Raw genomic sequence first — 69562 nt, forward strand, 5'->3', positions numbered from 1 at the left:
GGAGAGACAATCTGAACCGTCCAGAGTTTGGGTTTCTAACGTCCTACATGTGCCTTTGACAACCCAAACCCCTCTTCTCCCGCTCTGGAGTGCCGGTCACCCCTCGCCCCTTCCCACTGCCTGGGAATGGGAGCAGCTCGGGTGCGTTCCAGGCAGGAAGGAAAGCCTGGAGCTGTTTAAAACTCGCAATCTTCAGGGAATTTCAATGGCGTCCAAGCCCGTTCCCAACCAACTGAATAACGGTGCAGGGTTTGAATGCTGGCCCGCCTCCGCCGCCGCCGGCCGCTCCTCCCTCGGCGCCGCCCGCACCGGGCTCTGCCGGCTCCGCCGCCGCCGCGCTGCCATGGGGGTGCCGCGGGGGGCTCTCCCCGCGCTCTAGGGGGGGTCTGCCGGGCCCCCCGGCACATCATGCCATTGCTGGACTTCTTCTGGGCTTGCTTCAAAAGAGCCAAGGTAGGGGAGCGCTCTGTCCGTCGCTGACACGCTCCGCTTTGCGAAGCCTCGGCAAGGGGCGCTGGGGACGCTCCCCGGCGGTGTCGGCGTCTGCTCCGGGGGTGTCGTGCCCGCGAGAGGGTTTAATTTTGGCTGGGCCGTGTGTAGGTGCGCTGGTCCCTGTGCCCTGAGCTCTCCCGCTGCCCTTTCCTGGGTCACCGTGTCCCGGCAGCGACAGCCCTGGGCGGGCAGGGGGCTGTGCCCGGCGAGCTGGGCTCTCACTGTGTCTGTCTGTCTGTCTGTCTGTGTTTTTGTGTGCGTGTGCCCACCCTCAGCCCCCCGAGGTGGTCAGCCCATGCCAGGAGGGTCCTGCCATGCCTGCCTGTATGGTGTGGCCGGGCTGGGACATCCTTCCCAGCCCAGAGGCTCAGGTCACCCGTGCCGTGGCTGTGGGACCGTGGCCAACCTGGAGGATCAGGGCAGCTCTGAGCAGGATGACAAAGGAGCAACAAGGCCAAGGGCTCCCAGCTTTTCATTTCCTGCAGCAGCAGTTCTCATGGGGTGACATCTGAGATTTTTCTTTAGCGTTTAATTCATCTGTCACCTTAATAACAAACAACTCTCCCTGCCTCTTCCTGATCACTGTTGGTTTATTGTGTCCCAGCCTATGCAGTGTGGTGGGAGGTGAGCTGGAGAGATTGTGGAGTTATATTTAGTGTGAATTTCAGGAGCTTCAGAATTGGGAAAAGTGTTAAAATCCCTTTTCAGACAGTGCTGTAACACCGGGCTGTGCTGGGTGAGTGGATCTGCTGTGGTGAAATGAATGTGGAATGCATGCTGTCCCCCCGGGCTTTCAGTGTGCAATGCTTAAAATAGTTGAGTCTAAAAATGACATTTGTGAAATTCATTGGTAATATTAGTGGCTGTCTTGTCCCTGCTGTCTCATCCCCGCTGTCTCTAGAGAGCTTAGCTGTCCTCATTAACCCTGTTTGTCCCTGTGTGCTGCCTGTTGGCATTGCCATCCTACTGGTGGTGGCAGGGACAGTGACACTGGGTCCTGCATGGCCACTGGCACAGCTGCAGCTTGGGATGGCTCCAGCCTGGCCTGCACAGATTCTAGTGCCCATGGGTTTCAGTCCCAAGCACCCAGCAGTCCCCTGCCTTCAGCCCGTGTCTTTGGCCCAGCGTGGGGTCTGGTGGCCCAGCTGGCCAGGGCACCACCCTCCTGGTTGCCTTCAGTGGCCTTCTGTAGGGCTGAGCCTTCTGCTTCAGCCTGGACCCGCTCTCCTCCCCATGCCAGCGCTGCTCAGCTGCTCACCACCAACAGGCGAGGAATTCTCACCTTCCTTGCTGAGGAATTTCTTAAACAGAAAGAAACGTGCTGGGCTCTGTCTGTGGGATTAAAGTTTTCCAGGCTAAATTAGGTGGATCTGTGGCTGGTGGAAGATTTCATGGGAAAAGGAAGGTGTGGGAACAGATTGGGCAATGCCAAAGGATCCAGAGGAGCTGGGTGACCCCCGCTGTGGACAGGGGCATGCTGTGAGATCCAGCGATGACTCCAGATCTGGTGATGGCACCCCTCGGGCAGGCAGGGCTGGGGAAGCACAGCAGCAGGGACGTGGTTAAGCCTGGCTTTCCTGGGCCAGCTCAGCCCTGCTGCCCCGGCAGGAAGAGGGGTCCTGGGGTCCGTGGGAAAGCCGGGCTCGTCCCTTGGCGCATTCCTGCGGTGATCCCGCGGGGCAGCAGCACTGGAGGGGCTCAGTCTGCACCCAAACAGGGACTGGGGGCCCTCCCGGACTCTGGGCTCACCTTGGGACCGGGAATGGGGACCTTCTGCTGCTCCTCCACTCTGCAAAGTGCTGCTGTGTCCCAAGTGCTGCCCTGCTGCTCTGAATCCTGTTTCTTGTGGCTTCCCTCGGGAGCCGGGCTGGTGGGTGCCAGCTGGGCACTCCATCTTTCCCTGGTGCTCAGGGCCCTTGGGAGTGCCAGTGGTGTTTTACAACCAGTGGGGTGATGCCCTTGGGAGAAGCCTTTGCCAGGGCCCCAAGCATCATTGCTTGTTCCAGCTCTGGGCCAGCACTGCTGGTCTCAGGTCACTTCTGGGCACAGGGAGGCTGGAGCAGGGAGCAGGGACGAAGCCCAGATATGAGGGGCAGCATTCCACAAATGTGAGAATTAAAATGATTTAAAAAATTATTTTTGGTTTTTTTTCTTTCTTTCTTTTCACAGAAATTCACGTTGTTAGAAGATAAAAAAGATGCAGGTAAGCTGCAGCAATAATCTTTGGGGCAGGAGTGCCCTTGCTGTTAAACAAGGGCAGGTGAGCAGGGATCATGGGAAGAACAATGTCCACTTGCTGGGTTCTTCTGCCAGCAGTGTGATTTCTCCCCAAAACTGTTATTTTCAAGAGAATATATTTGCAAAGAGACCTTGGTTACTTTTCAGGTCCTCTTGTCTTTGTGGTGAGCAGCTTTGTGCTCAGCAGATAATGCCATGGGGAGCTCCAGAGCCTTGGCACTGCAGTGCCATGGGCAGGAAGGGCACCCCTGGCTCGGACACCCCAGCTTTGTGTGCCTGGGTGTCTCAGCCATGACTGTGGGGCAGGAGGGACTGGCAGTGCAGCTGCAGGCTGATCCTGGGGGTTGTGCACGGCTGCTGCTGCCCTGATCAGACCTCTGCCAAGGTGGGGGCACAGGCTGAGGATGGGGCTGCCCTGCCATGAGGGGTTTGTGGGGGCTGGAGAGGCTGGTGGGGGTCTCTGGGAGCAAGAGGAGGAGGAGGAGGAGGAGGAGGAGGATGTGTGTGCCAGCAGGACGAGGAAGCAGGGACGGGGATGGGGCTGTGGCAGGGGGGCAGAAGAGCCTTTCCTCATCCCACTGTTGGTGCCTTGGGGGTCTTTGTGCAGTGACACCCCCAGAGTCAAACCTGTCCCATCCTATACAGGGTGTCCCATGGCTCTGGTGGCCCTGGAAGTGGAGGTACCTGGAGCTGGGGTGGCTCTGCTGCTTTGGGCACAGGGCTCAGGACATGCCCTGTGGATGGTGGCTCTGGTGTTGGAGGTGGGTGCAGTGGGGCTGCCCACACTGCTGGCTGGAGCCCTGGCACCATGGAAAGGGAACCCACCATGCAGGGAGCCCATGGGATGTGCCTGGGGATCTCCAGGCTGTTCCCTGCCCGAAGGGTGGTGCACTGAGGGCCTCTTGTTTTCATGCACATAGGGGTGAAGTGAGCTCTGAGTCTGGCTGGTGAGAGCCCAGAGCACAGGAGAGCTCTGGGTAACAAAAGGTGCTTTGTGAGAGAGCCCCAGAGGTATCTTGGGTGGTCTCTGGCCCTTGCACGGGAGAGATTAAGAACATAAAAGTCAAGAGTTAAAGAGCCCTGTGGAAGGGAAGGGGCAGGGAAGGCTCCTATGGATCACACTGTGACTGGGATTTTGGGGCAAAAAATGTTTTTAGGGTTTTTTTCCCCTTGGTTAAGAGTGCCTGTAGAATCCAGGTCTCTCCTGATGAAGGCTCAGTGACACTCACATGACCCCAGCTGACACCTGCCTGTCACATGTCCCTGTCCCAGCTCTGGCTGCTGGAGGGATGCTGGGTGGCCATGGGCTCTGGGGGCAGGAGGAGCGGGAGCCTCATGTCCTGAGCAGGAGCCTCGTGTCCTGAGCAGCTGCAGAGTTTCTCACTGTGGGATTTGTCACCTGTGACTTGATGTGATGATGGAGCCATAGCAGCTCCTGGTGTCACTGTGACCTGCAGCAGCACAATGCCTGGGGCAGGCTGGGGTTCTCCCTTTCCCATGGATTACACTGGACCAGCCTGCAGGGGGGTTGTGCCCCTCCACTGGGAAGGGGCCAGGACAGATCCTTCTGTCCTCTTCACTCATTGTCCCCAGAAGATGCTCAAACAAAGGGGTCATTCAGGCTGTGGGCTTGGGGACACCATTCCCTTCCCTTATGATGATTTTCAGTCACTTTGGATGGGTGACACGAGGACTCCCAACACAGTAGCATGAGGCAGGGTGGAGATGGTTCTGCTTTATCCCAGCAGCTCTTGGTGAAATGTCTCTTCCATCAATTCCCAGAGCTTGCCTCTAACTTTCCCCCTGCAGCACTGCTGCTCTCCCAGCACACCTGGCTGACTCCCTGGGCTGTTTTCCAGGCATGGACAGACCCACTCCCAGCCCCCTCTTTGAAGCTGTGGTTGTGCTGCCACAGCCCCTTCCCTGAACATTGGCTGGATGAGGTCATTAGAACACCTGGGTATGCCATGGCAGCTCCTACAGTGATGGTGGAAAACAACTTGGATTTCATCTGCCTTCTTGGAGGTGATGTTTCAGCCGTGGAGCACGTGGGGACTCCTGTGTCCCTGCTCTCCCTCCTGCTGCCCTGCTTTGCATCAAAGCCCTCCCTGGCCCACCCTGCTGTCCCCTCGGATGCATGGGACTCAGAGCTCCTGCACAGCCCCAGACCAAACCACTGGAACAATCCCAGCTGGGTCAGGTTTCCATGGATTTCCTAACCCTCTGTTTCCTCTCCAGCATTCACTTCCCATGTATTGTTCTGGACTGAGCAGAAAGGAAAAGCTTGAAGAAAGGAAAGGCTCACAGCCTGGCCATGCACCTGAAAACTGCATCCTCAGAATAAATTCCTACCAACAGCAGGAGGGAGGGATTGGGAGGTGCTCTGCCCATGTCACAGAGCAGTGGCTCCTCTTGCTGCTCAAGGACAGGGACAGAGCTGGTGGCTCCTGCCAGCACAGCCAGACAGTGGTGTCACAGTGGTGACATTGCAGCATTTCAGGGTGGGCTCCTGTGGCTGGATGTGGTGAACTAATAGGGAAAAGCAGCGCAAGGGACTCGGCTGAACTTTTGCCCCTGCATGAAATAATAAGGTTGTATTTACTCAGCATCTGGATCACCGAAAATAACCTGCTAAATTTAGCTGTTGTTGATGTGTTGTCACAGCTGAGCTGTTCTTCTCTCCTTGCACAAAAATCTCCTGCACTGGCTTGGTGGGTTTGTGGCTGAGCACAAGGCCCCGTCCCTCACCTGACCTGAGCCCATGACTGTGGTTCCCTGGGTTTGGGGACAGAGGCAGAGACTGGGATCTGATTTTGTCATTGTCTGAACGTGTTGGAAGGGAGAGGGGCTGGGGCTGGCAGGCCCTGGGGTCTGTGGGTGTGCAGGGGCTGCTGCTCTTGGCACTGGGGCCATGCTCTGGCTGTGGCATCAGAGGGGACCCATGGAGTGAGTGGGATGCTGGATGGGGCAGCAGGGACCCATTCTGGGCACTTCTGGGACTCTTTGAGAAACTGCTGCTCTTACATGGTGGAAAAGGCAGTCATGGGGCTGGGTGTGGGTCAGAGCTCTGGGAAGTAGAAAAGCTGAACCGAATGTGATTATTTGTGGTTTTGGTGGGACATGTGATGAGGGGATTCTGTGCTGCTCCTTCCTCTTCCTCTTCCCTGCCCTCCTGGGTTCAGGCTTGGCTGGTGAATCACCAGTTCTCATTCTTGTGTCCCTCTGCCTATAAAATTTGTGTAGCTCTGACCCCCTGATGACTGCTGCAGTGACAGAGACCCCTCCCCCAGCTCAGCTCCTTCCTTCTGGGCTTTAATTCCAGGGCTGGAAGTTTTCCCATTTCCTGTAGCTAACAAAATACAGATTCCCCCCTCTGGACAGCAGGATCCGCTCACAGGTTGGGGGATTTTCTTTGAAGGCCAGAAAGGAAGAGCCTGGGTTAGAGAGGACGTTTTTCTGTGTTGGTGAGCTTCAGAGCACGTGGGAAGTGCAGGGAATGAGCTGGGAAAAGGCTCCTTTAGCCACCTCATGCCCGGAGTGTCGCCAAGTTTTTCCCATGGCAGCAAGGAGTGACTGAGACTGACTGGAAAGTAACTGCAGGCAGGAAAGTACATTTCTATCTGCATCCTCGGGTGGTTTGCATGAGACTGAAAGGAGCGAGAGGGAAGTTCTGAGTGTGGTCATTTCCCTGAAATTACCATGAGAAAATACACTGAAAACTGGTGGAAAGGTTTGGCTGGGCAATGGTTTTTCTTTGGTCAGAACTTGGACATGCAAACTGCCTTAACATGCACAGGAAGGTAATCCTTGTGCCTAAAGTAGCCCCTCAGTCCTTCTGGGGAAAGCTGGTGCAAAGGGGGCAGGCATGGGGCTGGGGGAGCCTCCTGGGGCTGTGTGATGCTCACGGGAGTTTGTTTTCAAAGCCCGAGAGGTCAGATGGGGAAAAAGCAGTGTGAGGTGTTGGCAGGCCAGTCTGATCACGTTAATTCCTTCCATTCTTAATGAAGAACCCCTGAGCCCTGCCCGGCGCGTCCGCAGGGCTTTGAAACATCCGCCCGCCCCCGGGAGCGGAGGCGGCAGCGGAGCGGGGGTGACTCAGTTTTGGGGGGGTGCAGGTGGAACACGTGGCTCAGCATCAGCTTCACCTCGGCCCCTGGTGATGCCCGAGCCTGGGGGACGGGGCTGAGCGGAATCCCAGGTCCCGGGGATGCTGCGGGACCAACCGGGGCGAGCTCTTTCCTCGGCCGGAGGCGCGGCCGGGGGGGCTCCGCCGGGGCTGCGGGGAACGGGCGGAAGGGGAGCGGGCGTTCCCCGGGAGCGGCCCTGGTGCCGTGCCCGCATCCCTGCGGGTGAGGAGCCGCAGCTCGCCCGTCCCGCCGGAGCAGCGATGGGTCGCCGGGACGGGGCTGGGGTCGCGGCTCCGCGCCGGGGCTCCGGGCGTTCCCTGGGGCTGCGGCTCCGCCGCGCTGCGGCCGCGGCTCCGTGCGGGGGGAGACGGCGCGGGCGGGCAGGTGAGTGCGGGGCCGGGGCTGCGGGGCCGAGACTGGGGCTGCAGGGGCTGCAGGGGCCAGCCCGGTGCGGGGCTGCGATCAGCCCGGGGCTGCGGGGCCAGCCCGGTGCGGGGCTGCGATCATCCCGGGGCTGCGGGGGCCAGCCCGGTCCGGGGGCTGCGATCAGCCCGGGGCTGCAGGGGCCAGCCCGGTGCGGGGCTGCGATCAGCCCGGGGCTGCAGGGGCCAGCCCGGTGCGGGGCAGCGGCGGCAGCGGGGCCGGCCCGTTCGCTGCGCGGCGGGCGAGGGACGGGGCTGGCGCAGGGTGGGCTCCGTGCGGGTCAGTGCGGTGGGCGCAAAGGGCAGATCACAGACAGGGGATGCAGCTCACTGAGGGGCGCGGGCTCTGCTTTCCGTCCAAACCCGAGCGGTTTTGGAGGTGTTCTGGGCTCTGCCCGACTGTCTGTCCTGTCTGAGTGATGCCGGTCACAAAGCCGAGGCGGGGACTGTTCTGAGCCGACTGGTAAAGCAAATGATCCTCTCGAGGGTCGGTCAGGTGAAAAGAACTTCCACTTTTCATCAAAGAAAGAGCATTATTTTGTATTTGATAACGTTTTAATGATGCTTGTATCAGTCATTTTGTCGAGGCTGTGAAAATGCTTAAGGAGTTCTTGTTCATTTGGAACTCGGGTGCTAAAACTGGTTTGATGTGGCTTGTAAAGATGCCTGTGATAACAGGGTGTGGGTAATGATCTTGAAAGCCATTTATTTTGGGTTCTGTGAAGGAGGAACTGCTGCTGCCTGGTTTCTCCATCGGCTGTGATGCTTAGTGAACAATTCCACCTCACACCTGGAGACTCATTCTTTCTGCTGATAAATGATCCCTTCAGGAATGGCCCAAATCGCGCTGGGTGGACAGGGGCTATTCCTCAGGGATGAGAAGATAAGCCTAATTTGTTGTAGGCGAGGGGGAAGTGGAGTTCTCTAAAGATCTCCCACTTCCAGACCCCGTGCCAGTGACATTGCCTGGCTCAGAGCTGGCACTTGTGGCAAGTTGTAGCCAGGGGCTGTTTGCCCCATGGATCAGGGGGGACAGGATCTCCTGTAGGGGACAGGAGATCATTTTGGGATCATCCACATCAGAGCAGGGAGCACAGATCCTCTCTGGGGTCTCCTGGAGGGTCTGTGGTTGCTCCCAGGAGCCAGCCCTGCCAGGAAGATTTTCACAAGATTGCTTGGCATCCTGTCTCTTTCCACACATGCTGGTAACCCCGTGCATACTTCCAAAGATGGACCAGAATGGAAAACCACATTCTTTGACTTGCAAAGCACTACCTTTATCTTTGGGACCACAGCCCACTTGCCTTGCCGTGTGTCCCCCTGCAGCCCCTTGTGCCCCTTGGTGGGCCTGTCTGGAGGCAGGAGCAGCAGCAGTAATCCCCCCACCCCTGCTGTGATGAGAGGAAGCTCTGACTCGGGTGGGTGAGGCAGGAACAGTTGGATAATGGAGCTGGTTGCTCATCACTTGCCAGCATTTTGCCTTCCAGGAGCTGGGGGCTTTCTGCTCTGCTCCAGCAGTGGCCACATAATCCAGATTCCTCGGATAAATTCCTGCTGTTTCTCCCAGATCTGTGGCTGCTGTTTTAATTGCCTGGAGCTCCAAGGCAGACACAGGACCCTTGTTGCACAAACCCAGCTCCATGAATGATGCTGTTGTGTGTGTCTCTGAGCTTCTCTTTTCCTCCCTCTCGCCCTCCTCCTTTGGAAGCCGGGGAATTCAGCACTGCTGAGATCCTGCCTGCTGTGTTCATGCAGCTGGCAGCACAGCTCCAGCTGCCATTTCGGGTGTGCCAGTCGACCTCTTTCCCCTGATTTCCCTCTCATGAAGGACATTGAAGCCATCTTCCTCTTGGCTGGAGCTAGTTTGCTCCCTTCCTGCTGGTGTAAGGCCAGCACTGGAACATCCCTGTGGTCCTGGAAGCTCCAGGTGGATGGGCAAAGGTGGTTTCTGGGCTCTCTGTGCTGCAGATTCATTGTTTTCAGAGGTGTTAGGGATGCCCTGTGGGCCTGGGGCTCCCTGTGGGATTTGCTGGGTACCCTGTGGTTGGAAGGGCTGAAGTGGCAGGACCTGGGTGATGCTTTTAGGGCTGGGGATTGGGAAAAGCCAAAAGATGTTCTGCACTAGGGTGGCTGGACAGAGATAAATGGGGCATCCGAAGGTGGGCAGGGATGCCAGTACAGGCTGGGCCCGTTCTGCCAGGGGGTGGCACCCTTCATGAGAAAATAACACGAGTTTCTCCCGTTCTCCGTCTACAGCAGTGGAAAAACAGGAGCCATGGATAATGCATTAGCAGGGCAGGAGTCCCCTGGCAGCTGGGTGTGACACACATGGCCCAGACCCCATCGCCTATGGGTGCCTTTTGGGGCTCTGTTTGTATTTATATGCCTGAAAGAAAACTGTAAGCTTTTTTCCCCCCCAGTTTATTTGAGTTGTTGGAAAGAGCAGCAGTGAAAAGGCCGTGATGTGCTGGAGCAGGCTGTGTCCGGGGGGTGCCTGCGTTCCCCTTCTGCAGGGGGTTCCCAGCTGGAGCAAATGTGCTCTTCCCGTGGATTCTGAGTAGTTTTTTGTCCCTTTCCGCCGTTTCCTTGCTGTGACTCTTCCGGGGCTTTCATGAACCGGGGGCAGCAGAGGGATCCGTGTCCCTCAGGGTGTGAGGGGGTCGCGCTTTGGCACCCCCGGGCCCCGCCTGGCAGCGGCCGCTCCCGCTGCCCCCGCCGCCGCTTTCCAGCTCAGCGTCTCCGCGAGATTTCCTGCTCTTGCCTCCACACCCTCCCTTGTTCCTGCTTCATGCAAGGAACGAGGGGAAAAATGCCTGAAACCTCCGAGCCCGGCGCTTTTCCAGCGGCCGTCACCGTGTGGGGACCACCCGGGTGAAACAACCATCCCGGCTGTGCCGGGGTGCTGGCTTTGGGGGTCAGCCAGCACTCCAAGGCTCTGTGTTTCCAGAACCTCTGCTCGCCCTCTGTCCCTTTTTGTCCCCTCCCCATGAGCCAAGGAGCCGGACTGTGGTGAGGCTGGGACTTGCGGGGGGTCAAGGCTCGCCTGGGTCCTGACACCCGGATCCCCCTGACCCCTCCTCTGCCCGGGGTGCTCACAGCCTAAATGACCTCCCAGCGATCCCCCCCGATCAAGAGCTTGTCCCTGCGCTGGGGCTGACCCCGGGGGGCACCGGCTGCCTGCTGTCACCCCCTGCCACCCCCTGGCTGCCCCTCGGGTCCAGCTGGCGAGGGGCTCTCACGCACAAAGCTGCGGGAGGAGTTTGCAGCCAACAAGGGGCGCATTGAGCAGCCTGTGCTGAGTCCCTTTCCTCCGCGGGGAGAGCAAGGGCAGGGGGGGGCTGTGGAGGGACAGAGGTTGGTGGGAGGAGAGTCAGGAGCTTGGGAAGGAAGGAAGGAGATGTGCCTCTCAGACTGAAAACAATGGGGAAAAATCCTGTTTTTTAACTTGATTCTCCCGTGTTGGGAGCTTGGGCATCCCTCCAAGCAGTGATTTCCAGAGGAAAGGTGGTTTCTGGCATCCTTGCAATGTACCTGGTCTCCTGCTTTTCTGGTCATCCAACCCCAGATCACTGCCTGTCTGCATCTCACCCTTTGCCTCCTCTGCCTCTCCCTCCATGCTTGGGCTGGTGCTTCCTGGCCCCCAGCCCTTTCACCTCTCATTACTCACAAAAAATTTCATCCTTCAAGTCCATTTTAAGCACTGTTTTCCCCTCTTGCAAATCACCTGTGGCTGTGCCCCTGTGGTGTGACAGGAGTGTGTGGTCCAGAGCCAGGTTGTGAGGGGTGTGTGCCATGAAGAAGGTCCTCCTCACTCTGTGCTGTTGGAATAGTAACTACAGAGCAGTGCAAGGGGTTTTTTGGGGACAGTAATAACTACAGAGCAGTGCAAGGGGATTTTTGGGGACATGAGTCCCTGCGAGCAGCCCCACTGCTCCTCTCAATGCCTCCCTGTGGCTTCCACTCCAGCTGTTCCATCTGCTGGCTCTGACCACAGGGAGAGCTGGGGACAGCCAGGTGTGTCCAGAAATTGTCCTGGGTCTCCTGTTTGTGGGGGGAACAGCCTCAGGGATCCCTGTGTGTGCTCAGCCCTGCGGGGAGGTGGCAGCTGTTGGTGTCCCCATCCTGCAGCCCTACGGGCCAGGCCAGGCCCTGCAGTTGCTGCTGCCAGTCTGGGAGTGGAGGGGGAGGGATGGATGAGCTGGGGGGACACAGGGGCCTGGGGCACTGCGGGACATGGACAGGGCTTGGGGTTCCACTGGGTTCCACGTGTGGCACAGAATCACAGAATGGTTTGGGTGGGAAGGGACCTTAAAGTTTATCTCATTCCCTCTGCCATGGGCAGGGACACCTTCCATTATCCCATTGCTCCAAGTCCCATCCAACCTGGCCTTGGACACTTCCAGGGATGGAGCAGCCACAGCTTCTCTGGGCAACCTGTGCCAGGGCCTCCTCGCCCTCACAGGGAAGAATTTCACCCCAACTAACCCTTCTCTTTTTCAGTGAGAAGCCATTCCCCCTTGTTCTGTCCCTCTATCCCTTGTCCCAAGCTCTCCTGGAGCCCCTTTAGGCACTGGAAGGGTCTCTGAGGTCTCCCTGCCTGGCTCCATGGCAGAGGGGTCCCAGGAGGTTCCAGGTTCCATCTCCACGTCCCCCTTCTCCGGCAGCGGCCGATGAGGCACCGGGGAGCCCCCGCCGCTCCGGCCCGGGGCCGGGGCCGAGGCCGCGGGCGCGGGGCGGTCCCGGGGGCGGCGGGCGGATCCCGGGGCGGGCGGTGCAGGGCATGGGGAGGCGGATCCCAGGGATGGGGGCCGGATCCCGGGGATGGGGAGGCGGATCCCGGGCGGTCCCGCCGCACAGCCCCGCACCTGCCGCTCACACCGACAACAGCCGGAGCGCCGGCTGGCACTGCCGGGCCCGGCCACCGGGCCCCCCCTGCGCCCCCCATCTCCTCCAGAGCCCTCTGTCCTCCCCATCCCTCGACAGGTCCCCCGAGAGCGCGGCCAGACGGGGCACAGCCACAAGGTAAATGGGGAATCTGGGGATGGGTGCGGGGGGTCAGTGCAGAGGAGGAGGAGGAGGAGGTGGGTTTTGGGGGAAAGCACCCAGCAATCTGCTGTCTTTGGCTGGGCTGTGCTCCGATTGTTGCACAAGCATGGCAGAATCCTTTCCTGAAATCACTTCCAGCTCTGTGTGTAGTGGAGTGAGTCGACAGAGAGTGACGGAGAGATACAGTGGCCTCAAGTTGTGCCGGGGAGGTTTAGTTGGCTATTAGGGACAATTTTTTTCTCTGAAAGGACTGTCCAGCCGTGACACAGGCTGCCCGAGGCAGTGGTGGTGTCACTGTCCCTGGAGGGGTTTAACAGCTGTGTAGCTGTGGCACTTGAGGATGTGGATTAGTGGTGGCCTTGGCAGTGCTGGGCTCGGTGGTCACAGTGGGTTTTCTAACCCGAATGAGATTCTGTGATTCACCTGTGGCTCCAGCAGCACCGGGATGCCCCAGGTGGGATGGGCGCGCTCTGGCACCGGTGTCCCTGTCTGGACGGACTCGGTGCCTGCAGGAGGTGGCTGTGCTGCAGGCAGGGAGGATGAGGGGTTTGGAGCTGGTGTGCAGCTCCTGACAGCCTCGTGCAGTAACTGGATCCCCCTCTGTCCTCCCGGGCTGAGTCACGGCCGTGTGTGGGGCGAGAATCCGCGGCTGCCTCTGGATCAGCCGGTTTGGGTTCGTTCGGCACGTTCGGCTCCGGCTCAGCAATGCTGACCCACACACGGCTGGCAGGGCTCAGGAGGGATGGGGGTTTGGGCCACCCGCCTTTCCCCAGGGCTCCTCCTCACCTCCTCTGCCTGGGATAAGTGCAGGTAGCCTGGTGGCTGGGAAGGCATGGATTTGCCATCTGTCAGGGGACTCCAGATGAGGCCCTCTCACTGCAGCGGGGGAGGCTGGGCTCTGAGTCCTGGTTTTCAGTGCCATGGGCACGTTTGCAGCAGGTTGGTTCCTTTGGAGGCTGGGCTCTGAGTCCTGGTTTTCAGTGCCATGGGCACGTTTGCAGCAGGTTGGTTCCTTTGGAGGCTGGGCTCTGAGTCCTGGCTTTCAGTGCCCTGGGCACGTTTGTGGCAGGTTGGCTCCTTTGGAGCCCTTTGTTGTTGTAGGGAGGGGTGGGTTTGCTGTGCCTGTGTCATTTGTCACACTGTGACCCAGCAGTGCTCTGGGGAAGCGTGCTGCCAAGGTGAGAGGCTGCTTCCTCAGGGGCTCTTTGATGTGCCGAGCTCAAACACCAGCTCTTTGTGTGTTTGGATTTGTGGTTTGTGTTCTGAAATGCTCTGTGTGCCGAGGGCAGCAGAGCCTCTTCTACTTAAAGACCTTTGTACAGTCCCTGGATGTTGGAGTGCATATCGTGAATTTTTGGCAGAAATCCACACTCTTTTCCTCTTGCATACGTGAACTGTTATCAATGGCTGTGCCTTTTTCTGTTTGCACTCTCACCAAAGCCCAGCTGAGGAGGTGGCTGTGCAGCCACCCCTTGCTGCTCTTGGCATGTGTGTCTCCCTCTATTCTTGCAGGGGGAAAAAATCAGCTCCCACCCTTATCCTGACAGCATTTTCTGTGTGTGGCAAAACACAAAGTTCCAGCACGGAGCAGGTATCAAAGCTCCTTCTGAGGAGCAGCTCACGTTCCTGCCATGTGCTCGCACTTCCTCCAAGAAACCTTTTTCTGATAAAAGACTGAGTGCATAAATCCAGCCGTGCTTCTGTTGAGAATTCCTTGTCTGCATCGCCTCCAGTGCCCAAACCCCAGTGTGTGTTCACAGGACAGGCTGCCAGTGCTTCAGTTTCGTAAGAGAACAAAATGTGGTTGTGCCCAAGGGCACGTCAGTACTTCCCTTACTAATTTCAAAAAGATTTGAAGGTTCTCAAAGTCAATTGAAGTGAGTGGGAGAACGAAAGGTCACCCTTTCCCCGAGGGCATGCTGAGGCTGCTGCATGACTTTGGGCAGAAGGACCAAGCCTGGAAGTTGGCTGGCACTGAAGGGTGCAGGCAGTGCTGAGAGTAAATCACTGCCAGTAGAGAGAAGAATGAAATCTCCTTCCTTTAAGTGATCACCCCGTGTAAAGCCTGAGACAGTTTGCCTGTTGCAGGGGTTTGGGATTTGCCTTTGCCCTCAGTGTGGCTTTGGAAAGGCTTTTGCATTTGGTGTCTGTGGGATTTTAATCCCCAAATTCAGGCAGGGTCTGCAGGGAACGGAATGCGTCTGGAGTAGTTGCTGTGGCCTTGATGCATGGGGAGCTGGGGGGTCCTGTGGTGTGGTGGGACCAGGGGTCAGAGCATTCCCTAACACGGGGATCTCCTTTCCTCCCCCCAGCCCCATAGCAGAGATGTTGCTCCATCCCTTCTGCCCGCTGGATTTGGTGACAAGGATTACCAGAGCCCAGGGATGAAAGCTGAGCTAGTTCTGTGCATGTAAAAAGCTTTAGAAGTGGCATGGGGGCTGTAAAAGCTGAGATGCTGCTGCTCTGCCAGTCTTCCCATCCCACAGCGTGTCCATGCTGGTCCTGCTGCAGCAGCAATGGTACTCCAAGGCAAGAGGAGCCACGGGGAGTTACAGCTCCCCAAACCATGTCACACGTTTGCTGAGCATGGGAATGTCTCCCTGGAACTTGGGGTTTCTTATTTCTCAACTTCCCTTTTTGCACGTGGTGTTCCACCCCTGCAGGGACGTGTGACAGAGGTGTCTGGGGGGGTTTAGCCCTGGAGGAAAGCTGTGCTGGAAAGTGGCTGGAGCCTCCAGGGGCTGGTGGCCAGGGCAGAGGAGCTGCTGTGAACCTTGGAGCAGAGCTCTGGAGGGGACTGGCACATTCCAGCGAGGCCGGGGGTCTCGGCGGGTTAATGATTGAGCTGCTCTGGCCCTTTGGCTCCTGCCATTTGCAGAGGCACCTCGGCAACATGGGAACCTTTCCAGGCTGCTGGGGATTTAAAGAGACAGGGTCTGTCCCTACATTTCCAGTAAGAGGATGCTTTTTTTGTGCTCTTCTGCTGATGGCCTCTGGATTTTTGTTACCTATTTGCCTTGTGATTCACTGCGTGTGTTACCTGCATGTCCTGCAGGAGGAGCATTGTTGGTGTGGAGCTGTGCTGGCCTCACTCTGCCCATTCCAGGCTCATCACCCTCTCCCTGATAATGCAGGTGTGACCCTGATCCCACAGGATGTGGCTTTTCGTGGGTCCCCGTGTGTCCCCTACCTCTGGGTGCTGTGACACCCATGGGTGGCCGTGCCCCCAGCCTGCTGCTGTCCCCTGCAGCTGCTGGGTTAATCATTGACAGGTCCCCGTGCCACGTGGGCACTGGCCTGGCTGTTTGCAGAACCCTTATCAGCACAGGGCACTTGTCACCCGTGCCGGGCAGAGCAAACGTTAACGGCAGGGCTGGGAACAGCTTCAGCAGCTCAGGGACCTTCCCCAGGGCTCAGCCACTTCCTATCCCACGGCATATGGAATCCCAGCAGGGCTGCAGTGTCCAAGCCTGGGGGTCTACAGGGGAGATAGGCTGGTGGGGTGGTCAGGATGAGCCCTGGAACATTTGGCTTCTGGTGTGGTCCTGGGATGAACATCTGGATTTCTATGGGTGCTGCAGCCAAGGCTTGGTCCCGTTGCTTAAGTGACAGCAGGAGCTGGTGGCTTCTCCCAGGGTGTCCTGGTGCTGAACCTGAGGGGTCCTGTGTGCCCCAGCCTGGGAGAGCTGGGGGATCTCCTGCCCTGCAGGTGCAGGGGGAAAGGACAAGAAAGCTGGCATTTAAAAGGAAAAGGAAGAAAAACGGAAAAGGAGTGAAGAGGACGAGGCTCTGCTGGCAGTGCTGAAGGCTGGGCTGGAGCAGGGGTGGTTCTGAGGTTGCAGGTGGGGTTTGCTCTGTGGGGTTTCAGAGGGCTGGCTGCTGGCCTCTGCTGCTCCTGCTGAAACTGGAACTGACCCTGGGCAGGAGTGTCACAAGGCTGCACGACAGTGCCCACAGCGGTGACGCACAGGGCACCTGACCTCGTGTCATCAGTGTCATTGGGCAAGAGCAGGATGTCTGGGCAGCCAGGGCTGGTGTTCCAGCTCTGTTTTTCCAGGCAGAGGGTTGCCCCACGGCCTCCAGACACCTTCCTGAGCAAATCCCAGGATGGCTGTTGCATGGAGAGAGCCACTGGCATGAGCCTTCTGGGGACAGACACACTGGGGGCACACATGGTTTGTGGCTGTGTGAATTCTCCTGGTATGAAGTCCTGGGAGCTGTGGTGCTGCTTTCTTGGGAGCAGCAAGGATGTAGGATGCAGTGGTTCTCTCCCATCTAAAGATAATGGACATACACAAAGCGCAAAATCAGGGAGAAGGCAGAGATTGCCTCTCTTCTCCAGGCAGGTGATCTCTCTGCTGCTGAACCCCGAGCCCTGGCTGCTCTCTGGACAGACATTTGCTTCCCAGCCAAGTGGCAGCTGACCCTATGCTTCCCCTTCCCTTTCCCACGCCTGGCCTCACACCTCCACAGCTTTTCCAGCTCTGCTGAGAAATTCCCAACCCCAGCAGGCATGGAGGCGTTCTGCAGCAGCAGCTGAGCTGGATCAAACCACTCTGGGGCTGAGAGCACCAAGTGCCTGCTTATTAAGGGACGTTCAGGGGGCTGGTGACACAGGGAGAGCTTTGGCTGTGCCCTTGGCCTTGCTTTGGTGTCCTCTGCTGTACAGAGGGAATGGAATCACCCTCTCTGTGGCTGTGACCTGTGAGTACACGGGAACACTGCCAGATCCTGGCACTGAGCTTATTTATTGTTTTATTTATTGTGCTGTCCCGTGCTGGAGGGCCCAGGAGAGCGAGCTCTCTGCTCTCCACTCGGGGCTGTTGGCTTTGCTCTGTCCTTGACTGACTGCTGGAGGCAGCTGCTTCTCCACCTCCTGGATTTCCTGTATTTCTTCTCTTTTTGCTTTCTTGTGCCTTGTGTCAGGAGGTTGGTGTGAAGGCAGCGTTTGTGCTTCCTAAGCCTCCACGTGCGTCCCTGCTGGGCTGGAGCAGCTGCAGTGCAGGGCTGGGGGGGCTGCAGGGGCCCGGGTGCCCCATCCCTGCCCTCCACAGCAGGCTCAGGAGCCACATTTCCATCTGCTGGAGATCCCAGCACAGCCCCTCAGGGACCCTCGGAGGGGAGTGACTGACACAGCCCACTCAGGGCCCTTGTGGAAAGGGTCTGGCTGGGGAGGGGGGCACAGGTGCAGCCCCCTGGTGCAGTGCAGGACCTCCAGCAATGCCAACAGCTGGGCAAGTTCTGCCCAGTGCCTCTGGGAATGGAGCCAGAGCTTTTGTGAAGTCAAGAGTGGGTCCCCAGCTATGAGCCCCTTTCGGGAATCCCGTGCTTTCCTTGCCAGGCAGAGTTTGTGTTTGGATTCTGGGTTTTGTGGCATTTTTTCCAGGATCTGGCGGTGCCACAGATAGGCTCTTCTCACATCACCAATGCAGACTCCAGACACCTTGAGATTCCCTGAGGCACATAGGGAACATTTGCAGCAGGGACTGAAGGGGTTAAAGCTGCTTTGCAATGTGATTTAAAAAAAAAAAAAAAAGCCATTTCCTTCTTGTCCAGAGACAGTTTATTTTCTGGGCATTCTTCGGGACGCAGGGAGGTGCCTTTTCTTTAAGGCATTTCCTGTAAGCAAATTTATATTTGGCCTGGGGAGGGTGGGGAGAGGAGGTGGGTGCTGGGGAGGGTCTGCAGCCGAGCCGGGTGACCTCAGCTTTGGCTCCTTGTCCCCAATTGTGGAGGTGGCAGCTGCGGGAGGCGCTGGCTGTCACAGCAGGGTGAGGAGCAGGGTCCTGTGGGGTCCCTCCTGTCACAGCAGGGTCCTGTGGGATTTCTCCTGTCACAGCAGGGTGAGAGCAGGGTCCTGCAGGGTCCCCTGTGCCCCAGCAGTGCTGCTGTGTGCCACTGTGCTGAGGCTGAGCTGGCACCCACGAGGCTGCTTTCAGGCCATCCCTTCCATGATCTTTAAGATGATGAAGATAAGAGCTGCTGAATCCCTGTTATCCTGTGCTTGGTGTGGCTGTCTTCCCTCCCCCAGGATGGTTTTGATTGCCACTGAAAAAGTCCAAGAAGCCAAGGTGGAAATGCAGCAGATCATCAGCATTCACTGTGCCCCTGGGGTGGGTAGTGCAGATTTAACTCTTTCCCCGAGGATATTTGATCAGATCCTGGGCCAGGGGCTGCAGCCAGACCCTGATGCCCCAGGCTGGGCTCCCCCAGGCTCCAGCTGCCCCCCGATGTTCCCCGTGCCAATTTTCTTCTCCCCCATTTTGTTTTCTTTTTATTACCGTGATTTCCTAACATCGGAAGAGGCGAGTTATGAAACTGGAGTTATCCAAACACGTCTTGTTTGAAGATAGCGTTTCATGCAGCAGATGCAGCTTCCTGCCCTGTAAATGGCTCCCATTGTTTTGCCTTGGCTCCTGGCCCCGCAGCGCTGGGGTGTCGCTCTGCTCCAGCAGCCACAGGAGTGGTGGTCCCAGGGCTGGACTGGGAGCACTGGTGCTCTGTAGGCAACCTCTGAAAGCACCTGGGGCTGCCCCAGGTTAAGGGCAGGAGCTGGCAGAGTGCTGGTTTGGTTGGCTGCAAACATCACCTGCAAACTGGGGTTGTTGTGTGCTGGGCCAGGCACAGAGGTGGCACTGATGGATGGTGTGTGCATGGCAGGAGGCAGGGAAGAGGGGGTAAACAAAAGAGGTGGTGCTGGTTGGTGTGGTGAGGACACTTCACAGCACAAAAGAAGCAGCACACATTTTTAATTTAATTTTTTTTTTTTTTTTTTTAGTGTTTAAATGCAAAGAGAGGGTTCAGAGGTGACCCTCAGGTGCTGCTGAGGCACTGGGAAGAAATTCTTTCCTGTGAGGGTGCGGAGGCCCTGGCACAGGTTGCCCAGAGAAGCTGTGGCTGCCCCAACCATGGAAGTGTCCAAGGCCAGGTTGGATGAGGTTTGGAGTAACCTGGTCTGGTGGAAGGTGTCCCTGCCTATGGCAGGGGTTGGAACTGGATGAGCTGAAAACTCCCTTCCAAACTAAACCATCCTTTAGTCAATGATTCTGTGATCCCTGTGGTTCTCTGTGATTGAAGCATGGTAACAGTCAGATTTGCTGGTGAGCTGCAGTTTTGTGCCCCGTGTTCCCCCTGGGCACTGCCAGCCAGTCCTTGGGTGAGTGTCCTGCAGCTCCAGCCAGCTCTGGCCACTGCAGGATCCCAGGCACAGGGAGGTGCAGCAGGAGCAGGCTGGGACCTGGTGAGTTTTGGGTGGATGTCCTTCCCCACCGGCAGAGCCGCTTTGAGAGGAGCTGGGTGTGCCCAAAGCTCTTCCTCTGACTGAGGAAGCCTGGTGGGGATCACGCTGTCCCCAGAGCTCAGGCACGGCTGCTGTGCTGCAGCCACACTGTGAGGGTGCCTCTCTTCTCCTGCTCTCCACAGCCTTCCCACCTGCTCGAGCAGCAGGGATTGTTTTTGAATTATTTTTTTGTTTCTGTGAACACTGTTAGGGGCTGGGGAACTGCAGCTGTTGGCTCATTAATGAGGTTCTCTGCAGAACCGTGGCAGGAAGCAGTGCTGGACCCTTGGCTGAGCTCGTAGGTTGACGCTTTTCCTTCCTGCCCTTCTCAGCAAAGCAAAGTCACTTTGTGGCCGCCCCCACCTCAGCCCCTGCTCCCTCCCTGCTTTGGGTGTCAGTTTTTGCTTTGAGGGTTGGGCTGGGGTCCCCCAGGCAGGGTTCTGAATCTTGTGTCTCTGTTTCTTTGGCCACAGCAGTTGGACAAGACAGAGATAGCAAGGTCAGGAGTCTTAATGATTGGTGTTTGATAAGGTTCACTGATATTTTATCAGTGGTCTCTGAGGACAGAAGGAAACTGTGAGTTAAGAACATATGTCTTGGCAGGGCCACATCCCCCTGAGTGCTCAGTGCTGGCTGGGAATGGAACTGAAATCCTCAGAGATCCCATTCTCTCCTTGCTGCCAGCACCCACAGAGATCTTGGCTGTTCCTGGGCTGTTCTCTGGCTGTTCTGGCAGAGCCACTCACCTGCCCAGCTGCTTCACCTGGGATTTACCTGCTCTCATGCTGCTCCTTGAGCAGGGACTGAGCCGTGAAGGGCTCCTGGCAGCATGGAGGATGTTTGTGTAAGACTGGGTTCCATGGATTATTGAGCATTTGTGTTTCTTAGCCAGGCTCCTCAGCCCATCGTGGCACAGAGTGATGCAGTGGTGGCTTTGTCAGTGCTTCCCTGTTTTTCCAGCACTGCCCCCCTTCAGCTCATCTCCAGCTCTGCCGAGCTCCTGGGTGGGGATGGGCACAGGGTGTTCTGCTGTGGAAGGGGGAGGAGATGCCACATCCCACCTCTCTCTCTGGGAATGCTCTGGAGACTGAGGAGAGCAAAGACAGCTCCTACAGCCCTGCTGGTGCTCTCGGGCTGCAGGGGCCTTGTGCCACCCCACAGTGCTGTGGGCAGGTGGGGATGAAGCACTGGGTGAGCAGCCGGCGGGAAGAGCAGCGTGTCCTTGCGAGCGGCGGTCACGGCTCAGTGTCACCTGTCACATGCCAGGCAGGGCACTGGAGCGTGGCTGGCCTTGTGTGCATGGCTGTGGCTCAGTCAGGCAGTGCTGGGTGAGCAGCCACACATCCAGGCACTGGGATTTTGCACAAATCAAGGCACCAGCTGTCTTGGATGGGGCTGGGGGCAGGTGCTGCTCGACCCCAAAGATGCTCAGATGTGCTGGGGCTTTGGGTCCTTTCTGAAAACTCGCAATTGTGTCAAAAATTAGTCAGAAAATTAGATGGATAAAGGTCTAGAAGGGTTTTGAGCTGATTGATTGACCACAAACATGTCAGCCAGCAGCACTGGGGGAGAGCTTTGCTCAGCTAAAGGCTTCCTCAGAAACACCAGTGGGGCAACTGCTGCACACTGCTGGGACTGGAAAGGAACATTTGCTTGGGGAAAGACAAGCATTTTAGAGTGTTGCTCTGAAAGACACAGCCCTGACTGCTGGGGATGGCTCCCCTGCCATGCACAGCTGCTGTGGTGGGGGTTTGGCTGGGGAGGCTTCTCCCTGTGTGAAAGCACTGGCTATTCCAGAATGACTGTCTTGAGACCAAAGTGTTCTTAATATCACCCCTGGGAAGCTCTGAACAGGCTGGAGCATTTGCCAGCCCTGGCGTCAGCCCACCATCAGGAGGGGACCTGTCACCCACGAGCAGCCCCATCCTCACCACGCCCAGCTGTGAGCACCAGCGAGGCCGTTGTGCAGTCAGGCCCAGACAAAAAACCCCAAGTGGGCCTTGCTGTGACAAATCTTTTCCTTACAGAGGGGCTTTCACATGGAGGGGAAGCTGGAACAAACATGCCCGTTCCTGCCAAAGGCGCTGCTCTGCCAGTAACTCGCCTCTGCTTCCTACTGCAAGTGGTTGATGTGTGGAATTGGGGCTTCCTGCTGCCTGTTGACCCCTGGGCTTCTCCTTCTCCTGACCCCAGGAGCTGTTCCTCTGCTCCTGACCCTGCTGTTGGCAGCCACCGCTCCGGCTCCGGTGTGCTCGGCGTCATAACTTCCCGTGAGCCGGAATGGCTGTGCCAGGGTGTGAGCTCCTGTGCCTGGAAATCCCTCAGAAGGCTGGGAAGTGCTTGGTTAATTAACCAAATGGAAGAAGAGTTGTTTGAACCATGTCTGGGAAGTGTTCCTCCTGACTTACAGCAAAGATCTTGGATTTGGGATTGTCTTTTAGCCACGGAGCAGCCCAGATCCCTTTGTGCATCCTGGGATCCTTCCCGATCCATGGCTCTCCTCTGTGTCCCACAAGGCTTTGTTTGCCTTGGCTCCTCAGAAATGCTGTTTTTTACATAGAGGGCCCTGTTTTAGTCTATGCCTGGGTGCAGGGTGGGCTTGGCTGTGGGAAGGGACACAGGCAGACCTGTGCTGGATTCTCTGGTGGGAGGCAGATGGATGGGGCCATGTAAGCTGACTCTGCCATTCCCATGATTGGTCTTCCATTGGGATTCAGCATCTTGCCTGTCAGACCAGCGTAAGAGTCTCTAATATTGCTTGAGGCCAGGTTTTTCATCCTGTTTTATAATATTCCCTGACATTCCCCACATTCCTGGCAAGGAGACTTCTGTATTTTTTTGAAATGTTCCTTCGTCTCTTTGGAAAACTGTGACATCCTTTAAGACTTCAAAATGCCATTGTCCTGCTGTCCTGGCACCTCCTGCTAGCACCATAAAGAATGGGCAGCCTTGAGTTTCAACTCCAGCCCCAACATCATCTCCTTCCAGAAAGGGGAACAAAGAAGGAGGTGTAGACCATGTGCTCCTGTTTGATTGAGGGGCCTCCCTAAACCTGATGTCACCGCTGTGTTTCCACCCCTGTCTGCAGGTTTCACTGTCCCCCATGTTTTTGGGATGATATTGGGCCTGTCACCTGAGTTTCCATCGTTGTCACAGCCTGTCAGGACAGCAAGGTCTGGGTCTGCAGGTCTGACCTGCCAGGTGTGAGCTGAGGGTGGGTGGGATGTTTCCCAGTGCTGTATTCCTGGATAGGGATGAGAGACCTGTGGTGTTTCTCACTGGGAATCAGAAGTGGAGATGATGTTTAGCTCATTCTGGAATGATTTGTGCCAAAGCTCTGGTTTGGGAAGTGCAGGCACAGGGAACGTTGTTTGCATTGCAGAGACTAATCCTGTGTCAGCCACAGCTTGGTGTTTGGACTGTGCTGACCCCTCTGCTTTGGGCTGAGAGGTGAGCAGACTCCTGCTGCATGGAGAAGAAACATTCCCAGGGCAGATGGAGCATACTGGGCTCAGAACAAACTGGAATTTTGTAGGGAATTGGGTGATTTAGTCTGGATATCTCACGTTGCAAAGAACTCAAGAACTGCTGTTCTTGTCCCTGAACCATCTTTTTGAGCTTTTCCCCCCTCTTTAATATCTTGAGGTACTGGGAAATTTATGATGATGAAATTTATGGTGATCCAGCTTTGGCTGTCACTTTTCCCATCCCTGGCACACAGAACCTGCTGGCAGCTCCTGCTGTCCTGCTCCGAGAGGAGCCCCCGCTGCGGCTCACAGCCTGCGCTTTGGTGATGATGAGAGTGGTCAGTGTGATCACGACGGGGGCTTTTGGGGTGTCCATCCCTCTCCTCCATCCCGGTGTCCTGCCAGACAGGACAGACTCCCCACCGGCCCCTCTCCCAGCGCCTGCAGCCGGCACCATGCGGGACGCTTCGCCCTTAACCCTTTATTTCTCGGGTTGCCACGGGAAGCTGCGGCTCACCTGGCGGCCCCGGGGTGCCGAGCTGGGCAGGCCGGGTCCGTGCTGGGCTGGGCAGGGCGGCGGGGCTGGGAGCGGTACCGGATGAAGCCCTCCCGGCGCTCCCACCCCCGCCGTGGCGCTCAGCCCTGCGGGGCCGGGATGTCCTGTTCGCCGGGGACGCTCGGCTCGGCTCGGCGCGGCTCGGCACAGCCCTGCAGCCCTGCCATGGAAGGTCTCTTGCCGCCGCTGGACGGTGCTGGGTGGCCGAGGAGGGCGTGAAGGAGGCTGGGGGGTCATGCTGATATTTTTTTCTGCGTTTAATCCACGGGTTCCAATGAACAAAGCCGGGATTAACAGCTCCTGCCATGGTGAGTCTGCTCGTGTCCCGGCTCTGTGTTTGGATTCGGAGGCTCCAGCCAGCAAACGCTCTCGGGGGAGGTGGGAAAGGCTCTAAAATGACCTTTTTTTCTTGTTAGAGATTTCTTGGAAGCAGCGTTTCCTGTGCAGCAGGGCGCTTTGCTCCGGCTTTCACACAGCGGGGGCGAGCGCAGGGTTCAGAGGTGACGCTTGTGTTGTTGTTAAAATTGTTGGGGAGGGTTTTGGGTTTTTTTTTAATCTTTTCTCGAAAACCAGAATTTCCTTCACCTTTTTTGCCGTGCCCGGAGCGGGGATGTGCAGGAGCCCTGTGCCCTGCTGGGACCGGGGATGAGCGGGGCGGTGGCGGTGACAGAGCATGGGCTGGCCCCAGTCACACCACCAGAGCTTCTGCTTCCCTGCTCTGCTCCCCACTGGAGCTGCAGCCCCGGCAATATTTGGGTTTATTTCTGCCAGAGCCAGCCAAGCCGGTGTGATTGCTGCGGGCCAGCTCCTCCTGATCGCCAGTTGTTTCCTGAGCCAAAATCTTTTCTGTGAGCCCAAACCCCCCTGGCCCTGGCAGGCATGGCCAGGGGTGCGATGGTGCTGGTGCCAGCCATGCTCTGGGATGTGGCATCACCTGCTGACACCAATTCACTGATTTAAAAGCACTTTCCAGAAGAAGGAATGAGGAAAGAGCGGAGTTTGGAGCTGTGGGGTGGAGGTGGAAATACCCCAAGTGCTGCCCATGGGGGTGGGGTGCAGCAGAAGGGGCTCCTGATGGGAGAGACCTGTGAGCTGGTGGCAGTCCTTCCCCTGGGCACACAGACCTGTGAGCTGGTGGCACTCCTTCCCCTGGGCACACAGACCTGTGAGCTGGTGGCAGTCCTTCCCCTGGGCACACAGACCTGTGAGCTGGTGGTAGTCCTCCCCCTGGCACACAGACCTGTGAGCTGGTGACAGTGCTTCCCCTGGCACACAGACCTGTGAGCTGGTGGCACTCCTTCCCCTGGGCACACAGACCTGTGAGCTGGTGACAGTCCTTCCCCTGGGCACACAGACCTGTGAGCTGGTGGTAGTCCTCCCCCTGGCACACAGACCTGTGAGCTGGTGACAGTCCTTCCCCTGGGCACACAGACCTGTGAGCTGGTGACAGTGCTTCCCCTGGGCACACAGACCTGTGAGCTGGTGGCAGTCCTTCCCCTGGGCACACAGACCTGTGTTCCCCTGAGAAATGTCCCTTGGCCGCATTTTTGGAGTTTGAGTTATGCCTTGATGTGCCTGGAGGGATCCCTGCATGGACAGGGGTTCTGAGCCTGCACCCCGTGGGCTGAGGGGGATCTTGTGCTCGGCTTCACATCCAGGACTCCTTGGGGTTAAACTCCTGAATTTTGCAGATCTTTCTGGTGTGGGATGGGATTTCAGGAGCACATGCAGGCACCTGTACTTCCCCTGGGCAGCAGGGATCAGTTGATAAACCAAAGCTGGGTCTGGTGGGGAAGGAGGAAGGATCATGTGCTGAGCTGGGAAATACTTGATTTGGGGTTATTTTTGTATTGCAAAAGAGGAGAAGAGAGCCCTAAAGTAACCATTCATGCCTCTGCTGGGAATTCACTGCCTGTTCCTTCTTGCAAGGGCTTGTGCCCATGCCAGGGCTGTGGCAGTGGCCATGGCTGGGTGTGACAGCCATGGTTTGGGCTCCCTGTCCCTGGGGACAGGTAGGGCTCCCACCAAAGCTGCTGGAGCCTGAGCATTCTTCAGCCAGCAACAGGGTGGGTTTGTGATTCTGTACAACATGGAAAAAGCTGCAGCAAGACCACAAGGGAATTCTGCTCCGTGGGTTCCTCTGGTAACACACGTGTTTATGCTAAATAAATGCATAAAAGTAGGAGGGCATTCCCTCGTGTATTAAGGAAATAACTGTTCTTCAGTGCCTGGATTTAGCAGCAGGAGCTGGAGGTTGTTCCTCGGCGTGGGAAGCAGGAGAGCAGCTGCAGCAGGTCACATCCATGGGAGATACCAATGCTCCAATGGGTGATTGGAGCTGAGAGCTCCCTGCAGAGCCAGAGCTGCTGCTGGTTGTTTTATTTAGCAGAACTGTTGGTGTTTTCCTTTGGCTTGGCCTTCCTTGGCCTTTGGTGGTGGCTGGTGTTGGGTCTTGTGCAGTACTCCGGACGCTGACCTCAGTCCATGCTGGGTTTAACGCTCTTCCAGGTGGGGAAAACTGAAAAACTGGAAAACTTTTGCTGTTGTCCATGTAAAGAAAAGTGAGATGTGATAGCTCCTCATCGGGAGGTGCAGCCTGGCTGGTACCTGTGCTGGGTGATGGATGCCAAAGCTCTGGCACCGCTGGCTGCCCTCGGAGTGACGGCGTCCGTTTGTCCAAACAAAGTGCGTGTGAGATCCATGGGATGGCCAACAGGAAAACGGTGCAATTTTAGAAAGGGTGGACTACAGGATGGGCAAGACAGATTGATTTTCTTCAGCATCCGAGTGGCTGTTCTCATCTGGCTCCTTGTGGATGCCTCATGGCTGTTCTAGGCCAGGTTGGACAGGGCTTGGAGCAACCTGGGGTTGTAGAAGGTGTCCCTGCCCATGGCAGAGGGCCAGAATGAGATAATCTCCAAGGTCCCTTCCAACCCAAACTATTCTGGGATTCTCTTCTGGATTTTTCTTTCTGGCTTCAGCAAACACCAAAGAGAAGGAAGAAACTTCACCCCAAGCCTGGATCCAACAGAGGTGACTGGTGGCTGTGCTGGCACTGATAGACCTTCTGCACAGGGTGGGCTGGAGCCAGAGATTCTCTCTGCTCTGAGCTTGCTTTGCCTTTTCAGAGATGGAACCCCAGGTTCCCTCCATGCTGGGCTTGCCCTCAGACATGGTGGGCTGCTGCTGTGTGCTCCCAGCAAGTGGGACAGTCCTGCCCTCTCTGTTGTTCCTCTGGAGTCAGAGCAGCTGCAGAAATGCAGGTGGGAGAGGCAAGGATGGATCAGGGTCCTCACCTTCCGGGCCCTTTGTTTCTGTTCCTCTCTTTTTCCATCCCTTGCTCCCCCCAGACATCTGCTCTGCAGCTGCAGCCTGAGCAGTGGGACATGCAGCCCTGAGCTACTGCAGAGCTCCTGCTCCCGAGTGCTCTGGAGCTGCTGGGAGGAGGTGTTCTGTAGGCTCAAGGGGCTACAAGACTCTGAGAAGCTGCCTGGAGGAGCAGGAATCTGTAATGTGCTGTAGGACACTCCCGTAGCCATCGCAGCAGTGCCAGGGGACACTGACTTGGTCTCTGCCACCCCACCGTGTCCTGCTGCCAGCGTCCATCGGATGGCATGTCCCAGAGCACTCAGTCCTTCTGGTGCATCCCATGTTCAGCCCTGCCCTGTGGTGTCTGTGAAGATGTTTTGGTGTGAAGAAGGGACTTGGCTTAGTGGTGTCCTTGGCAGTGCTGGACTCAATGATCTGAAAGCTTTCCCAGTTTAAACCATTCCATGACTCCATAATCCTAGCGTCATTTCTTATGGCTGGTATGTCTGCTTCAGCGCTTCATTCTCATCCTTACTGAAGACAGCACTGGCTGCAAACCTGAATTTAGGTTGTTCTGGGTGTTGTTTGAGGAAGCAGAGGTGTTCTCTGAGCAGGTTGGGCCTCTCTCCCAGGTGCCTCCTTTCGTGTGGACGGGTGCTGCAGCGTCGCCTCGGTTTCCTGGTGCCCGCACTCCTGCGTGGTGCAGCACAAAGCTCTGCACGCCGTGGGCGTGAAGGGCTGCTGGGGTTTTAGAACAGAACAAACCAGACCCGAGGCTGCTGTTGGGTTCGTTTGAGGGGAGGAAATGAGAGCTGCCACATTCAGCTGATAAGGGTGGTTACACACAGCCCCGGAGCCCAGCAGAGGGATGAGTGGGCACAGATAAGGTGGGGGGGAGCTCTGGGGGGCTCTGATGGTGCTGCTGGGGCACGCTGTGCCCACCCTGCAGGGATTATGATCCAGATCTGATCCAGACACCCAACAGCCACAACCTCCCTGCCCTGTGGTGGTCAGAGGGGTTCCTGTGTGTGTTGTACCAGCCAGTACTTGCAGACACCATCCAGCAATTCCCCTGCAACCTCTAGGATCATTTTTACCCCTGGATGTCCCTCGTGTTTGTGTTCCCAGCATCTGTCTGGGACAGGAGTAGGGTGGCAGAGGGCTCTGCTGCCAGGTGCCATCCCCAGGGAGCAATGCCCTTGGAGCAGACATTTCAGGGCTGGAGGTGAAGGAGGCATTTGAGCGATTCCCGATTGGGGACATAGCAAGGAGCAGTTCCCAAAGCTTGTGGGACCCATTTACTGTGTGAAGGTTAATTATGGAAACGCGCCGTGTCTGGGAGGACATCCAAGAGCATTCCTCATTCCTTTCCATGTGCCCTGTCCATGTCTGTGCTGGCAGCTCCAGAATCTCTGCCCTCTGCTGAGTGGAGCTGGCAGCTGGAAGCAGGAGGTGCCCGTGGCTGTGTGGAGCTCTGTGTGCCCCCTGCCCCAAGAGCCCAGCTGGGTGGGCAGTGAGTTCCAGCTGTGCCCAGTGCTGCGAGGGCACCCTGGGGGCTTCCTCCAAACCACCCTGGGAGGGTCTGGGATTGGCCCTTGGCTGCTGTGGGAGAGATGCCCTGCTCAGGAAGGCAGCTCTGATTTCTGCAGGCAGAGTCAGTCCCTCTTGTCCCTTTGGCATGAGTAGGATACACCTTTCCCATGGGATACCTGCTTCAGCTCCTCATGTTCTCAAGCAGTGAAGGCACATCCCCCTGGTTCAGGAGAGGAGTTGGGACTTTCTGTCATTCCTGTAAAAAGCAGGCAAGAAACTTCTGCTTATAGCTGGGAAGGAAAGTCCCTGTCGTAGGCAGTTTTACTTTCAGGCAGGATGGAAAGAAATCACACCAACATGAAAGGAAAAAGAGCAATTTTCTCCCCTTGGTGCTGGGGCTGAAGCTTCCCCCGCAGTGCCAGGCAGCTGCTTCCAGCTTTCCATGAGGTAACATGTGAGCAATTTTGTGGTGGGGTTTTCTCCTCACACGCTAATTGGCTGTGTGGGACGTTTTATGGGGATTTGGAACCTTGCTGTGGGAAGCTGAGAGCCTGGCCTGGGACTTCTTGTCAGTTTTGATTGTTAAAGTGAAAGTGCAGAGCTGGGGTTCTGGGAAGTGGCTTTCCTGCCTGTAATTCTGCTGGCCTCCAGTGTTCCAGGTTGCTTATTTTAGAGCTTTTATAGAATGTCCTGGGCTTTTCCCTTTTTTCCCTGGTTCACGCCTGTTCCAGAGTGGGTGGATGGAGCACCAAAAGCACTTGAGAGAGAAATATCAGGCTCCAGACACCCACAGCCAGAAGCCATTCCTGCTGGAGTCACCAGTGGTCACCCCAGGGAAATGCCACAGTGGAGTCACTGTAAGAAGGAGATTGGGGAACTTCGTCTTTTTTTCTCCACTTCAGTGTTGGTTTTCATCCTTTTCTTCTGGAACAATGGGAACATCTTCTCTTCCTTCATTTTTGATTTCCACCCCTTCCTGGGGGTGTTGGGAGGTCAGGCTGGGGGGGCTGGACGCAGTCAGGGCATTTCTGATGGACCATGGTGGCCCTGGGGTTACAGTCTCTGCCCCTTGCTGGGTGCATGGGAGAGCTACTGTGGAAACCTTTTCCTTGGGAAACACCATCCAGCCTCAGCAGCTGCTGGACAAGGGCAGAGGCTTTTCTGGGGGAGGATTCTCGGGTGGCTCACAGGATTGTGCACCGCTGGGAGCTTTTTCCACTGAAGGTGTTGGTGCTGGTTTCCCCCATGGGGTTGTCCAGGCATTTCCTGAGGGTTCATCTCCCATGGAGAGCTTCCTCTGGAGCATGAAACATAATGGGGCTGCTAGTCTGCCTTCCCTGCCTGCAGTCAGGAAGCTGGTGGGATTTATCCCCTTCTTTGTCAGGGATGCATGGACTCTGCCTGTACCCTCTGCCTGCTCCTCCAGCTATACAACTGGAGTGGGATGATTTCTGCACCATTTAAACCACAGATCTCAAAGAGATTGAGTTGCTATAAGCTCCTGGAAATTGTTTTCTGACCAATGGAGGCAAGGAGACCTTCTTTGTGCCCTGCTGAGGGTGGGTGTAGTGTTTGATGAGCCTGCATTAGACATCAGGGAATCTTGGCATCTGGGGATGTTGGGGACCCATCTCTGCCACTGCTGCCTGGGGCTCAGGCTGAGCAGGGTGGAGGCTGGAGGGTCTCTGGGCAGCAATCCCTGGGCTCAGGGTGGATTCCCAGTGGAGGCTGCAGCCAGGGATGTGTGCTGGGCTCAGGTCCCATCACCCTGCCCAACAGTGAGGCTCCTGAGAGGTGACAGGGAGGGCTGGGAACCCGGCTGGAATGGGTGACCCTGTGCCCAGCGTCCCACGGCAGGAGTGTTTGCCTGCCCGGCCTTTCCTGCACTTCCCTGGGAAAGCACGTCCATGGGAAGGGTGGGAGGAGGAGGAAGCTGGCTGCTGGCTCCCTCTGGGACAGGACACTTGGAAACCTTTTCTGTGACAGCACTTTGTACATCAGCAGGGCTCAGCCTGGGCTGGTCAAACATCCCCCTGCTCTAGGGGGCTTCTCCCTGTTGGAAGGGCTCTGGGGGGATGCAGGACTTGCCAGAGCAGGCAGAGCCGGGAGCTGGCTGCTGGAGAGGAGAGGAGAGGAGGGGTGGAGGAGGTTTAGGGCCCTGGCCCCCCGCCAGCCCTGCGTGGGGAGGCGGCGGAGGGAAGGAAATGTCGCGCTCTGACTCCGCATTTCCACCCCGTGATGGGAGGCTGAGCCCAGTCCTGCACAGAGAGAGCATCCTGCTGCAGCCCTGGGCTCGGGCTGGGGTCACTCTGGGTGTCCCCAGGCTCTGGTGTGGCCCTGGCCATGCTCTGGTACCAGCTGAGCCCTGCTGCAGGCAGGAGTAAGCTCAGCCACGGCCCTGCTCCTGCTGCCCTCTGCCAGACCCATCCCTGGGGCAGCATCCATGGCACAGGTGGGACATTGCTGGTTTTGCTCGTGGCTTGGGGCACATGGAGCTGCAGTTGCTGGCTGGGATTGGCCCTGTGGAATTCCCATTGGGAGCAGAGTCGGGCACGAGTGGGAACTGGCAGGTCCCTTGGCAGGGGCTGTGGGAAGTGGCTGTCCCTGGGTCCTGCCCACTCCAGGAGTGTGGGAGGGATCTGCTTCCAGAGCTGGCATGGCCAGAGAGCATTCCCAGGGACCACCAGTCTTGGTGTCCTCCTGCTGGACAGAGGCAGCCATGGGGTGCTCTCCTCGTGGGGTGTTGGGTTCTTTGGGAGGGATGTGGTGCTCCACATGGACCAGCTGACCCAGGATAGCTCCAGGGTTGAGTTCTCCACTGGGATTGCTGGGTCAGAGCCCTGTTGGGGGCAGGAGGGGTCAGCCCTGGGTTTTGGCAGGACTCAGGTCATGGTTAATGACAGCTGTGTGGTTTGGACCCGGATCCAGATGCTCATTCCAAAACTTCTTCCCAAAACTTGCCAAGTATTTGAGTCCAGGGCTTTGGCTTAGTCCTGTCCTGAACTGAGCTGCTTATTTGGAGCTTTTTTTTTTTTTTTTTTTGCTTCTGTAAGTTTGGAATTGGGAATGCAAACTGTAGCCAGAGCTTTGGGCTGAGGCAGTGAGTGGATGGGGATGGAATCAGGGTATTCCAGTGCTGGGTGGGTCTGGCCTCAGCCCACTGTGTGCTTCCAGCAGGGACAGATCAGACCCTGAGGCTGCCAAGGCATTTTCTACCCCTGAGGTCAGATGTTGTCACCCTCAGCAGCAGAAATGTCATCGGGCCAATGGGTGCTGACACTTGGCAATGCCTTGCTGTGGCTGCAGGAACTCTGGGCTGTTTTCCCTCAGTTTCTCTAAGCTGGAGGAATTTCCCAGGAAATACTGCTGGCTGCTGAATGGGCTCATCTGGGCGAGGGCTGATCCCTGTGTGAGGGGTGGGAGCCAGCTGGGCGAGGGGTGAGAACCCCACCAGGGATTTGGTGCTGACTGGGATGAACACCAGCTTGAAAGGAGAGGTGGGGAAGGCTGGGTGGTGGGAAGGAGGTGGGGAGGAAGAGCTCCTTTGGCAGCTTTGCTCAGGGATGTTTGCAGAAGTGATCAGTACTGAGCTTTGACAAGCTCTGAACTGATGATTACAAAGATCTTCCTCTCCTGCCTGGCCAAGAACTGTGTTTGGTTTGGAGGGCTCAGAAACAAAACGTTTCATCAGAAGGTTAAAACTGCATCTTGTGGCCCTGTCATTCAGGTGGCATCACTGTCACCTCCTGCTCTTTGCCCAGTGCTGGCAGAGAGCTGCAGCTGAGCTCTGTCTGCCCAGCACCCCTGGCTCTGCAGCCTTGCATCTCCTCTGCTCTGTGCACATGGAACACGGGCTTGGGGGTCAGGGCTCTGGGGGTGTGGGCTGTGTTCTCAGGGCGTTGCTGCTGCTGGCAGGATGCTCAGGCTGGTTCTTTGCTTTCTTACAGAAATTGAAGCCAAGAAAGCGTGTGACTGGCTGCGGGCAGCGGGGTTCCCGCAGTATGCCCAGCTCTACGAAGGTGAGAGCTGCCTCCTGCCCTGACCCTGCTCTGTACCTGCCCAGAGCCTCCATCCCATCCAGATTCCAAGGGGGGCTGCAGGGACAGCGCCCACAGCTCCAGGGAGAGGAGGGGACAGAAGGGATTGCTCACTGATTATATGATTGTTACACTTCGAGCCCTTGGCCACGGCCTGGAGAACCAGCCAGTTAACTTCACTGCATTCCTGAACTTTTCCCCTTCAGGCAGGGCTCTGAGGAATCCTGGGGCGGCTGCTTTGGCCAAGGGCAGCCAAGCTTTGGAGAGCCATCAGCTCTCAAGTGATTCAGGGAGTGTTTGCCGTGGGTGGGAGCATAGGGGCAGCTAGTGTAGGTAATGTGGAGAGCGAGCATGTTCTCCCTCCTTCCATCCCTCCCCACTCCCACAAGCCCTGCCCTGCTCCAGCCTGTCCTTCTGAGTGCTCAGCCTGGAGCAGACCATGTTCCTACTCCCAGCTCCTGTGCCAGGCGCCCGGGGCGGTGGCAGGGTGGCTGTGGTGGTGGCTCACACAGCTCAGCTGTGTGTGTTTGGAAGCCCCGGGGGGATGCTGGTCCGGGCGGTGCGAGCAGCGGCGGCCCCGTCCTGCCGGACAATAGCGGGAAGCGCGGCTCGGGCGGCCGCAGCCGGGGCCATTGTTCGGCCGGGCACTTCCCCCGCCCCCTGCAGCACATCCCCGGTGACGGCTTCATGAGCAGCCCGTTTGCTGCCAGGGCCTATTTTGGTGGGCAGGCCACACGTGTTCCTGCCGGGATGCCCAGCCCCAGGTGCTGGCCCCAGACAGTGCTCACAGCTGGGCAGTGAGGAGCGGTGCTGGTGCTGCAGTCTTTGAATCAACCAACCCTTCTCCAGCCTCTGGCCACAGAACTTCCCACATCCTCCAAGTGTTTCCCTCTGTTTCCCTTCCCGTGGTGATCACACTCCATGGCTTCATGGACAGATGGATTGAGACCCTTGGGGCTGAAGGTCCAGGTCCCACATGCACGATCCCAGCAGAGCTGTCCATGCTCAGGGATGAGCAGGGAACTGATTGGAGACCCTTGGGCACCTTATCACCCTCACCTAACATACCTGGGAAGAGTCGTGCCCAGGGACCCTGGGCATGCCCCACCTCCAGGTCATCTCCAGCCACTTCGGCCTCTCCTCCTCTTCCCATGCTCACTGCTGCTCTTTGTCCCTGACGGAGCAGCTGGCTTGGGATCTGCCACTGATGTCACTTCCTTCCCCAGAGTCGTCATTCCCTCTTGACATCAGTGCTGTGAAGAAGGACCACAGCTTCCTGGACCAGGATTCCCTCAAATCCCTGTGCAGGTAACCCTCTCTTGGCCCCCCTCACACGGAATCAGCAGGGGGATGTGGCACAGACAAGGACAGCGGCCCAGGTGGATGGGGTGGTGGGCTCAGGGGGTGCCTGATGTGGTGGTGGGCTTAGTAGGGTGCCTGCCTTGATCTTGGCTGGGCCTGCTCCAGCACTGTCACTCCCTCTGCAGTGAGAACTCAGTTGTTCAGATCAGGGAACATTGCTGGTGTTGGGTGGTTCCAGGGAAACAGGAGGTTTTTATGCTCCATGTGATGCTGGTTGTCCAGTTCCAGGCAATGCAGCCCAGCCCAGTTTCCACCTGGGCACGGCGCTGCTGCAGCTGCAGGTTTGGGAGCTGTGCAGGGCTGGAGTGCAGGGAGCAGTGTGGGGGGGACTCAGAGCGAGCCAGAGCTGGCACCCACAGCAGGGCACTGACCCATGGTCAGCCTGGATGGGCCGTGTGTCACTCGGTACTGTGACTCAGCCCTGCCTTGCCTCTCGGACAGGTCATCACAGCCATGACCCTGTGCTGGCTCCATGCTGTCCCTCCCACCCAGAACAGAGAGGAGGCAGAACAGGGTCTGTTTCCTATTTGTTTCCCAGCAGAGAGGCTGCTGTGCTGGGCAAGAGGGGATCCCCGTGCCATTTCCTGGGTGCAGTGAGGCAGGAGGTGATGGGAGGTCTCTGCCTGTCCCTCCCTCTCTCAGCTTTCAGGTCCTTTAGTCATTCCCTGTCTGGGGCACAGGAGCTTCTGAGGTGATTTTGCTTTAGTAGCCTGGAGCAGACCACCCCTGCCCACTTGCCACAGCAGCTGGCATGGGCATTGCCTGGCCTGGGCTACCATCTGCTGGCATCGTCCCCTTGTTAGTCAGGTGTCCCTCTGACTGTGGACTCAAAGCAGCAGGTGACAGGCACAGCCAAGGCTCTAAGGCAGGAAAGTCAAAAGAAGCCAAAGCCATCCCTGTGACAGCAGCAGGGCTGGGGCAAGGGCTGGGGCCAGGGTAAAGCCACTCTGTTCTTGCAGGAGGCTGATGACCCTGAACACCTGTGCCTCCATGAAGCTGGATGTTCACTTTCAGCGTAAACAGGTAAGTCCTGCATGCTCAAGGCTGGTGAGGGGCTGAGGGGTGCAGGGGATCATGTGCTCGATGTGGGGCAGTGTCCTGGTGAGCTCTGGGACTGCCCTGGGCACAGAGTGGCTTCTGGAGGCCAAAGGAGTCCCTTGGTTTAGGGGGTGACCATGCTGCTCTCCTCCCCACCTGGGGCCATGCTGGTGCCCCTCTGAGATGGGGGGATGTGCTGACCCCCAATGTCTCCAACCGATTCATCCTCTTTTCTCAACTGCCCACAGAATGAAGACTCTGAGGAGGAAGTCGACTTTGCCATCAGCACCCGGTGGTCCTACCAGAGGGACAGCAAAAGGTGGTCACGGGTGGGGTCCGCCGATGTCGTGTCCCAGGGCTCGGAGGCCCTGAGCTGCACCATGCACCCGGTGTCCAGCCGGGAGAGCGTCCTCACAGACCTCAGCACCAACCCCGAGGCCACGTCCCTGCACAGCACGGGCAGTGTGGGCAGCGTGGGTGGCACGGGTGGCACGCTGGGCACTGCAGCTGTGCCATCCCAGCCCCTGTCCCCCCTCCGTGCCGCTGCCACCGCCTCCAGCTGCAGCCAGAGCGAGGGCTCTGCCCCGGAGCAGCCCCCGGGCCAGGGAGAGGCCTCTAAGGAGAAGCTGAAGAAGCGACGGTCTCGAAGCTTCCTGAAGAGGATCGAGTCCCTGCGGAGGAAGGACAAGGAGAAGCCCAGCCCAGACAGGAGGGTGGCTCCGCACAGCAGCGCCACTCTCCCGCCAGGATGGGGCTCTCTGAAGGATGATGGGGACCTTGCAGCCACCAGGACCAACTCCTCTAAAAGAGGGACACCTGCCCCTTTCCACAGCAAAAGACACTTCTTCTCGGTATCATACAGGACTAACCGCCTGCGCGGCCCCGGGGGCACCAAGGGCAGCTCTGACCCCAAACGCGGTGGAGTTTATTTGGAGGATTACGACACAGACACAGCCCCTGCCGCCGGCGGTGCTTGGGCTGCTGCCGAGTGCCAGCGCCGGGCTCGCCATGGCGATTGCCTGGTCTATATCCCCTGTGACCACAAGCCTGGCACCTTCCCCAAATCCCTGTCCATCGAGAGCTTGTGTCCCCTGGCCGGCAGCTCCCTGCCGCACTGGAGCGCCGGGAGCGCGGCCGTGGGGCTGGGCGGGGGCGGCAGCAGCAGCAGCGTGGAGGGCTCGTCCTCCCCGAGGGGCTTCGCCCGCCGGCGCCGCGGCTCCTGCAGCTCCCTGGGCAGCCGCGTCAGCGTCTACGACAACGTGCCGGACTTCGGCAGCAGCGAGGATTTCTGCAAGGACGGGGAGGTCAGCTTCAAGAACCTCGACGACATCCTGCATGATGTCGGGGTGCTGCAGAAGAAGGTGGAGCTCTGGTGTAAAGCCGTCTCCCCTGGCCTCGATGGAGAGGAAGGGGGCGACGAAGAGGAGGATGAGGAGGAGTCGGACTCGGGAGGGGAACCCTCCAACCTGCATTTCGAAGAACAGTCCATGTCGGATGTCGGCACCTCTGCCAGTGACTTTGATAGCACTGGGAACTCCCTCAACGAGGCTGAAGAGATCGAGACACGGGAGCGCCGGGATTCGGGGGTAGGAGCATCCCTCACGAGACCCTGCAGGTACCACAGAATCCCGAGGTGGTTTGGGTGGGAAGGGACCATAGAGACCATCTCGTTCTGCCCCTCCGCAATGGGCAGGGACATTTTCCACTAGACCGTATTGCTCCAAACCCTGTCCAGCCTGGCCGTGAACACTCCCAGGGTCGGGGCTGCTGCAGCAGGGAGGGGTGCACAGCCCGTGGGTCTGGGGAGCAGCGGCCGATCCCGTCCTCGGGGGCTGGATGATCGCCGGAAGGCAGGAGCGGGAGGCGAGGGGAGCGCAGCCGGAGCCGCACGGTGCGGGGAGCGCAGCGCGGGGCGCGGGTGCGCTCTGGTGGCCGCAGGACACCGCTGCCACCGCTGCCAGCACTTCAGCACTGCCACCGCTGCCGGCCCTGTCTGCCTGCACAGACCCGCGATTAAAAGGTTTTTCATTAATTAATAACGAGTGTAAACGCAGCGGGTACGTGCCTCCTCTGTGCCAGTATTCCTGGGGCTCTCCCAGCAGAGCTATGGCTGCTGCCGAGCTCTCTGGCTTTCCTCACCCAGTTTGGCTGTGCTGGAGGGTGGTGTGGCAGTAACCATGAAGGAGTGGAGAGCAGTGGGGGTTTCCTCAGCTGGGAATGTCCCTTGTGTCCCCAGAAAGCTGCGTTGGCACAGCTTCCAGAACTCGCACCGGCCCAGCCTGAACTCAGGCCTCGCTGGAGATCAACCGCCAGTCATCGGCCCAGCTCAACCTGCTCCAGAAGTGCTCCCTGCTCCGGCTCACGGCCATCATGGAGAAGTACTCTGTGCCCCACAAGCAGGCTTGGACGTGGTGAGCTGGGGCGAGGGGGACCAGGATGGGGCCCACGGGCTGCAGCTCATGCCGTGTCCCCAGCCTGGGGCAGCTTCAGGGTGTGGAGGGGGAAAAGCTAAACCAAGGGCTGTCTGGTCTGGCAAGTGAGAGCCAGAGCTGAGCCCCAGGCTCCTGGCATCGCCCTGGCTTCCAGAGGGGCTCCTGGCATCATCTGCTAACGTGGGGGCTGCAGGTATTCATGGGGCATTAAAAGTGCTGCAGCAACATAAGAGAGTAGGACAGTGGTTTCTTTAAATAGCCAAGTATCAAAATTATTTTAGCTTAATAAAAGGTGCTGCCATTCCTGATGGGAAGCAGCCTTGCATGTATTCCAAATACTGCAGAAATGTGTTTATGTGTGTGTGTTCCCAGGATCCTGCTCCCTCTGTGAGGGGAGGTGCTGAGGGCAGCGATCATTGCACTGATGTCTCTCTGTCCCACTCTGCAGGACTGTCCCCAAGTTCATGAAGCGGAGTAAAGTCCCTGACTACAGGGACAAGATGGTTTTTGGTGTGCCACCCATCGTCAACGTGCAGCGGACGGGGCAGCCCCTGCCCCAGAGCATCCAGCAGGCCATGCGCTACTTGCGCAGCCAGTGCCTGGACCAGGTGAGGCTGTGGCTGCCGGGATTTGGGGGAAAAAACAGCTTTAGGGGTCCTTTGTTCACCTCTTGTGGTGTGTGCTGAAGTGGGAGGGTGGGATTGTCCATGGGAACCCAGCAACATCCCGTGGCCATCCCTCACTCAGCGTCTCCTCTGAGTTCAGGATGATCCCTTTGGGGAGGGAGCCTTTGCCTGTCCCACAGGTGCCCACCCAGGCCAGCGCCCGCTGATCCCCTCTCTGCTCTGGCAGGTTGGCATTTTCCGCAAGTCCGGGGTGAAGTCCCGGATCCAGGCGCTCCGGCACATGAACGAGACCAGCCCTGACCACGTGGACTACTCGGGGCAGTCAGCGTACGACGTGGCCGACCTGCTGAAGCAATACTTCCGCGACCTGCCCGAGCCCATCTTCACCAGCAAGCTGACCGACACCTTCCTGCAGATCTACCAGTGTAAGGGCCAGGCTGGGGGCACCTCGGGGAGGAGGGGTCCCTCTGTTTGGATGCAGGGGATGGGTGGTGGCCGTGGGGATGCCCCGCTGACGCCGCCCCGTGCCCGCAGTCGTGTCCAAGGAGCAGCGGCTGCAGGCGGTGCAGGCCGCCATCATCCTCATGCCGGACGAGAACAGGGAGGTGCTGCAGACCCTGCTCTACTTCCTGAGCGACATCGCCTCGGCTGAGGAGAACCAGATGACAGCTGGGAACCTGGCTGTGTGCCTGGCCCCCTCCATCTTCCACCTCAATGTGTCCAAGAAGGAAAGCACATCGCCCAGGTAAGGGCTGGCTGAGCCTCAGCTGCCCAGTGCTCCTTCCCTGCCTGCCGTGGGAGGGGGAATGGTGAGACACGGGGGGGCTGTTGGCTCTGCTCTGTGACACAAATGAGGGGGTGCCCACTGGTGCCAGCACTACCTGATCCCCCACAGGGCCATACACAAGAGGGGCACCATGGGGAAGCCGGACCAGAAGGATCTCAATGAGAACATGGCTGCCACGCAGGGGCTCTCCCACATGATCAGCGACTGCAAGAAGCTCTTCCAGGTGGGTGGCAATGGGGTCCCAGCCCAGCACTGCCCGTGGAAGATGTGACCTTGCTGGCAGGTGCTTGTCCTAGAGCAAGCTGAGGGCATCCTTCCCACAGTGGGACAGCAGCCACCAGCCATTCGCCCTGAAGCCAAGCCCAGCTATGTCCTGGGCAGGAGGTGATGCAGGCTGTATGTCCATCCTCCCCACTCCCTGGGGAATGAGTTATGGTTCTCTGTGTGTCCAGAACCACTCACAAAGTCCCCACAAGATCTCTCTGCCTCACTGAACATCCGTGTGCTTTCGACTTGCAGGTCTCCCATGACATCTTGCTGCAGCTGAGCAGCTCCTATATGGCTGCAGATGCTTATCCCCACCCCCTGGCTGACTTGGTGTGCCAGGGGGAGAGCAAGGATTTACACTCCTACTTTGAGCAGAGTGTCCAGAACCTGCTCAAAGAGTCGTCAGAGAAATTCAAAGGATGGCTGAGCACGCCAGGGCCCCTGAACACGGAGCTGTCTTGCAAAAAGGTAAATTTTTGTGGAGGGGCTTGAGAACATATACAGGGAAATGTGTATGGGGTGACCTCTCCAGCAGCCACAGCAGGTCCCACCCCATCCCTCACTAGCCAGCAGATGGGACTGTGGTGCTCTATGGCAGTGGGAGCCATCAGTGAAGCTGCTCAGGGGTTAGCACTGGGGGTCCTGTGGGACAGTCTGTGTGAGCCTCCCCTCATCCCCTCAGGTTGGGGACGGGAACCCTCTGCGCCTGTGGAAGGTCTCCACGGATGTCGAGGCCCCTCCTGCCACGGTGCTGCACCGGCTGCTGCGGGAGCGTCACCTGTGGGACGAGGACCTGCTGCAGAGCAGGGTGGTGGAGGCTCTGGACAAGGACATGGAGGTGTACCACTACGTGACAGACAGCATGGCCCCGCACCCGCGCAGGGACTGCATGGTGCTCCGGTGAGGGGGGCTTGGGCTCCCTGGGGCACATCCCCTCTCTTGTACTGCACCAAACAGTTTATTTAGTTGTTGTTTGCACTGAGTGGTCCTTATATTGCACTGAATAGTTGATGTTATATCACATGGTTTGTTCTTCCCCCATCACATGGTCTTTCTCTCGCCCACCCCAGTACCTCCTGGTGGTCTCTTCCTGGGTTACCCCTCCCCTCGCCACTCCTGACTGGTATCCCACTGGTTGTGGTCCTCCTCCTCTGCCCCTCATTTTCCCCGGGTATAAAAGTCTCCCACCGTCAGGCCACGCCCTCTTTCTCACCTGGGGAGTCACCAGAGCCTGAGGTGTCTCCTAGCAAGTCAACAAACAGAGGACATCCATCCCCACGTGGAAAAGAGCGCTTTCAATCTTTTCATTCTGTCTATGTAAGACCGTGTGGGCTGGGGTCAATAGCTAGCCAGAGTGGTCCCAAACAGCCCATTCAGACATGGTCCTACACCCCTCTGCTCCAGCCCCATCTCCTCCTCCTTTCCTGGGCTCTGTGGGGTCCCCACTGTGTGATCCTGCGGCAGGGCAGGCAGTGACGGCTGCTGTGTCGCAGGCGCTGGCGCATGGACCTGCCGCGGGGAGCCTGCCTGCTCAGCTCCCTCTCGGTGGAGCACGACAAGGTGCCAGTGGAGGGAGGTGTCAAGGCCATCGTGCTGACGTCCCAGTACCTCATCGAGCCCGGCGCCATGGGCCGCTCCCGGGTCACCCACATCTGCAGGGCTGACCTCAGGTAACGGGACTCTCCGGGGAGGGTGTGGAGCAGGAGCAGCAGGATGTGCTGCTCCATGGTACTGCCAGGGCCTCTCCTGCCCACTCACCCCCTCCTGCCTCTTCTCTTCTCTTCTCCAGGGGTCGATCTCCTGAGTGGTATAACAGGGTCTTTGGCCACCTCTGTGCCATGGAGCTGGTGAGGATCCGAGACTCTTTCCCAGCCCTGAGTCCCGTCGGCCCCGAGACAAAGATTTGAGGCACCAGGAAGAAGCTCTGTCCTTTCAGACGTGGACTTGCCATTGGATCCAGACTGGGGCTCTCAGCAGGAAGCACGGTGTGGTGCAGTGCCTGTGAAGGGAGACAGAGGCACATATTTATAAACATCCTTTCACCCCGGGCTGGGCAGTCCCGTGCCACGGCCGAGGGGCTGCGGGGCAGGGTGGCCACGGAGGAAAAGCCGTGGTGTCCCACAGGAGAAGTGGGGGAGCAGAGGGAAGGAGTGGCCATGGGGTGACCCCTGAATGCAGCCTGTGGCAGGAGCTGGGGCCCCCACACAAGCCAGGAGCAACAGCAGGGCTGAAGGAGCGTGGAGTGAGGCGGGAGGAGCGAGCGGGGAAAGCGGGGCCGTGTCCGCAGGTCGCAGTGCAGGGGTGGGAAGTGGAGGGTGGGCAGTGAGGGGGGGACTGTGTGTGTGGTGTCACCCAGTGGGGACAGCCAGGGAGTCACTGTGTGGTACTGGAAGAGGCTGCTGTTCTAGGAGGAGGGAGCTGCCTATAGATACATGGGTGCCAGCCCCTGTCGAGGGGCAGATGGAACCTGTTGCAGCATTGGTGCTGAATGCATGGAAGAAGCAGCCCTGTACTCCCGTGCCTTGCTCTTCCTTGGCTAAAAGCCCTCTCTCTGCACTGGGTGTCACTGAGAGGAGGGGTGGATAGACCATGTTCCAAGCCAAGGCCATCCTCAACCAGCTGACCTGTTATTTGCATGGGGCAGGACACTGCTGGAGCCCTGGAGCAGCTGTGCCTGGCTGGGAAGGGGCAATGCCTTGGTGGGGAGAGACTCCCCAGACCAGCTCCCCCTTTGTGCTGCCCTCAGTGTTGAGGGCCATACCTGGAGAGGGAGGAGGGATGGCAGGAGGGGTAGCAGAGAGATTCACTACCCATGCCCATGCCCACCTACTCCCTGCACAGACATCAGTTCCCCTTTCCACCCCTTCCTTCCCTTCATGAAGGAACTGTTCACTGGAGCTGTCAGCACCCAGGAGATGACCTGGTTTCTCCATTCAGGCAGGGACCCAAATTCCCAGACGTCGTTCCAACTGGAAGGCAACACGACCCATGAGCTGGGGACTCCCAGTGGCAGTTTGGCCATAACTGCCTGTCTTTTGGCAAAAAGAAAAGCACAAGTCAGCCTCTAGTCTGTGTTTTTATATATATGTATTTTATATATATATATATAAAAATACAACTAACATGTGGGGGAGTGAATTTTCTCCTGATATTTTTTTAAAGTGTTTCTTTTTTTTAATCTATAAATACTTGTACAGGTGGAATATTAATATATAACTCTGGTGTCAGAGCTCAGCCTCAGGTGATGCTCACTTACAGCTGGTATTTTGTATTTAAGGGACTTTTGTTTTGTATTATATGAAAGTGCAGCAGTTGCTTGACTTGGATTGGGGCTGCTCTTCCCATCCATGCAGTTAATAAAGTACTAACAAGGTCTGCTGGCTGATGAGGAAACCTCCATGTTCAGGGCTTCTCCAGCACTGGAGCAGCCCAGTGCTGAGCAATGTGTGGCCTTGGGGCAGCCCCTGCATGGGTGAAGAGACTCAAACCCGGCATTTTCTACATCCAGCTGTGCTCCAGGGCCTTGCCAGGGTTTGGGGCTCTCCTGGCATTGCCAGCTGCAGCAGGGAGAGCCCTCGAGGAGGAAGATGAGCATCCAGCAGCAGTGCTACTGATGAAGAAGAATCACATTGTGCTGTTGAATTCCCTGGAGCAGACACCTCTGGCTGCTGTTCTGGAGTAGTGATGGGGATGGGGTGGAACATGCTGGAGTAGATGAAGATGATGGTGATGAAGGCTGCAAGATTAAAGCCTGGAGAGGAAGGAATCCCTCTCTGAGCTTGGGATTGGCAGCAGCAGGACTGCTCTGGCTTTTAGCACTGATGGGCAGGAGTATTGGGGCAGCCCTGGCTCATCCCAGATCCACCCATGGCCAGGGCTCCAGCACTGGGATGGAGAGGGTTCCCTCCCCACCCTGGGATGGAGGCCAAGCTGACATCTCTTCTTCCAGGGTCCCAGCAGGATGGCAGCACTCCACAGAGCCACCCAGGCACCCACTGCTGGAGGGGTGAGCTCTCAGGGACCCCCACTCCCACAGGGACCCCTGTCCTGCCTCCCATCGTCCCCATCCCTGGGTCCCAAGTCCCCAGCACATTGAATGAAGAGGTTCCCCACCCTCTGCACGATGCTGTGCTGGGTGCAAACACTGAATAACACCCCAAAGCTCTCCAAAGCTGGCTGGAGCCATCCCAGGGCTTTTGGGCTTACCCCAGTCACGCTCCCAAGTCCAACTCCCCTCACCACCATCAGCTGATCAGTCCAAAACTGCTTTCCTCCAACGCCTGCTTTGCAGACACTAACATGTAAAATCAATTTCTTCCTGAAATCCTCCAAGTTTCATTAACAGAGATTTATGTTTTCTCCCTGCACATTATTACAGATTAATCTTTTCAAACCTTATAAAAGCCAATTCCTACAACTTAACAAACCCCTGCATTGGGAAATGATTGCAGAGCAGCAATGCCAGGCTCAGTTTGGCTTAATTAGAGATAAAAGGAGAGGAAATCATTCCTTATTAGCCAGTCAGGTAGAAGCTGTACTGTATTTAGAGTGCAAACAGCCCAATTACAGGGAGGAACAGGCACAGTTGTCTTTCATTACAGGTACTTGAAAATATGCATCTGGGGAAAATTAATAATGATTCTGAGAAGCTGCAGCCATCCCAGCTGGCTGTGTGGGCCATCCCCAGCACAGGAGTGGTGCTTGTCCAGCCAGACCATCTGCCCATCCCTGGGATCTTTGGGCTGTTACCTCAGCCCTGGCAGAAGGGTTTAAAGGCTCAACCACAGCTCTCAGTGCTCAGGTAGCACCTGGTGCTGGAGTCTACCTGCCTCACCCCCCACCTACCCAGCACCTACCTTCCCCCCCACCCCCACCTACCCTTCTCAAATTCACCTCACTCCGTGCCAGGACAGGGCCCCCGTGCTCTGCAGCTTCTCTGTCTCCATGAGCAGAATGTTCCCCTTGCCCTAAATCAGCCCCAGCCAGGAGACACCCTCTTGTCCCAGGGGATTTAAGCAGTATCTTCAAGCATCTTCTTCTGTCAGTGGGCTGGAATAACTTTCTCAGGGGATAGGAGTGAGGTGGTTTCTCTTCCTGCACTCAGATTGGGCTTTTTAACCCCAGGCAGCAGCTCAGCACCACAGCCACTCACTCCCACCACCCCCCATGTGGGAATGAAAATGGGAAAGAAAAGGGAAACTGTGGGTTGAGATAAGAACAGCTTAGCAATTAATATAAAAAAATTATAATGTTAATGAAGAGAGAGAAATAAAACCAGGAGAAACAAGTGATGCCCAGTCCAGTCACCCTCCCCCTGCTGTCACAGCATCTTTACACTCTGGCTGTGTTTCTCAACATGAGTTTTGTTAGTGGTCCAAGAATTTCCCACCCTTTGGCAGCAGTCCTGGTCCAGCTCCTGGGACTGCATCTCCTCCCAAGCCTGGGGTGATGTAGGGCAGTTGGACACCTCCCACCACGGGTTCAGCCTCTGGGTCGTGCAGCCCAGCAAATATTACAAAGCTGACCCTGAGGGGCTTGGGGGAGGCTTGTGCAACCTCATGGCACAGATTTATATCCTGGGATTGCAAAGGTGTGACCTCCATGGCAGAGCTCTGCAGTCATGTCCCAGGCAGTGCAGCACAGCCATGCAGGCCCCTTCCCACCAGGATAACTTTGTGTTTGAGCAAACCAAGCCAGCTTTTCCTCTTGCTTTGTTTGCCACTGGGATGAGCCCTCAGTTCTCACTCAGGCCTGGCTTCCCTGGAGCTTTTTCCCATCTCTGATGAAGACCACACCACTTTCCTCACCTGGCAGTCACACAAACAGGCACTCTGATTTCAGCATTCCTGCAGAACAGACATTTTCTGGTCATGGACAAGATGGGAAATCAGGCATCCTCCCTGCCTGACTCCACTGACAGAGATTTGGGACAAAACCATTCATCTTTCCATAAAAAAAGGCCTGTGAACCTGTGCAGTGCTCCTGGGCCTGCCAGCACTGCAGTGGCACCCTGACAGACACAGCTCCTGTTGGGATCACACACTGAGCCTGGAGAAGGGCCTGCCATGAGTCCTGTGGGATGGTGAGTGGGATGGTCCCAGCAGGAATCCCGAGGGATCAGCCCACTTCAGAACACAGATTATCCATCTGCAGCTCCCAGCCCAAGGCACCTCACTGGGCTCTGCATTCCTTTTCTGTCCTCAGAGATCCTTCATGCAGAAAAGAGATGGAAGTGGGCAAATGGGAGATAACACTGCTTTAACTGGGACTTTGAAAGTTTAAAAAGCAACACAGACAGAGTCATGCTGGAAACAGATTGCACAAATCTGACTAGATCCTGAAGGTAAGTGAGGTCAGACAGTCCTGGTGGCAAGGGGAAGACCCAGGTGCTGAAGGAAGCAGGAGACCAAGTCTTTCTTAGAAGCAGGGATGGTTTAGTGACACAGCTACAAAACAGGATGGAAGGATATTTGGGCAAGGTGCTCAGAGGATGCTCCAGCTGTCCTTTTAGTGACAGTCACTGTGCCAGTCCCATGGTTTTTAGCTGGAATGAGGACACCCTGCAGATCCCTTGTTGTGGTTGCAGAGGTCAGGAGGGGATCCCATCCTCCCCCAGCTGGTCCATCCTCAGTGCTGCTGCAGCCAGAGCTGGGGCAGCATCGAGGCACTCCCAGGGCACATCCATGGTAACAACAGACTGATCGTGCTCCCAAGTGCTGATCGTTCTCATGACATCCTGTTTCTGCTGGGGGCTATGAGAGGCTTTCTAGGGCAGGAGCACATCACATCAGCTGCTGCAGTTGTGTGCTGTGGGACAGCTGGCAGGTGAGTGGCTTCTGCTGCCCTGCCCTGCTCTCACTGCTCCCTCAGTGCCTCTAGAAAAGGCAGTTCCACCCTGGGTGTTTTCCCTGCCTCTGCAGCCCTGCCAGAGCTGGTGGCATTTCATGTTTCTTCCCAAATTATGCAGGATTTTTACTGTCTCTCATCAAACTCCTGTCACCTGCTGTGAGTTTATCACATTTGTTATTTTATCAAGATAACAAAAACCTCCCAACCAAACAACCCCACCCCAACAGCATCACAATCTCTGATTCCAACTGAGATATCTCCATAAAGATATCTCCCTTCCTGGAAAACCTGCTTTTCCCAGAAACTTCCCCAGCATCCCAGCCCCAACTCCAGATGCAGAAGCACCGTTTGCAATAATAATCAAACCTTTAGCAAACATCATTAGTAACAGCTTGCCAATGAGCAGAAATAATTACAGGTAATTGCTCTATGGACAGCCAAGCAGGGAACACCATTTTCTCCATGTTAAACAGGGAAACACAAGTAGGGAAAGAGAAGCACCAAAGGGCAAAAGTTGTTGTGTAAGGCTACAAAATGTGGAGAGACACCTGCTCTGACCCTACACCGCCTCCTGCTCGGCTGGCCTTGTGCAGGGGCCTGAACCCACAGCTCCAGGAGCATTCCCGAGGCTGGGATCTGGAGGCACAGCTGGATATTTGCCTTGTCACCGTGCCCCTGGTGTCCTGCACCGCGGTGTTCCCCTGTCCCTTGGCTGGGACTCGGTCATCCCCACCCGGCTGCCGTGGAACACCCCGGGAGAGTCACAACAAACTGGTGGCAGTTTAGGGCACCGCGGGGAGCGGATTATGCAAATGAGGACATCCGCTTTAATGGCATTCCAAGATTTTTAGTCAAATTTAATTACCTTCCTTCTTCCCCCCCTCTCTGTGCCTGTCCCCGATCAAATTAAAACAAACAACCCCCAGCAGAGTGTTTGTGACAGGAGTCGTGTTGGAGACTAATTAAAACCTGACGATTGTCACCGCGACGAGGCTGGCAGGCGGCACGGGGACAGGGACAGGGACAGGGCAGGTGGCACTGGATGCTCCCCACGGCAGCTCATTATCCGCTCCCGTGTCACGGCTCCTGCCCGTGCCACGGCTGGCAGGGAGGGACCTGCAGCAGGAACGCGGGGTCTCAATTACTTCTGTGATAATTTAATGGACTAATTAATAAACCCATGTGGCACCTTCTCCAGGGTGAGGTCTGTGCGGGAGCTGCCGTCTGCCACGGAGCTGGGGAGGGGACAGCTGGGCTGAGTGCCCTGTCACACGGCTGTGCCCTTCAGAGGGACGGTCCTGGGCACACGGGGGCTCAGGCTGGGGCTGGCAGCTCCCTCCACCCCAGCCCAGCGTGGGTTCTGTGTTCCTGCCCTGATCCCCCTTGCCGGCAAAGCTCCAGGTTTCACCTTGGTGTGGAGACACCCCCGCTGTGCTCTCCTGAGGATTTTGCCTTTTCCCCTGTGTTTTCCAGCGCCCGTGTGTGCTCAATCCCACGGAGACTGAGTCGGCTGCTCCAGTTCCCTGTTCCCCTGGGCACACAGGTCCAGCCGGGCTGGGAAGGAAGGATGGATGGATGGATGGATGGATGGATGGATGGATGGATGGATGGATGGATGGATGGATGGATATTTGCAGGCACTACTTGGCCGAGCAGTGGGAGGGAACAATTTCCCTGTGATGAACCAGCTGTGACCCAACCCCTCACAGCCTCTTGTTATGGCATCGATGAAGTCACTAAATGATCCCTTGTTCATATTCCCGTAAATCAATAGGTCCTGGCGCTGTAACACACTGGCTGGTTCCAGTATTTTAGTTGGGATAGTCCTCAAGGGGAGCTGGGCTCGTTAATTAAATCCATCTAATCAATCTGGCCTGGAAGGGCAGCAGTTATTTATTCATCAGAGGCTGCACCGTGCAGCCCAGGCGATCTGAAAGGCAGTAAATAAACATGGAAATGAAAAGCTGAGGCAGCAGAGTTTGCCTGGGCCTGGGAGACTTCAGAGTCGGGTCAGATAAAATGGGATCACATGTTTAATTTAACAAAATCCAATAAAAAGTGCACCTGGATTGAACGAAATCCCTGGGCTGGAGGAGCCGCCAGGGCTGACGCAGGAGGAGCCCCCGGGGGCTGGGGTGTGCTCAGGTTCTGCCCTCCCTGGAGAGCCCATCCTGTCCCCACATCCAGGGACACCTCGGGCTGAGGGCAGCACCAGGCTCAGCAGCTTCCCGTGGCTTGTCCTGCTCAGCTGCCTGTGCTGCTGAGGAACTCACAGCACAGTGGGGCTCACGTGTTCCTGGAAGTTAATTACAAAGAGAGCCTTCCTTCCAGGAACTGGGGATGAGGAAAATTTGAGCTGATGGATGAGAAAGCAAAGGAGGGTGATATGTCACTTTTCAGCTCATGGTTTGCAGAATTGTTCCCTGCTCTAGTGTGAAATGCTGAGGGAGCTGAGCTGCCACAGAGGATGAGCTCCCTCCTGTCTCTCCCAAGCCTGGTTTTGCCATTGTTGGAAAACAGAGTTGTTTCAATATTGTTGTGAATGCAAAGATCTGCAAATCAGTGCTGATTAAAATATCACTGCTCCAAGTGGGGCATGGCTGAACCCTTGGTCTGTTGGGTTTGCTGTCTCTTGCAGCTTGAAGAGCTGAAATATCCCTTCTTCTGGCTTGGTTTTCATGCACAAGAACCTGGATTAATCTCCATGGTGTTGGGATTGCACGAGAGCATTTCCAGAGCAAAGGCAGAGGGTTCCTGAGGAGTGAGGGCAGGAACCCTCTGTCCAGCAGCCTCTGGGAGTTTCACCAGCCCTGGAATGAGGCCCCTGCTGCAGGCAGTGCCTGAGGAATTCATGGATGGATGGCACAGCTAAATACTGGGGTGGGAGTGGGAATGTGGGTCAGGGATCCATATGGAGGACAGGAGGAAGATGAGGCCTTATTGTATTTGCAGGGAATGCCCCAACAAAGGGAGAAATGATGAGGAAGACTCCATCTTATCAGAAGGCTAATGAATTACTTTATTATACTATATTATTCTATTCTATATTACATTATATTACATCTAAACTGAATCTGCCAAGCACTCCACTGTACTCCACTGCACAGAATCTCATGACTGTCAGCCCCCAGTCCTGACACACACACACCTGGATCTGATTGGTCAGTGAATCAAAACACTCACACCAGAATCCAACTATCAATTCCCTTCAGGTAAACAATCTTCCACGATGCATCCCACTTGTTAACAACACAGGAGCAGTAAATGAGATAAGAATTGTTTTTTTCTTTCTTTGAGGTTCCGAGAATGTGAAACCCAGAAATATTCTTGGGAAGAATTGTGCCTTGCTTTTCTCTGTGAAGAGAAATGTGGTGACAAGGCATCACTGTGCCTGTGCAGAGACCTTCTTGCACCTCTGTAGGGGCTAAGGAAGAGACATCTGGAGTGACTGGATGGGCAAGATGAGGAAAACCTGCCAGAACACAAGCATGGGAAGAAGGAGCGGGGAAAGAGTGTGGCAGAGACACTGCAGAGCAGACACCACTTCCAGCTGGACCATGGTTGGGGTTTGAGGCTGTGCCCCCATGCACAGGAATGTTCAGAGCTGGGGTTTGCTCCCAGCTGCTTTCCACACCCTTGGGTGACTCTCAGAGGGAGGTGGCTCCCCTGAGACACTGAGGGCAGAGGTAGAAGGAGGCCTTGGCAGTCCCGTGGGTGGTCTAAGCCAGAGTCTGCAGGGGAAAAAGGTGATTCAGGTATGGGTGGATGCTGAGCCTGTCACGGCACAGGGAGGGGCTCAGGATTGGCCTGTAAATCATAATTAATGAATATGCAAAGCTAGGAAGAAGGGTTTGTCCCACTCTTTTCAATGTGAGAACCCTGATTTGGATGTCACCTCACCACAGAGCCATTTTCCCAAAGCCCCAGACACCTGTGACCTGGAAAACTTCTGCAAAGAGATGCTCTGCTCACATTTTGTGAGTGCACGGCCACCAAGGATCAGGAACCCTTTGGGAACAGCTGCTGTGGCAGGGGACAACTCGAGAGATCAGGAGGGTGCCCTCAGCCTTCTCCTCCTCCTCCTCCTGCTCCCTAGGATGCATTGGGCTGGCAGAGCCTGCAGCCCTCCCTCCCTCCCGGTTCATCCAGCCCAGCAGCACCATCCACAGCCCTGGCCATGGGCAGGGTGGGGACAGGTCCCTGCAGGGCCAGGGCAGAGCTCTGGCATCCCCGAGGGGGCCTTTGCTGGGGGGACAGAGGGCAGACCTTCCTGAGCCCCCCAGCCTTCGCCAGCTACTGCATCCCCTGGGCTGGATTGGTTCCTGTGGTACCTGGGGCTTTCCCCTTCTGCTTTCCTGGAGCTTGCAATGACAGGAACACAAACTGTAAGGTGGTTTCAGTCTGAAGAAAGAAGCAGGGTTTGCATCCAGGTTTGGTCCAATCCAGTGTTTTTCCAAGCTGGTTTCTCCCCCCTGTGTCCCAGCCTCCTGGTGATTCCCCACGACCTCATTACTTCTGAGTTAACACAGTGCACTTGGCAGCTGGAAGATGGTTTATTAATCCTGGACTCATTCCCAAGAAGATGTGTCCTATCTAGAGACAAAATGCTTTTATCATGTGTCCCAAGATTCTGGCCAACCCCTTTGGTCTCCAAGCTTGCCTGGGGTGAGGACGAGAGCAAGAGGAGCAATAAATAGAAACTTTCAGACAGTTTTTCCTCTGAGAATCAGAAAGCCCAGACACACCTGCCCAGAGGGTGGCCTGGGCAGGGGATGGGGAAGAGACAGTTCATCAGTGTCCCTGTAACAGCACAGGAGCTGTGCCCTGCTACTGGGAACAGAGCACATTTCCCAACGCTGCGTGTTCCTGAAATCCCTGAATGGAAAATCCATAGGCCTGGAAATGAGCGCATTTGTTCTCTCTCTGTCTCCATTGTTAGCTGGAGGAACAGCTAACAGAGTGTGTCTTCTCTGGGGGCTTCAGCAGGAAGACAGATGGTGAGAGTGACTCCAGCTGTCAGTCCCTGGAGATGTGTGGAGGAATCAGTGTTTGACATCTGATTTAGCTCTGTTCCCTCCTCAAGTCACCACCGTCCCTGGCTCTGAAAGACGTGTGTGCTTCTGAGATGGTTCAATTAAACCTCACCCAACCAAGGGGCACATGCTCAGCTCCTCAGAACTGTCAGCTGGCAGCTCATCAGCAGGATCTGGGTTCCCTCCCTGGAATCTGGGTGTCTGCCTCCTTCCCCTTGCAAGGCAGAGTCACACTGGCCTGGGGGAGGATTGGCAGCCAACCAAGCAGGCAGAAACGGGTATGAACAGCTTCTGGAATGAGGGAGCCTTTGGGGAGCATCTCCTTGCCAGGGCTGGCTCCAGAGTGGGGACAAATCAAAGGGAGCCCTGCTGAGGGGACAGGCTGTGTTACCTGTGCAGGGAACACCTGAGAAGCAGAAACACTGGAGAGAAGGAGAAGGAAGAGGCAGACATTCCATGAGAATCTCAATCTGTATGGAAAGGGAGTATGGTCCAGGGCTGTAACACGTCCCAGTTGAGGTGGGAAGGGCTCAGCAGAGCATGAGTCACTGCAGGGGAGGGGAGAGCAGCTTTTTGATAAGAGGTGAAGCAACTCCCTGTGGCTGGTTAATCTTCATTCACTGACTCTGCCAGTGGAGCCTTGCACAAGGCTTGGTGACCCCAGCATTCGTCCTTGGCTGCTGGACAGTCCTTGTGTCCCTCCTGGGCAGTGGCAGTGAGGTGGTTCTGGTGCCTACAGAGGATGTGGGGCAGGGAGACATGAGAGCTGCCTGTAGGGTCAATCCAGATGGGGCTGCCCCTGGAGACTCCAGGAGGTTCCATTTCCAGGACAGATTGGACCCATCCCATCCCCACTGGCACGAGAACCTTAAGGGACAACTTCCACTGTCCCAGGCTGCTCCAAGCCCTGTCCAACCTGGCCTGGGACACTTCCAGGGATCCAGGGGCAGCCACAGCTTCTCTGGGCAATCTGTGCCAGGGCCTCCCCACCCTCTGAATACTCTCAGTCTTCTCTCTTGAGTACATCTCCCCGTGTTTGAGCATTTCCCTCCCATCCTTCCCATCCTTCCCGGTGACCCTTGTCTGTCTCACGCTGCTGCGGGTCTGTCCGTGTGTCTGGGCACGGCTCCCTGGTGGGTGCGTGTCCCTCTATCAGTGTGGGTGGGGGTCTGTCCGTGGGTGCGGGTCCGTGGTCTGTCCGTGGGTGCGGGTCTGTCCGTGGTCTGTCCCTGTGTCTGTCTGTGGGTGCGGGTCCGTCCCTGGGTCTGTCCGTGTGTCTGTCCTTGTGTCTGTCCGTGGTGCGGTCTGTCCGTGTGTCTGTCCCTGTGTCTGTCCGTGGGTGCGGGTCCGTCCTGTGTCTGTCCGTGTGTCTGTCCCTGTGTCTGTCCGTGGGTGCGGGTCCGTTCCTGTGTCTGTCCGTGTGTCTGTCCCTGTGTCTGTCCGTGGGTGCGGGTCCGTGCCCGGAGCCGCCGCGCGGGGGCAGGCGGAGACCGCGGGAGGAGCGTGGGGCCGGCCGGGCTGTCGCTGCTACGGGAACATCTCTAGATGGAAGCGAAGCCTGGAGCACGGGGAACCCCGCGGGCTGCGCTGCCCTCAGTGGGGTCCGCAAGCTCTCCTGGGAGCGGTGGGACAAGGAGCTGTGAATCCGAACCGATGCAGGGCTAAAGGGAACAAATCCACCGGGAATGGGCTCCACACTGCAGGGGCGAAGGGGTGAACCTGCAGGGTGACAGGGCAGGGACAGGCAGAGGGTGGCCCTGAGAGGTGTGAGAGCACGAGTGAGTGCAGAGAGGGACCTGCGCTGGGAGCAAGGCCCCAGAGTGCTCCCGGACTCTGTCTGAGCTGGAGGTTCTGTTTTTGTCCGTCCTGGAGGCAGAGCCGTAGGGGTGGATGTCCACACCTGCAGATCCCACAGGCAAACACCTCCAGAGTCACTCCCGGGGGTGCTGCCTGGGGCCAGCACCTGCTCCTGCCAAGAGCATCCTCTTCTGGGGCTGTTTTCTCCCATCTTGGGTTTGTTGCCAAGAGCATCCTCTTCTGGGGCTGTTTTCTCCCATCTTGGGTTTGTTTCCAGCCCCCCTCCCTCCCAGAGCTGTGTCCCACTGGAGACACCCGTGTGACACTGGGATCCTCGTGCCAGGGTGTGGGGCTGGCACAGGCCCCACCTGCCACCACCATCCCTGCCTGGGCTGCCGTGGTTGCCGGGGCAATGGATGTGATGTGATAAACAGAGGGAAATGGGGATGACGCCAGCAGGGAAAGGGCAGAATGGATTTTATTTCACGTTTATTGAAGCACAAATTGCCATAAGAACCAACTTCCTCGGGAGCAAACAAGGGAAGCTGAGACCCTCTGGGCTGCATGGTCTCTCTGGGCTCTGAAACAGCCAACATCCCTGACCTGCTGCTTGAGCTGAGCTGTGGGTTTTCCAAGGAATTGCCTGTTTACATTTGGATCTCAGAGTGTTTGGGAAGGATCTGCTGCAATCATGAGGCTGGGATGGCCACAGCAGGGGCTCTGCATGGAGCTGCTCCCTTCTGCAGGCTGGGGAAGGAGATGGTGACCCTGAGGGCACAGGAGAGCTCTGCTGCCTCTGACCATGCTGGGAGAGGGCTCCAGCAGAGGTTATGACTGGTCTAACAGCAGATAAGGAATAAAAAAATTCCAGATTTTGCATCTACATTTGTGCAAGCTCTGGTGATTGATGTATTTCCATCTCTTTTTCCCACCTTCCTGGGCTGCAAGATGTAGATTGGAGAGACAAGGAAGATGCTGAGGGGCTGAAGCGTGTCCAGGGAAGGGACTAAAAGTAGGGAAGGGTTGGGAGGACCAGGAGTGGCTGAGGGGGCTGGGAGGGGCTCAGAGAAAAGGAGGCTCAGGGGGGACCTTCTTGCTCTGCACAATTCCCTGACAGGAGGGTGCAGCCAGGTCAGGATCAGGCTCTGCTCCCAGAGAACAGGGACAGGATAAGAGGAAATGGCCTCAAGCTATGCCAGGGGAGGCTCAGTTGGATATTAGGGATAATTTCTTACCCAGAAGGGTGGGTGAGGCCCTGAGAGAGGCTCCCCAGGGCAGTGGCAGAGTCTCCATCCCTGGAGAGATTTAACAGATGTCCTCTGGAAGAGTTACAGCAAAGGAGTTTAGGGGAGATCAAGTACCTTGGAGATGAATTTCCATCTGTAGGTAACAGTACCCCCCTGGGCTGGTGCTCTCTGTGCATCCGTGTGTGTCCCCAGCACAGCCCCCAGCCCGCAGATGGCAGCAGGGATGAGCCAGCAGTGGTAACCTTATCCTTGCTGCAGATGGAATTGCATTTACTGATATTCAGACCCAGGAGGGCCCATGTACAACTCTCTGGACTGATCTGCAGGGAGGGGAGGGCTGCTCTGAGTGGGAAGACCAGCAGGAAAATGAGCCAAGGAATGCTGATCTGTACAAAGCCTTCCCAGGTACCCCACTCCATGCAGCTCCTGCTGTCCTGCTTCCAGCCCATCCCACTGTGGGTGAAATGGAGAAGCCCTTGAGGAATTTTAAAGTGTCTACAGGAAATACCTGAAACTCTGTGCAGCAGGAAATGGAAGTGGAGGAGGTTGAGTGGCCATGAGGGCCGGGACACTGGCCCAGAGCATCCTCAGTCTGCTGTGGCTGAGGATGTGGAGGGAAAGGGATTATCCACAGCTGGTGAAACAAAGGAAAAAGGTTTCCTTTAAGAGAAGGGGAAAGATTCTCTGCAGTCACTCACAGAATCCCTGGCTGGATACTCCCCTGAGGAGAGGGGCAATGTGCTGCTGGTGCTGATGGGGATCATTTATGGGTGAAGTTTTTGGTGATTTATGTTTCCAGTGAGCTGGATGAGAGCAGAAGTCCATGTAGAAATGGAGGTACAGGCCAGGAGACTTGGCTGGGCATCTCTTCCCCATGCCCCACTTTGCAAGGCTCTATTCCCAGCTCAGCTGCTCTCCCCCTGATCCCTGTTCCTGCCATCCCAATGGATGGATGTGCTTGGAAATGGCTCCAGCCTGCCCAGAGCATGTCCCACAAGCACCACCAGAATCCTGTCTCTGGAGATGTTCAGCTCTTCTGGCCACCAGACTGGCTCAAGACCCTCTGGGGAGAACAGACAGGGGTGCCTTGGGAGGAGGAGGAGGAGGAGGAGAAGAGGAAGGGGAGGAGGAGGAGGGCAGCAGGGTGAAGACACACATCTGCTGCTGGGAGCCTGTTGGGAACTGAGCACCCCCTCACCCTCTGGTCTCCTCATCAGTGACGAACACGTGCACCAAGGGCCACCGCAATGAAATATATATTTATAACAATCATCATTATTATTCTTTCATCAATTTTCTCTCCTGTGGATGGAGCCTGGCAGAGACTTCAGAGCAGGCAGAACTGCTAAAGCAGAAAGTAATGGTGCCCCCAGGACGAATAAATGGAGCACTTCAAACCAGCAGATGCTGCGGAAAGCCCCAGCGCAGGAAATATCTGCGGAATGAATCGGGAGCTTTATGGAGCTGGGGCTGAAGGAAAGGGCTGCAGGAGAGTTCACCAGCCCAGGAGGGGAAGGAAATAGGGAGGACCAGGAGCTGGCACCTCAGGGAGTGGGGCTGGCACCTCAGGGTGTGGGATGGAATCCCTTGATTGTGTTGGGTCTGATGTCAGCCCTGATAGGAAAGACAAGCAGTTCCCTGCTCATGGGTGCCCCAAATGTGCATGAACCAGGAGCTCAGTGAAAGCCCAGGAAAAGCTGAGGGGTCCCAGATGGGCACAGGCTCAGCCGTGAGGAAGGAGGGAGAGGGCTCTGACAGGTACAGGAGCTGAGGAGCAATAACTGCAGCAGCATCCTCGGGACAATGGGAGGCCCCTGCTCCTGCCCCTCCTTACACTTTGCAGCTCCACTGATCCCCACCCTCCCAGCTCTGGTTTGGGGAGCCCTGGGCAGAGCCTCATGGGATGGGACCCAAAGGACAGATGGCATCACTGACCGTGCACAGCCACCACTGCTGCCCAGAGCCAGGAAAAAAATCAATAAATTAAGAAAAACAAAGTTCCTGTCCTGAAAAGCCTTCAGACTCCGGCAATCCAGCAACAGCTGGGACAAAGGCATTCCTGCATGTGCTGCTGAGGTTTGGCACGTGTCTCCTAGTTCCAGGTTGGTTTTTTTTTTTTTATAGTACATCATAAAATAATGTTCTATATTCTATATATTTTTATGGGTGGCAGGAGAGCAGTAGAAGGCAGGGATGGCAGGAGGCTGGCCAGGAGGAGGGAGGCTGGGGGAAAGAGTCTCCAGAGGAGCACCAAGGTGGGCAAGTGCCCTGGAAGCAGGATCTGGGCTGGGGGAGACGTAGCAGCACCTGGAGGAGGGATGGGTCTGGCTCAGCATGGCCAGAGCAGAGCAGGGGCAGGGAGGGGTGGCTGGAGAGGGGGGCATGACCCTGGTCAGCTTTGCCCTGTGGGATGTGAGAGGAAATCCTGCACCATGGGCTGGGATGAGGCTGTCCCCTCCTGCAGCAAGAGCTGAGGCATCCGAGGGCTTTCTCATCCACATACTGGGTGCTGTGTTATTCACAGCCAGAAAAGCACAGAGGGATGGGGAAAAAAAGCTCTGACAAATTGCCCTCCACCCAGCTCTCAGATCCCTCTGAGATGGCCATGGGTGGGAGTGCTGCTGCACAGCTCTGGGAGGGAGGATGCACAGCATGGAGGAGATGGCACCATGGCATGGAGGAGATGGCACCATGGCATGGAGGAGATGGCACCATGGCACGGAGGAGATGGCACCATGGCATCAGGGTGATGGCACCGCAGACAAACCCTTAGCTTCAACCTGAGGGCACAGGAGACTGACCTTTCCCAGACAGCCACCCCTTGGTGGCTGAGGGAATATGAATCAGTGGCACCAAGACCTGAAAATGGGTTTTCAGGAAGTGAAATGTTTCTGGGAGTGGAAGAGCAAAGGGCTTTGGTGAGAGAATTCAGTGTCCCCAGGCCATTTAAGCAGTGGCCGTGTCCTGGGCCTGTCCCCACAGCCCCACACTGTGGCATTCATGCTGTGGGACAGGCAGGGCCCGGTGTGGAGCCAGCGCCCAGCTGGCACCCAGCCGTTGGCTGCACCATGGGCCTCATTAGATGCTTAATTTGTAAGATGTTCACTAACTTTACGGGCTCTTTCCTGGCCCAGAGTGGAAACCTGCCTGTGGATCCCTGTGGTGTCTGCAGGCCGTGCTGCCGGAGTGCGGCGTGCTGGGGCCTGCGCCGCCACTGTGGGTGGCAGGGCTGTGGCCCAGAGCTCACCCGGGTCTGTGCCAGGCGTGTTCCTGCAGCCCTTCCCGGGCCATCCCCCCTGATCTATGCCAGGCGTGTTCCTGCAGCCCTTCCCAGGCCATCCCCCTCCCTGTCCATGCCAGGCGTGTTCCTGCAGCCCTTCCCGGGCCATCCCCCTCCCTGTCCATGCCAGGGGTGTTCCTGCAGCCCTTCCCAGGCCATCCCCCTCCCTGTCCATGCCAGGCGTGTTCCTGCAGCCCTTCCTGGGCCATTCCCCTCCCTCCCCATCTGTGCCAGGCGTGTTCCTGCAGCCCTTCCTGGGCCATCTCCATGGCAGCTCAGGTGATTCTTTCTCTTTGCTCCCTGCCCCTGGGGCAGCTCCAAGCCTTTGATTCCAGAGGCTTGTCAGGACACTTCAGCTGCTCCAGAAGATGCATGTAAACACAGCGAGTAAAAAACACGGTTCCAGGGGCTGTGCTCAGGCTAAAAATGGCACTGAGGTAGCCCAGAGAGACAGGGGGGGTGCCACAATAACTGTTCTATTTTTTTAAGCCCCCAGGTGGTCACAGACCCATGTGGGAGGACGTGGAGGTCTGGGGATGACACCCCCAAAAGACAGCAGGGAGGAGAATATGTTTCTGTAGGGTCCAGGGAAGATTCTCTGACTGTTCAGGGAGGAAGGAAGGAGCAATTTTCAGATAAAGTGACTGGACTGCCCTGACAACCACATTGTTTATTAGTGGAAAGTTGGAGGATTTCAGAGAGAAAGTGTTATGAAGGTCATTTATTCTGTTCAGCTCTGCAGAGCAGCCAGGGCCCCACCATTCCTTGCCAGAGATGGAGCAGCTCGTGGATGTTCTCCCAGTAAAATACAGCTGGGCAAGGAAGGTCACTTCTTTCCTCCTTCCTTTACTGTTTCACACCTTTCTCTCACCCCATCAGAGCTGCCTTTTGCTGTGTCACATATTGACAGGTGCTAAAGTTGAGGCCCAAGCAGGGGAGCTTGGTAGGGAGGGGAAAGTGGTTTTGGTAATGAAGCTGAGCAGAATCCAGTGTGGAACCTGCACCTGCCCCTTCTCTGCACAGCATCAGCTGCAGGGACTGCCACAGGGATGCTCTGGTGGGTGGTCCCTTGGTGCTCTTGCAGCAGAGGGTCCCACTGACAGCGCTCAGCAAAGCTCTCATTAATGCACTCCTTGCTCTGCATTGGGGGTGAGCAGATCTTCAGAGCCTGCTCTGGCTCCTCCTCACCCTCAGTCCTCCCCTCCAGCTCCATCTCCCTTCCTGGGGCTGTATTTGTCTTTGCAGCTTTGAGGAGGAGTAGGAATGGGAGCAGGACTGGTGGCTGGAGCAGGAGTGGTGGCTATAGCAGGACTGGTGGCTGGAGCAGGACCTGTGGCTGGAGCAGGACCTGTGGCTCCCGCTGTGCCAGGCACACGAGCTCTCTCCAAGCCAGCTGGAGGGGAAAGAGCTCTTCCTCAAAGCACTCAGGGTATCCCTCTCTGTTCCCCAAAGAGGCAGGCTGTGGCCAGCAGTTAATATCCCTCTGGCACAGTGCCCTGCCCAGGCAGGGTGGCAGGCTCTTCTTTTAATAACTTATTTTTCTTTCCTTATTGCAGGAATGATGACAGTTTTCATTATTAAGCTGCTAGGTAACAGTGTAGCCTTTGGTGGGAGCTGACTCATCATCCCCTCTTTGCTGACATTTGGATTCAGTTCCCCAGGAGAGCTGTGACAGGAGCAGGATGAGCAGTGCCTGTCACTGCTGCAGCTCTGGGGCTGGCAGGGTGGGCACAGGCACTGGGCAAACACACTGGGCACATGTCCTGTGAGGCTTGGGCTCCCCAGTGATGCTCCCTGTCCCCCAGTGCTGTCTCCCTCTCTGCTGTCCTGTTGTCCCTGTGTTCTGGAGAGGCTCCTGCCCCGAGGAGCTGGTGTGTCCCTTGCCATGGTGCCACAGCAGGGACACTGGGGACATCGAGCACAGGGTGATGGGAAGCACAGGCAGTGCCACGACCCCAGCTCAGCCCCAGCACCCATGCATGCAGGGGTGGCAGGACAAGGAGAGAGCTCTCCAGCTCCTGCCTTGCCCTGAAAGCAGTGTCCTCCACCCCAGCCCGAGGATTTGGAAACCACCAGCCCACGGAGGTTGTGTGTGGGCACCATGGAGCTGGAGGGAAGCCATGGAACAGCCAGAGAGGCTCTCCCTGCCCTGCTCAGCCTGGTGCTCCTCTGGCCAGGGGGATCTCCCTGGGGGTGGTGGCACTTGGCATTGTGGCCATGCCAATGGAACGAGGGCAGAGCAGAAGGGACATCTGGGACCCAGCCATGTGCCTGTTCCAGGGATGCAGCACTGCCACCATCACTGGGCTGTGCTGGCGGCAGCAGCAGTGATATATGAAATCAATTAAACATGACCCATTTTAAATTAGATATACAAACACGCCTAAAGTTAAATGAGGGCTCTTTATAAAGAAAGAATGCAGTGTGGTACCATGTTAAATGAGAAACTCATGTACTTCCCAAGTGGGAGCTTCCCAGATTTACACGTGGAGCTGCCTTTGCAAAGCTGCTGGGCAGAGGCAGGTTCCCACAGCAGGGATGTCTGGCTGTGGGGACAGGGAGCCACAGTGCCATGGCCACTGGTGGGGCTGGCAGCTGGGAGGGGGCCTCATCCTGCACCTCCAGAAGCTTTGAAGCCACTGGATGGTCCCCAGTGTGTGCCCAGCTCCCGTGCTGGGAGCTCCTGCTGCCCCCTCCTCACCTCCCCCCAGCTGGACCCTGCTGCTGAGCTCGTCCATCCCTTCAGATGCACACCTTGAATGCACACCTTGCTGCCCTTCCAGAGGGGAAGAAACCAGGAAAAAAGTGAACCAGTTTCTAATTATGCCTTGTTTGCTTTCATTTAGAGCTAATTCAGCCCACACAAAAGTTACTCACCCTATTAAAAGAAATACATATTTAAAAAAAACCCACAGATGCCTGATTCAGTTTAGACTGTAGAAATTAAGTTGTGGCTATTTCCACCTTTCCCCCTCTGATTACAAACTATTTGCATCTCAAAACAAACCATCTTTAATTGGGACCAGAAGTTGCAGGGCTTCTCTCTCTGGCCTGGGTAGTGAAGCAAGTGGCACAGCCTTGAACAATTCCAGGGAACTTCCACAGCTTCTCTGGGCCCCCTGTGCCAAGGCCTCACCACACAGGGAAGAATTCCCACCTGACCTTTCTCCTTGTGTGTTGGGGTGGAAGGAAGTCATTACATGTCCTGTCCCTCCATCCGTTGTCCAAAGTCCCTCTCCAGCTCTCTTGAAGCCCCTGTAGGCACTGGAAGGGGCTCTGAGGTCTCCCTGGAGCCTTCTCTTCTCCAGGTGAACACCCCCAGCTCTCCCAGCCTGAACTCTTTGCTGGAGCTCTGCCTGTGCTGGGGACACTGTGGATGTCCCCTTGGCCATGCTGCCAGAGCCTGTGTGGGACATGGACAGGTGTGACTGCTCCCTCCTCTCCCCTGTGTTTTGGCATCCTGTGGGCATTTTGACAGAATGGTTGTGAATGAAAATGATTTTTCCAGGACTTTTCACCCATCCCAGCTCCCTGCTGTGCCTGTGGCTGGTGCAAACCCTGGGTACCCAGTGCCCCAAGGCAGTACCAGCATCTGGTTCCTGGGGGATATCAGCCAACGTTCCCCTGGAATAGCATTCCAGAGATGTTTACAAGATACATACAGAAAATAAATACACAAAAAGAGAATTTACTAAAAATAATAAATCTGAGAAGCCATGGAACTCCTCGCCTGCCCTGCTGGTATTGCACAGTACCCGGGGGGCTGCCCATGGACTGGGATGGGGCAGCCCTGCAGAGGTTTGGGAGAAGAATGGGGCTGCTTGCTTTCCCATCCTCATGTGTGACGTTTGGAGCAGGGCATGGAGCTGGGAACAGCCATTCTCCCCGGGGTCAGGCTGCTGCAGGTCCCACCCTGCCCGGATCCCCCTCCCCAGCTCCCTGTGCCCCCCAGGATGCTGCGCTCAGAGCGGAGCGTGAGGCAGCTCGGAAGTGCTGTGCCAGAGGAGGAAAAAGCAGCCTATTAATTAACAGCAAATGTACAGTTAATGGGGCTTTTTCCCTTCCTAAACAATTCATCAAAATGATTTCATCGAAATTTAGCTGATGGGGCGCGAAACGCAGCTGCTCTGTCCTGCTCTGCGCTTTTTCTGTCCTGGCAGGAGCAGAACGCTGAGAGTGCAGCCGCGGGTTTGGGATTCACGGCGCTGCAAGATGGGGGCTCTGGGACTGAGTCAGTGCCTCTGCCACTGCCAGAACTCAGGAGATAAAGGGGCTGTAAGTGAAGGAGTTCCACTGCACCAAGCTGACAGAGTGCTCACCCCTCTCTTTACACTTTACTGCCTCAAGTTCATTTCAATGTGGAGCAGAAATTCCTGTTGGGCCGGTCTGGGGACTGCAATAGAGCCAGGCAAGGGAGAAAGGCCAGGCTGGCTCTTGGGGATGCTGTCCTGGATATGTCCTGCTGTTAGCCAGTTCACCTGGACAACAGACTGAGCCCAGGAATGGCCTAGCTTCACAAAGTACATCAAAAAACAATAAGGTTGTTAAATTTTTAGTGTTTTTTTAAAGATTGCTCTTATATAGGAAGAGGGAAACCAGCTGTTTACAGCTTTAAAGGCTTGGGTTTTCCCTTAGAAGTCACAGTGCTTTTGGAATTTAAAGGTATAGAGAAAACCTAGAAAACTGCAATATTTTGAAGCGCTGCCTCCACCTGGACTGAAGGCCGGCACTGTGCTCCAAGCAGCACAGCACCCAGAGTGCGATGAGATGGAATGGGATGGAACAGAATGAAACAGAATAGAGTAGAATAAAAGAGAATAGAATAAAAATTAGAATAGAATAAGGATAATAATAATAATAATGAAAATAGAATAAGAATTAGAATAATAAGGATAATGATAATAATAATAATAATAATAATAATAATAAAAACATAAGAGACTAAGACTATGACTAAGACTAAGATAGAATATTATATTTTCAGCTGGAAGGGACTGACAAAATAACTGTTTCAACCACCTGATACTTTCAGAAATCACCAGAAGCTGAAGCACTTTAAGGACAGTGTCCAAATGCCTCTGACACCCTGACAGGCTTGGGACACTGACCCCCTCCCAGGGAAGCCTGTTCCGGACATGTGGGGTGGGAGCTGCAGCGATGGACAAACAGGATCCAGCTGCCAGAGGAGCAAATCCTGGAGCCTCACAACTTTCCCATCCAGCCATGAAACAATCTGCTGATTTTATTGAAACCAGATCACCAGCTCCATCTTGCAGCCGCTGCTGCCGCGGGTTCGGCACGTCCAGCAGCCCCTGGGAGCTGCGAGGGGAGCGGCGAGGGGGACACAGGAGAGGCCCTGGCCACCTTCCCACCAGCCTTGCCCACACTCACAAGGTGGACACATGTTTTTAGGAAGGTGGATCAGGCACTGCCTGCATCTGGAGGGGCTCCTTGGAGCCCTCATGGTTCTCATGCAGTCCCAGCCCAGGTTCATCCTAAAGTTTACAACCGAAACTGTTCCACGGTGAGTTCATAAGTAAAACCATCCAAACCTGGGATCCCTTATCTTTGTGTGGTGGCATAGGGAAATCTGGCACTGAAGAATCCCTGGACTGAGAGAGTGCAAGGACAACACTCGGTTTCTCCTGGAAATGCTGCAAAGCCTGGAGATTCCATGCTGGTGGAAATCAGCCCTGGTGAGCCAAGCAGAGACAAGAGAGGTTCACACAGGGGCTCAATGATGTCAGCAGCTGGCAAGTGCTGCCACACACTTGGTGCTAGGGCTGGAAAGTCTGAACAAAGATTTGTTCTTGGTTCACAAACCTGGATTTGGGACTGAGCCTCGAGGAGGGTTCTGGATGTCCAGGGGGCTTTGATGGGGTCCCCAAGGGAGCTCATCTGCCCCCAGGGATGGAGGGAGGAGAGCAACAGGATAAAACCCTCCAGCCATGGCAGACTGCCCTTTAATGTAGCAGGAGGAGCTACAGATTGGGGGGATTGCAGTGGGACCCTCTGAGTCACTGCTGAGGCATGGTGGGGGTCCCACACCATTCCTGAGGGTCCCGGTGTGGATGCCATGGAGGGGCTGATGGAAGGGCTTTGTTTGCCTCTGCAGTTCCTGGGCAGGGAAAGTGTCAGCATTCGTGTTGCTAAGGAACTCCAGCAAGGTCCAACCTACCCCAAACCACCAGCACTTGGAAATCAGAGGCACCATCTCACCTGGCACTGTCCCTCTGCCCCTGATGGGACAGTGACAGGACTGGGGGGTAAGGGAGGAGGGCTGGTGCAGGACCCCAGCTTGTTCCCTGCCTTCCCTCCCTGGGAAATCATCCCTGCTCTCCAGGCAGGGAGACAGTGTGTGCAGCTACCCAGATGTGGTTAGAGATACCCCAAATGTGCTTAGAGACACCCCAGGTGTGCTCACAGACCCCAGATTTGCTCATGAGCGCCCAGGTTTTCTCTCTTGGGTTCATTTATCTCTGACCAGCAGCATCAGGGCAGAGGGAGGGCCCCCCTCCCATGGGACACAGGGATCACCTTTGTCTGTGCAAGGAATTCACCCAGGCGTGCTGCAATAACACTGCCTGGGATGACTTAATCCTGGCAGCCTCTTCCCATGCAGGAAAATATCCTGAATGTTTTAACAAGGCAGAGAGTTATCCAGCTCCTCACCTCCCCTCTCGGCTCAGAGAAACCATTCCCAAATTTCCACAGGGATGGAAGTCAGTCATATAGTCAAGTCAATAACTGGGGATGATGGGCTCCTCTCTGGGACCACTTGGCTGCAGTCTGTTAAAGAGATATTTTGGGCACTTTTTTCCTCTGAAGCCTGAGGTTTTTTTGAAACAGAGCAAATTAACAAACCCCGGAGCTGGCTGATTTCAGCTGAGTGTTTTGATGAATAATGTGCCATAATGGGCCCAAACAAGCTGGGGAGTTTATCTCATCCCACTGCACATCCCATTCTGTGTCGCATCCGCTCGCTCCCAGCCCTCCTGCCCCGGCACTGATTGGAGAGTCTGTTCTCCTCCATCATCTGCTCTGGCTGCTCCAAAATTGAATATTTTGAGGATTCTAGAGAGAGGGGGGGGTTGTCTGCCAGAAAGCCCTTCTGCCAAGAGGTGTCTGCAGGAAGCTGAGCACAGTCAACTTGCAAAGTTGGGAAATTTGCTCAAAATGCAAATCCTGTCCCTCTGGCTTGGATCCCAGCACAGCACAGGTCATGGAGGTGAGGAGCAAACATGGCCCCAGGTATTCACAGCTTCCCAAACCAAGCACCTGAGCTGGTTTGGGAACAGATCCATCATTTCCATTTCCGTACATATTTATTACACTCAGCTCTCCTGGGTAAAAAACAAGTGCAAATTGAGCCATTGATTGATTGATCATTGTGTGCATTTACCAATTGGTTTCTATTTATCTGTCTGAAAAATACCCACAAGCCTTAAAAGCCAGATTCTTGCTGATGTCTAGAAAAGAGAATTACAAAAAAAGATGGGGGAAACCTGCAGGTCAGTTTGTGGTTCCCACTCCTGAGCCAGGATGCTGAGAGCTCCTGAGGCATCATCCTGAAGATGCCCTGGGTAGGATCACAGGACCACAGAATCATTTTGGTTGGAAAAGACCTCCAAGATCATTGAGCTGGTGGTGCCATGTGTTCCAATTTATAAATTAATTAGATCTCAAATGCACTTGTGGCTGTTGTGGGCTCCCTGGCTGGTGGGATCTACTGGCTGGAGATGATGCAGTTCTGACCCTCAGCAGCACAGGGAGTGGCTGGACATGGGAACAGGCTCCCCAGGGAAGTGGTCATGGCCCCAAGAGTTCACAGAGCATTTGGACAGTGCTCTCAGGCACATGGAAGGATTTTGGGGCTGTTGTGTGCAGGGCCAGGAATTGGACTTTGTGATCCTTGTGGATCCTGAGTGATTTGCCCACAGGTGGGTCCAAGGGGTCACTCACAGCTCAAGCAGCGGCTGAAGGGTGAGGAGCTCTTCATCTCCATCCAGTTCTGAGCCACAGCTGTTCCTTTCTCTAATCCATGGACAGGACATCAGGAGCAGCAGCATTCCTGAGGGAGTGCGAGGGGTTTATGTTGGGCAAACACAAATCCTGTTCTGCAGCACTGGGATGTTTAACCTTGGCCAGGAGGAATGGTTGTGCTATTGTACTGCACAAAATTAATTCTTCTAACCCCAAGAGACCTGACCAATGGTGGGCAGCTCCCAGCAAATTCCCAGATTTATACTGTCCCTCTCTTGTCCCAAATAATTGCATCCATCAGGGACTGGTATCTTCCCCCAGGGCAGAGACCTGCACCCTTGCCCTGGTGGTGCTCAGGTGGGCAGCTGTGCCAGATGAGCAGGCAGCTGGTCCTGGTGTGCAGGAGCTGCCAGGGATGTGGTGCTTGCTGTGCTGGAGCCTTGCTCCCCTCTCCTGCCTCATTCACCACATTTCCTGTTGTGGGACAAATCTGCTTTTTGTGTAAATCTGTCAGCAGCAAGAAGTCAGTGAGTTTCCCTAAGTGAGTTTTTCGTGTATTTTTAATAAAGGTCACTCTGTGTTTACTGGCAAAGACGATCGATATCGGCTCATAATTCATGAAGGATCCCACTGGTCTGTAACGACCTGCGGTCAGAGCACACCGAGAGCCTTGTCCACAGCCTCTCCCAGCCCCAGAGGCTCCAGCTGCCTTCTGCCCTGCCCTGCTGCCTTCTGCCCTGCCCTGCTGCCTTCTGCCCCTGCCCATCCTGAGGGTCACTCCCCTTGGAGCCATTTTCTTCTTGTGTCCTGAGTGGGGCTGGCAGGAGCCCCCAGCCCAAGCTGTCCTGCTGGGCACTGCTGCTCACACTTTCCCTGCTGCAGCCTGAGGAAGAAGCACCCTTTTCCATCCATCCCCTGGGTCCCAGGCTGCTCCCAGAGCTGAGGGGTGAGCTCTGATGGGGCGTGGCCAGCAATGAGATTCCTGAGGTGCCCATGGGTGGACATGCTAAGCCCCTGGCAGTGGCTGTCTCTCTCTCTGAGTCCATGGCATCCCCCCTGTGCCCAGAGCCAGCTGTGGCAGTGGCTGCAGGGAAGCTTGGGCTGGCTGTGATGAGGGAGAGCAGGAGGAGAGAGGGAACAGGAGACTAATGCCTTAACAAATTTGATTTCAGAGCAAACGAGCTGGCTGCTGTTGTGCAGCACTGGTAACCTGGTTTTGTGTTGCTGGCTGCACTGGGAAGCCTGGCTATTTTTAGGCTATTTTTAGGCTCTTAATGCCAGTGGAAGAAAAGAAAAAGAAGGGAAAAAAAAAAAAAAGAAAAAAAAGAAGTATAAGCCCTGCAGTAAATAACTGGGTCTGGGTGGAATTGGGATGAACTCTGAAGGTACATCTGGAGCTGCTCTTCCCAGCGAGCCCCATCTGAGGTCCAAGCAGGGGTGTCCAGGCACACCAGGCCTCAGGGTGGTGCCTCTTCCAGGGGGGGACTGGGACATGCCTTGGGCTGGATGGGGACACTGGAGAGATAGGAGGGCTCAGCAGAGACTCAGGCTCAGGGATGGCCCAGAGGCCTGTCCTGCTGCAGGGTCACCACATCCTGCCCATCCTCTGCTGCACTCCCAGTCCTGATCCTCATATTCTGTGGGTGGAGGCATCCATCCTCCCTGCTCTGCCTGCAGCTCCCTGCCCACTCCCCAGTCACTGTTGATGCCTTCAGCTGGGGTCTGCTCCAAGCAGCTGCTGAGTTCATTGCCCTGAACTTTGGAATCAAAAAGGGAGAGGAATTTTAGATAAATGTTCCATCAAGTTTTTGTTTGCACGGGATGGTGCAGGGATCCCACTGCATCCTGGGGATGTCAGAGCTCTAAGGACTGGTGGGAGCTCAGACCATGGAGTGAGCAGGAGCTGGTTGGAGTTCCTGTCTGTGGGAAGGAGCTCGGCTGGTGAACCCAAACATCAGTTTGGAATGATCAGCTCACTTCCCCCTCACAAAGCAAATCCCTGGGAAGTTTGCAATGGGGAGATGAATTGATAGCTCAGAAGTTTGGTTGGGCCAAGCATGTGGTTGTGTCTGAAGAAGAGGCCAGGCTTGTGAGCAGCATTTGAGGATGGGCTCCCAAGGAGCCCTCAGCTTGGCTGGAAACTCTTGGGGATGGATTTGGGGTCTTCACGAGCTCTGTGGCCAGCTGGAGCTGCAGCATAGCTGGACATGTGGTGTCCCTTGCTGGGACAGGGGCTGCTCTTGGCTCCTCAGGACCCTACAGGCTATTTCTATCCCTCTGGCTTTTATTCCAGTTGGATTTTGGCAGAATGTACTCAGTATGAGCCTGGGAAGAGCATGGCCTTGGACTCAGGTGGACTCCCACTCTCAGGGGCTAGGGAGCAAAGCCAAGCAGGCAGAAACAGACAATTTCTGATCAAATATTCAGCCTGAGCTGCCTCTGAACCTGCTGCTAGTCCCTCCTTGGCCATGGCTGGGATTGCATTTCCCAAATACCAGTGCAAGGATGTATTTGCACAGCATTAACCTGATCTGTATCAACATTTTCCCCTTTACACTTTGGTCCCATTTCCCAGGTCTCGAGGTGTGAGAAGCTCAGCCTATGAAGGGTTTGTCACCTGGTCTGTGGGTCCCTGCCAGTGGCCTGGGGACTCCCAGCCTTCTGGCTGTCCAGTGGAACCCTTGCCCTCCCCAACCTCCTACTCTGAGTGAAAGAGCAGCACAACCAGCACGTTTACAGTTCTGTCTCATGCTGGTTTTTCCACTCCTCTCAGCCCAGGTCCATGGGCTGGGAGCCACCAGCTGCTTTCAGTGACATCAGTGACAAAGCCACTTCAGTCCACTCTGCCCTGATCCTGCTTTTGCATCCCAAACCTGCTTTCACTAATTTGGAAAGGAAAATAACAACCATTAAAACTGGTTCTTTATCAATTTGTCTCTTCTGCCCTTCTCATCTGCTATTGCTCCCATTACTTTGCTCTGTGTAGAGCCCCTTTGGGTCCCTCCTCCCTTCTCCCCTCTCCCCAGCTCCTCTTCCCACAGAGAAGCCACAGGGGACGTGGGATTGACCTCCAAACCTGTCACCAAAACTGGTGGCAGGAGGGGGGTGCAGCCTCCCACAACAGGGACAGAACCCTCTGGGGAGCTTTGCCAAGCATTGACACTGGCAAGAACATCCTGGAAAGAAAGGATGGAAGGATGGCAATACAAGAGAAAGGATGAACAGCTGTGGTCTGAGACCTGGAAAATCTGCCCAAGCTGGGAAGAGGCAAATTCCCATTCCAGAACTTTCTGCAGTGCTCAGAGATGCTCCAAGGCTGGTGCTGCTGGGGCTTGTCCCTGTTCCTGAGAACACTCTCCTGCATCTGTTCCCTGGAGAGGGAAGCAGCTCTGGCAAGTGATACTCACCCAGGGGACTGTGTTAGAGAACAATAATAACAACAGGAATAATAACTGAGCTTCCCTAATCTGCAGTGAATGACTGGGGGACCCAGGGTGAGGTAATGAAATCTGTGGCTCAGCGAGTCCTGTCCCCCAGCCGGGGTCATCCATCACCTCATGCGCTGGGATTGCCCCTTTCGACAGCTGCAGCTTATTTTTAATTATTGATACTGTCTCATAACATCCCAGTAAATGTGTGGAAGTGCGTTTTGTGGGAACACTGAGGTCCCTGTACAAATGCTGGGCTCAAGGGTGTGAAGAGCACGGAAGGCAGTGCCTGTTCCCCCAAACCCCAGCACCAGGGACCCCTGTGACAGAGCTAGGCTGAGGCAGCTGCCCTTATTCCCTCTGCAGAATCGAGCAGGTCTTCATGCCCAAACTGCTCTCCCACAGGCACAAATTGCCTTTGTCCCTGCTCCAGCCTGCTCTCCACACCTCCTCCTGTCCACGCCGTGCCCAGGGTGCCCCCGACCTGCCTCATCCCTCTCTCCCTCCCCGCTTCCCCAGCCAGAGGTATTTTGCAAACACAAATGCATTAACAAGCTGGCGAGAGCCCCCATGCATATTTCATGTTTAACATGCCCTCGTTTCCTCCCGGTTAATGGATCTCTCCCATTATGCCTCTGCCTGTCTGAGCAGGATACCTTTTCAGTGCAACATAAAAGCTGCTCCCTGGTGAGGTGGAGAGGAAACCACTCAGCTCTGGGATTCAACCGCCCGAGAAGCAGAAGGTCCAGTGCCTGCCCTCGTGTGCTTGGAATATTGGGCTTCCCTTACCAGCTCCTGTTTCCCTCCCTCAGCCCATTTCCCCTCCTTTTTCCCTCCCTTTCTCACTGAATTTTGCTGGCCTGGGTGTCCCTAACACATTTTGCCCCTGGAGCTTCCTGTGCTGGGGTGATTCAGGCAGAGCAGAGG

At 56.3% G+C, this 69562-nt stretch overlaps 1 protein-coding gene across 1 annotated transcript; it reads left to right on the forward strand.

Moving 5' to 3' along the window:
- Positions 1-340: 340 nt before the first annotated feature.
- STARD8 (StAR related lipid transfer domain containing 8) lies at positions 341-41313 on the forward strand. Its single transcript, XM_036402423.1, is given in 16 exon segments — positions 341-453; positions 2662-2695; positions 32417-32488; positions 33733-33814; positions 34828-34891; positions 35155-36521; positions 37143-37188; positions 37190-37317; positions 37787-37946; positions 38191-38389; positions 38499-38709; positions 38860-38974; positions 39271-39486; positions 39701-39918; positions 40512-40688; positions 40808-41313. Coding segments are annotated over 16 exon segments (3252 nt in total). The 5' UTR covers positions 341-408; the 3' UTR covers positions 40926-41313.
- The last annotated feature ends 28249 nt before the right edge of the window (positions 41314-69562 follow it).

Source organism: Molothrus ater, chromosome 14 (genome assembly GCF_012460135.2).
Source record: "Molothrus ater isolate BHLD 08-10-18 breed brown headed cowbird chromosome 14, BPBGC_Mater_1.1, whole genome shotgun sequence".
In the NCBI taxonomy this organism is placed as follows: domain Eukaryota; kingdom Metazoa; phylum Chordata; class Aves; order Passeriformes; family Icteridae; genus Molothrus; species Molothrus ater.